This window comes from Platichthys flesus, chromosome 5, assembly GCF_949316205.1.
Source record: "Platichthys flesus chromosome 5, fPlaFle2.1, whole genome shotgun sequence".
NCBI classification, from domain to species: Eukaryota; Metazoa; Chordata; class Actinopteri; order Pleuronectiformes; family Pleuronectidae; genus Platichthys; species Platichthys flesus.
Window position 1 is genome coordinate 11106283 of NC_084949.1, and position 54206 is coordinate 11160488.

At 41.4% G+C, this 54206-nt stretch overlaps 4 protein-coding genes across 8 annotated transcripts; all 4 read right to left on the reverse strand.

Moving 5' to 3' along the window:
• Positions 1 to 8274: 8274 nt before the first annotated feature.
• LOC133954174 (ependymin-like) lies at positions 8275 to 12490 on the reverse strand. The gene is made up of 6 exons (XM_062388492.1): positions 12366 to 12490; positions 11573 to 11607; positions 11347 to 11481; positions 10155 to 10338; positions 9246 to 9333; positions 8275 to 8676 (listed from the first exon to the last, which is right to left on the reverse strand). The coding sequence occupies exons 1-6, from the start codon at positions 12439 to 12441 to the stop codon at positions 8526 to 8528; spliced, it is 669 nt and encodes a 222-aa protein (XP_062244476.1). The 5' UTR covers positions 12442 to 12490; the 3' UTR covers positions 8275 to 8525.
• Positions 12491 to 15568: 3078 nt separating this feature from the next.
• On the reverse strand, positions 15569 to 43616 carry pnpla6 (patatin-like phospholipase domain containing 6). Of its 5 annotated transcripts, none has more exons than XM_062387225.1 (37): positions 43549 to 43616; positions 38751 to 38839; positions 37285 to 37338; positions 36964 to 37051; positions 36788 to 36870; positions 36532 to 36623; positions 36281 to 36421; positions 35554 to 35713; positions 35087 to 35167; positions 34559 to 34687; positions 34374 to 34454; positions 34153 to 34288; positions 33806 to 33880; positions 33613 to 33713; positions 33389 to 33481; positions 32547 to 32726; positions 31589 to 31666; positions 30982 to 31187; positions 30574 to 30705; positions 30290 to 30413; positions 29441 to 29554; positions 29277 to 29352; positions 28055 to 28204; positions 27849 to 27912; positions 27553 to 27721; positions 27268 to 27450; positions 26974 to 27092; positions 26491 to 26647; positions 26244 to 26360; positions 26085 to 26154; positions 21176 to 21292; positions 19093 to 19241; positions 18799 to 18951; positions 18420 to 18536; positions 18243 to 18330; positions 17784 to 17926; positions 15569 to 17327 (listed from the first exon to the last, which is right to left on the reverse strand). In XM_062387225.1, exons 2-37 carry the CDS (start codon positions 38796 to 38798, stop codon positions 17259 to 17261), a joined length of 4137 nt encoding a protein of 1378 aa, XP_062243209.1. In that variant the 5' UTR covers positions 38799 to 38839; positions 43549 to 43616; the 3' UTR covers positions 15569 to 17258. The 5 variants fall into 5 exon arrangements, with proteins under 5 accessions (XP_062243209.1, XP_062243207.1, XP_062243208.1 ...); XM_062387223.1 differs by having other exon boundaries at positions 17784 to 17929; XM_062387224.1 differs by lacking the exon at positions 21176 to 21292 and adding an exon at positions 23498 to 23614 and having other exon boundaries at positions 17784 to 17929.
• A 760-nt stretch (positions 43617 to 44376) lies between these two features.
• Positions 44377 to 47763, reverse strand: atp5pd (ATP synthase peripheral stalk subunit d). Its single transcript, XM_062388837.1, has 6 exons — positions 47632 to 47763; positions 46491 to 46621; positions 45711 to 45807; positions 45255 to 45326; positions 44677 to 44739; positions 44377 to 44561 (listed from the first exon to the last, which is right to left on the reverse strand). The coding sequence occupies exons 2-6, from the start codon at positions 46610 to 46612 to the stop codon at positions 44430 to 44432; spliced, it is 486 nt and encodes a 161-aa protein (XP_062244821.1). The 5' UTR covers positions 46613 to 46621; positions 47632 to 47763; the 3' UTR covers positions 44377 to 44429.
• A 1361-nt stretch (positions 47764 to 49124) lies between these two features.
• Positions 49125 to 51357, reverse strand: LOC133954220 (homeobox protein MSH-C-like). Its single transcript, XM_062388557.1, has 2 exons — positions 50923 to 51357; positions 49125 to 50390 (listed from the first exon to the last, which is right to left on the reverse strand). The coding sequence occupies exons 1-2, from the start codon at positions 51326 to 51328 to the stop codon at positions 49978 to 49980; spliced, it is 819 nt and encodes a 272-aa protein (XP_062244541.1). The 5' UTR covers positions 51329 to 51357; the 3' UTR covers positions 49125 to 49977.
• Positions 51358 to 54206: the final 2849 nt, after the last annotated feature.

Below are 54206 nucleotides of genomic sequence, written 5' to 3' on the forward strand. Positions count from 1 at the left end.
GCAATAAAACAGCAGCAGTTGTATTTGGGTAAATTTACACCCGCAATTAATAAGTGTCTAGTGTCCACATTGGCATTCAAACTGCATCCATCCAGGTCTGGTCACATCCTGCTCTCGTTAGTGTGGGTCCAAAACTCAACCAACACTTAGAAGATGTACGTAGAGAGGAGGAAGAGAAGAAGACTGCAGCCAACCCTTGAGCTAATTTATGTGCTTGCTTCTCGATTGCACTCGTCCTTATTGAACATGGAAGAGCGTTGAATCCACCAGTTGAGGACTGAGGAGAGGACTACTTCACATGTCTACCATCCAAAGGCTGCAAGCTGCCAGGCTGCTGGTTTGCAACCTTCGCCAAGAAAGGTTGCAAATTGTTGAATGTAAGCTGATTTCACACAAAACAACTGAGTGGATTACTGAGTCACTTGGTGGAAGGATGCAGTATAGGTCAGGGAAGAGCCCGTTAAAAGTTATTTTTTCAATCTCTTTAACACGGCGAGAGAGTGCGTTTTCAAGTTGATTTTTTTCTCAGAATAATCCCAGCTGTGGGATAACATCTGATATGTTAAAGGAACTCATATTTATGAGTGCGTGCAATTTGCCACAGTTCCAAATAAAAATTCGGAAATATAGCTAAAATGTTAGACCTGGCTGAAGTACGCTCACTACTTATGATAGTGTATATGACGCTACATTACATCCACCAGAGAGGTCATGTCTTTTTTTGCATTTGTTTGTTTGTTTGTTTGTTTGTTAGCAGGAATATGCTAAAACTACATACACGCAATGTATGAAGACGAATGGATCAGAAAAGAAGAGTCTAGAAGGTTTTTCGTTTTGACATTGCGCTGTTGAGCCATTTGGCCACGGCCATTTCAAATTACTCCAGAATACAATTACTTTTTGAATTTCCTGCAATCTTTGGCGGAAATTGAGCATGTCTAGGCCCTGAAAAAGCCCTAAATGGGAAATAGAAGACCTTCGAAATACAATAGGGCCTCCCACCGTTCGGTGCTCGGGCCCTAATGACTCGACGAACGATGTTGCAGCTGTGTGACCTTTTGGGAGCTAAAGTGGTAAAAAACGCTGATGTTTAAATAGCAACATGGGCTTTTAACAAGTGAGAAAAATCGGTTAAATTCCTAATGTTTAGATTGTCGAAGTTGAAACCCTCTGACGCATTCCACTGTGGGGCTGCGTATTAGTGTCAGCAGTGCAGTTGGTTTTTTAATTTGCATGGCTGTTATGCTCTTACACTTGCACATACACACAGTGACACAAGTACTTAGAGAATTAGAGTAGATTAGAGTAGACCTCTCCTGACACGCAGTGGGCCTCAGTAATTACACATTTGCCTCTCTTTTTGTAGCGATGGCTGCCGAGGACACAGTCTGCTGCAACTCCTCCACACAAACCAATTAGACTCTTCATTTTGAGGCCTGCTGATGGTGCTGCCATGTCTTTAGACGTGTTAACGAGAAGAGACGGGTCAGGGTTCATAAAGTCCCGAAAGAAAAAAATCAGGCTACAAATGAGAACAAGCCAGATTTTACATGACCTGACCCTCGGATACGTTTGAGAGTGTTTCTACATTGATGAGGCAATTCCACAGGCAATAATTCATCCATGTTAAGTGGTCTGATATTTAGGACTGTGTCATTTGGTGGATTTTATTGAATCTAAGGGAACTGTTGGGCCTTGGCGGATATTGTTCTCTACTGAGTCCCATTCTGGTTTAAAATGCATTTGTCCCCAAAATTAAGCAACGGAGCAAAAGAGATCTTGATGTTTGTGTAAAAACATTTAGTATCTTCATGAAACTCTCGTAGGACCATGATAATAAATAGTATATGGTATTTACATTAACCTACGTACATCACATGCACAGGGAATGCATCGGCCCCTTTTGTATTCTTTATTTCATTAGTTCTCATCTTTGAACTCACGACAAATCAAACTAAGCATCATATTTGTTTAAAAACCTGTGACGTCACTGCACATTTTCAGACAACACACACTTTGGATTCTAAGGTTGAAGGGTTGTTTTCCGTCAGCTTGCTAACACTTGCTATCGTGTCCTCCTGTCCATGGAGAGGCTCCAAAACGCATCTTGTATTCACAACACTGATAAAAATGTGAAACATGGCTCCTTCCTCTAGTGTGCCCATCAGCAATCTTTACATCTGGATGCTTCAAGTACGTCCTTATGGCGCTGCTGCCGTTGCTGTAGACTCTTCGCCTTAATTTTGTTCCCGAAGACTTTGATGAGAAATACTCGTCAATGACCTTTGTTACCCCACGATGAAGACATGAAACATCACAAGTAGACTTTGCTTTTACACACGTCACCAAAGCGTTTGAGAACCACCGTATTTGATCACCACTTAAATCAGAAGTTTGTTGTGGCTCATGTACAGGAATAACACTTTTTATGACATAGAGCTGACTTAAATTGAGTTTACAGATAAAAACAATATTTTGGATCATGAAAAAAGAGAGGAAATAAATTCCTACTCTCAGCTTCTGGTTCACACTAGAGGCAGACCTAAAAAACAGGCATGTAATTAGATTAACACCCTCTGACAACATGTTTTGCCTCAGGCTAAATTTAATCATACAGTTCTGGAAGAGCTGTTTTTAATCCCGTTTAACATTTTGCTAAAAGTCACTCTCTGTGGGAAGTGAACAGGCTCAGATGGGGAACCCATGTGTGGGGATTTTGTTGGATAGATTTTGTTGGTAGAGGCGAGCAATATGTTTTCTCTTGGGGGCTCTTTGGACGTTTTGTACCTTTGGTCGGCCATTAGGAGCCCGGCTAATTAACTGCGACATGTGTTGGAAATCAACAACAGCTAACGTCGTCCTCGATTTGTGCGGTCCATTCTTCCCATTATGCGATTCGCTACTCATTTGTCACTTCCGGTCACTCCATCATCATGTCCCTGCTTCACCAGCTCCCTACGTAAGTGTTCATGTGATACAAATCATGAATGATGATAGTCTTAATCTTTTTCTAAGACAGCAGACACTGTATATGTCAGGTTGGTGTGTATATGTCTGAGATTCTGCCCTTCTATGCACATATTCATGGCCATATGCTGCAGCAATATGTGTGAGCCTGTTTAAACAAGCGCGTGTCGCAGAGCGAGCCACTGAGCAAAGTCATAAAGTGCCCATTAACTTCTGCTTTTCTTTTCACCCCCTCACAAAACAATGTGCAAACTCGCAGCGTTAAGTGGGACGGCAAGTGGCAGCCATTGTTTACATTACCATAAGTGTGTTACAGACTGAGTGGCCTTTGCTGCTCATCCCGCCACCTCTTCATAATCACGAAACGCTTCTGTGTCCGCATAATGACGGGAGACACAGAAGGTCTGGCTCCGTCCAAAGGCAAGAGAATCTAATCCAACACCTCCAAAGCTCATCCTTGATTGTAGCAACTATTCATAACTTCATAACTCCAGGGTGGTCTTATTCTTAGAATAACATTTTAAAAAAAAGGACAGAACGTTTTATTCAGTGAGCATTAAGGGTGCTTTTGGTCAGATTTGGTAAACTTGAAGTGCTTGACCTTGTATCATGTCAATGAATTTAAGTAAAAAAATGTTACCAACAAAATAAATTCTTTCAGGTGCATAAAAAGTGAAACCGTATCCACAAACAAAAAGGAATAAAAGGTTCCGCATGCTCTTTTTCATCAGATATATACTGTGATAAACATATGGATGAAGATGAATGACAGAGAGAGAGAGAGAGAGAGAGAGAGAGAGAGAGAGACCATGGATGGGGGGGGGGGCTCTCTCGTCAGTGAAAAGAGGATAATTGCCGGCCGCCCCTCAGAAGGGTGGACACACAGTGACTAATACTGTTCTGGGTTCACAGAGAGCAGCTGCATCACGTGAGCACACAAGCTGCAATATACACAGCAGTTCAGCATCCCAACGCAAACACACACACACACACACACATATTCACGCAAACTGTAGCCTTGTACATATGAGTCTTATTTGTAGTGCCCACCAACTGGAGTCATTACCCACTAATGCGTGTAATTAGGGCTCTTTGATCACGCACAACGAGCACTCAATAAGTACACCGTGTAGTACTAAAGGAGGCCTGTGTGTGTGCTGGGTGAATGAGTGGGTTCGTGCATTCACTGAGGTGCTTTGTCTTCCCTGCTGCATGCCGCTCAGCACAGAAAAGTTAAGAGTATAGTAACGAATCAAGGTTATTATGAAGGGACAGGTTCATGTAATATTGAGGGATTATCCAAATATATTAAAATCTCACAGCAGCGAGGGTTCGTGGCTGAAACGTTTGACTAAGCCGTGTGGTGCCATGAGGAGTTTTGAGGGAACGCGTTCAGGTTGGAAATGAAAGACTGTCTGAAGTGTCTGAGTGCAACACTCACTGCTGGAACTATGTGCAGTTGTTGTCATCAAGCTGCAAAAGCTTCTCCGTGCGCTCAATATTTCACGGCGGCGTTCGAGGATCATCCATCATGGGCCGCAGCCGAATGATGACATGTTTCTGTAATGTAACGGCCAAATGAACTCTGCGATGGAAAAACTTTTAGCATCACCGCACCTACGTAATTCCGAAGCCAGACCCTGCTGCCTCTGCCAACAGACGGTCAGACCTAATGGAGGAAATGCACAGGCTCTTCAATAAGTCACTGAAACAGCCTGATGAGCAGGTTTCACTCATTTGCATATGGACGTTTCTGCTTGGATTTACACTCTCACTCCGGGAGCACAAGACTTCCTGATTTGCACCAAATGAATAGAGAGTCAACCAATTAATTATCTCAGGTTTGAATCAAACCTGCAGCATCTGTTAAGAGCTGAATTAATTTGAATACTGTTTCAGAAAGACTCTGTATTATAATGTAGTTTAGAATGAGGTATTATTGAGTCATTCAAACAGACAGAGGATGAAGTCGTTTATACAGGCAGGTCAGAACAATGAGGTTGCATAGGGCTGTAGGTTCCCTGAGTTAACTGGATAATGGAAGTAGACATTTTGAGCCAAGCTAGCAACATTGTGTCACTCCCCCAAATCCTAATATATTTGATGATCTTCCTCATTTGATGAGCTTCCTCATCCTCTGGCAAAAACTTATTTCATGCTAAAGGGAGCGGTGTGGCCTAGGGGGCCACACCGCTCCCAAGAAGGTTGCGGGTTCAAACCCCACTCTTGCCCATCTGCATGCCGAAGTGTCCTTGGCAAGATACTGAACCCCTGAATGGCTCCTCATAAAACGTTGAGTGTACTAATGTGAGTCGCTTTGGACAAAAGCGTCAGCCAAATGACATGTAATGTAATGTAACCCTCTCAGCTACGATATTGTAAATATGATGAGCTTGTTAGCGTGCATATTTTTCGAATTAAACCAGCAAAAAAACAAATAAACAAACTGCAGTGCTATCTGTTATTGCAATTACAAGGCCGCAAATACATTCTAAGGAGAGCTTTTGTTTCGACTTTTTTCTCAGGTGCATGAGGAATTTGGGTGATTCGTCATGGTGCCTTTTCACTCCATCGTTCAAAAGTTTAAATTGATGAACAGAACAATTTAATTCTTTTGATTGCCTAGATTGTTTGGAAGATGCCAGGTGCTAGAGGAGCATTCATGGCGGTCGTGAGGGGAACATGAGGAAATGGTCCAGAGGGAAGGTGAGGATGATCACCAAACAAAATGGGATTAAACTTCCTGTCCAATTATTTCACAACAAATTTCAGGAATATTTGTCCAAATGACATTACCGTATGGTTGAAATCTTTCCCGTTGTGTTGTCAACAATCGACAGCTCACTAAGTGCTGGAACTGACTCCTGACAATTTTGAAGGCAACAGGGTTTGAAATTGCCTCGACTTTCTGCTGAGTTTGTCATCGAACGGCAGTCAGGCACAAAATTAACAAATCTACATACAGCATCTTCTACCTTCACTTTTAGGCTCAGTTAAATCTGGTGAAATTGGAGGGTACAACTGACTTTAACAATGTAATTTCCTCATCACCACAGGGACTTAGCAGTTGGGCCCCGTCTCTCACCGCGCAGGTACGCCAATGTCCCAGCATGCTCAGAAAATGATTTAGACACATAATTGGAAGGACTAGCCAGGCTATTGCCAATAATGCGCCAATAACGGTCTCTCATCTCTTTACTCACACGGGACAGATGAATAATGTTTGACAGTTGGCTTAGGTAGCCACCTCCAAACACCTTGACATTCTTTTTTTTTTTTGTAAATGACTCATATCCCTGAAGGAGAAACAAGTGTGGATAACCTCTGATTGGTTGCTCATATTATTGATGCTCAGTGTGAAGTCAGCCGTGACACAGAAGAAGGATTTTCGTCACCGTTCTCAAATAAATTGTAGGTGGAACAACAACAAAAATGAAACTTTTAAATGGTTATTTATATATTTATATCAGTAAGGTGTTTAATTTGACAGCGGGGAACTGTCACTGCAGGCAAACTGAGGTTTCATCTGAGGACACAGGCTCAGCAGCATCTCTAATCATCCTGCTGTCATTTTATTTTCTTCAGCAAATCACATATTTGCTTATGGGTAACCTAAATAAAATTAACCCAATTGTTGAATGACTGAGAACACAGGGTAACATAGCTGTAATCATATAATGATATGATGACACACCTGAACAAATCCTGGGTGTGTCAGAAACAAACAACAACTCATGACGGCATGTTGATTCACAAAATATCACTTAAAAAAACTACTTTGGAATTCATCCTGAGCTTTCAGGTGCATCTAATGACTTTCATTGAGATTCCTGGGGACTATAATTGCACAGGACCTGAGGTGGACGGAGAAAATCACCTCCACCATCAAGAAGGCCCAGCAGAGGATGTTCTTCCTGCGGCAACTGAGGACATTCAACATGCCGCGGAAAGTGATGGTTGAGTTCTACACAGCCATCATTGAGTCCATCCTCACCTCATCAATCACCGTCTGGTCCGCTGCCTCCACTGCCAAGGACAAGGGCAGACTGCAGCGGATCATCCGGTCAGCCGAGAAGGTCATCGGCTGTGACCTGCCGACTCTCCTAGACCTGTTCCACTCCAGGACCAGTAAGAGAGCAGGCAAGATCATCGCTGATCCTTCCCATCCCGGTCACCACCTGTTCCAGAGACTCCCATCCGGCAAAAGGTTCCGGGCCATCAGGACTAAAACCTTGCGTCATCTGAACAGTTCTTTCCCTTTGGCTGCGGGGCTCACAAACAAGCCCCCTGCATCACACTGACTCTGCTGACCCCCCCCGCACATCATTTATAAATATATATTATTGGCACTATCACCAATCTCTGCACCTTAGAACCGCACGTGCCCATAACTCTCTTACTGTATGTATTGTTGTTCTATTGTTGTTATTTTTTTATTGTTGTTTTTATATTGTTGTTTGTACAGTGCACCAACCACACCAAGGCAATTTCCTGTATGTGCAAATATACATGGCAATAAAAAGAATTCTGATTCTGATTCTGATTCTGATTCTGATGACTTATTATATGAACTGTCAATACATGTGTATAAATGGTTAAGGGTTGCTTTTACAACGCATTGCTTTGCACGTTACTCAAGTTAAGTACATTGTTTCCAGAATAACTTAAAATGTAGGACAAGTTTTGTCTGAGGCATGAATCAAAGTGGAAACTGATGGAGTAAGAGTTGTGCTGCCGCCATCTGCTGTAGGACGTTTAGTACTGCAGTTTGCCACCGGAGGATTTAAACCGACACAAACAGCCATTTAAGTTACATAACAGCACGTCTGATGAGCAATCCTAACAAGCATGGTACATATTTAAACTAAATTATCAATGAGAGGTTATCTATCTATCTATATATCTGTCTGTCTGTCTGTCTGTCTGTCTGTCTATTTTCTATCTATCTATCTATCTATGGTACGGGTTTGAAAAGAACCAATTCAATCTTGGTTTGGATCAGGGGGTGGATCCAGGACTTTTATGTTTTACTTTCTTTAAAATTGCGATGAACAGGACGTTTATTTTGACACTTTCCTCTGATTCACCACAGAACAATTCACGGAGCTCGATGAAAAAATCAGGGACATATAATAGAACTGATTGTTGCAGCTAGATTGAATTTGAGGACACTGTTGGGCCTCGGTGGAGGTGCATTCAAGTTCTAGTCTGGTTCTATTTGTTCTAAGTTGTAGTTGTTTTTGTTATTATTACTGCTGACATATTCGTTCATTCATTCAAACGCTACAGACGTACCGGACCATTCAATGCTTTTATAGATTTTTATTGAGGTTCTCTCTCTGTCAATGCAAACATTGCTGTTTGACATGTCTAGAGTGTAATGGACATATGAGTTGTGTTCAACCTGTGGCTACAAAGCAGCTCAGCAGGCTAAAGCCACCTTGAAATCATTTCAATCCAATTTGCTTTATATTCTCTGATGATCACTGGATCACTTGGTTAACGTTGAGCTCTAGGAGCAGTATTAGTGATTATTCATGGTGAGATGCTCCACACGTTTACTCCTCTTTCTTTGTTTTCATGGCCAGAGAATCCAAGGCAGTAAAGACGGTATGTGGTGTCTCCGTCTTCTCCAGTTTAGCCCTGGCGCAGATGAAAGGTGGGACGTAATCCTGGGGGTTAGTGTTGCCCACGACCCAGTTGAAGGTGCTGAAAGATGAACAAGGGTTTCATTTTGTGAGACAGAACACTGAGTGATGTTCGATGTGGCCAATACCACAGAGTTCAAGTTTCATGTTCAAAGTCTCAGATCAACGACATGCAGGAAGGGACATTTCTGGTTTGCAGACTGCAAACAGCAGAGTGTGTTTCCTGTTGCAACATTAACGTTTTGAATTAAGGTTCAAGGACTGATTTAATATTTGTGTGTGTGATCACAAATTGCTGAACTGTTTACATTTAGTTCATTCTGTTTGTTTTTTTAAATGTTCACGATTAGATCGCCATTCATCATCATCGATTCTCAATTTCAAATTATTTTAATGTAATTACTATTCTTATTTCTCTACAAATCACTTTAAAGTTGTTTATATCGTGGTGATAATATTGTATAATTAAAGTTTTAACAGCTTGGAATTAAATATTTTGATTTTAAAGGAACGCTGCTAAAGGGTGACAGTCAAAGATCGTGACAGAAAATTGTTTATTTGAACTTTAGCATTGTGTAGAACAGTGATGTTAAGTATTCGCTCCTGTGGTTTATCAGTGGACGTTCTCACCTGATGGTCATCCATCCAGATGCTGGAGTGTAGGCGTTGTAGACCATTGGGATGCAGCCAATCTCAGTGAAGACAGTGGTATACTTGCCTGAGGGCAAGAAGTTATATGTGATGTAATTTACTTTCATAGAAATATGAATTTGCTCTTTTCTTAGCTTCACATGAATATAGAAAAAAAAAATGTTTTGTTCAAAAGAAGCATAGAAAAATAAGTTTCAATTCATAAATGTTTACAAATTATTCAGCAGAACTGGAAATAAGTGGCATTATTTGCTCCGCTACTAAGCCCAGCACCTTCCATGGTGTCATTACTTAACAAGTTGAAAAAGGACATGAGACATGTAATTTAATGAACAGCTAAACCAATTCACTAATTGTCAGCAGGCTTTGTCTCTTGGCCCAGCCTCCAGGGATCATCTGGGCTGGGCTACCAGTGGAAGGTATTTGTCATACTGGTTCAGGTCGGGAAACGCTGATCAAGCAAGGGAGAGCTATACACACATGTGTGACTTCTAGATTATGACCCTGTCCGAATTTATAGCTTTCATTTGTGGCATCATCATGGACAGCATGTTAAAGGCTGGATGTGTTGTCATCAGCTACAATCAAAGTTTGTTTATTTTAAAGATAACAATTTATTTTAATTATGCAGCAGTTTCCTTAACAAAGCTACTAAGAGCTTTGAAATAGTATAAAGCAAAAACAAAACAACAGTAAAATGTCAAATTATTATTTTTTTTAAAGCAGTAACAGAGCATTTCTGATCTCAGCTGGTAAAATTCAAGAGTCAAGAGCTTGGCCGCTGGAAGTCCAGAGGTTCAGCCTAAGGGACCGATGAGTCCAACAGCAGCACATGTAAGTCAAAACAGAGACAGATTTCTTTATCTAGTGTTCAATGGTGCCGCTTACCGTTGTTGGGCAGGCTTCCATACCAGTTGTTGACCAGCACACCCATTCCCCAGGAGGAGGAGGAGCCCAAGAATACCTGCGCGGAGAGTTTAGCATCAGAGGGCACGTGCATGGGAATGAAGGCGTCGTCCAGCATCATCTTCTTGCATGTCATGATGCTCCAGTCAATCTCATAATAGACTTTCTGAAAGGATAAAGACGGGTAATGAATGCTCAGATCTTCCCATCTTTGTTGCCTGCTGGATAAAAAAAATGTCTGAATGAACAGTATCCATTTTACTTTCCATGTGTACAGTATTTGTATTTAGTATTGTGTTGTCTTCATTGTGCTTCATTTGCTGAACACTGAACAAAGCTTTCTGCAGGAATCTGTTAGTGGTTGTAGTAGTTTTCATTTATTGTTTCCATTTAATTTCTAAATTAAAATGATTTTTTAATGAAGTACTAATTGAATGCAGAATTGTTATAATCAGTATTATTGTCTTACTTTGAGATAAACTGGGTATGTAGAATGTTCATGAGACAAAAAGCTTGCTGGGTTTGTTGTGTTTTATAATTCTCTGCTGTTTCTGAAGGAACTGGTTGATTAATCAGGTAAATTAGCTGGAAACAATATTGATAATGAATTGCTGAATTGCTTGTTTTTAATTTGAATCCACAGCTTTTTTCTCATATCAATGCAAAGTTATTAATGTTGGGCTTTAAATAGTCGTTCACACAAATTAGTGATAGGAAAAATAAAACAACATGGGGCACATTTCACTTTTTGTTTATCTTTAGGCTAAACAAATAAATAATCCAGTGGATACAGTGACACTAATACTACTATTAGTTAGTTGCAGGCATGCCTTGGTGCAATATTATTACATCTTATGTGCCGGGAAACAATGTAGAAAATATTTTGCACAAAACAGTTGAGCGTGTAGCAGCACATTGGCATCAGTGTGTGCACCGCTAAGAAACCACGACCAGAGAAGTAACCATCATTTGTAGTTATGGGACTGTATTCCAGAAGCAGAGAATGTAAGAGGTGATGCTGGGAAATGTGGAAGGCGTTTCTCAGCTAATGGGACATATATCTATGTACCAGTTAAGTCTTGGTAAAAGATGAACATTTCAATTTTCTTTCAGTCTCACAGCAAAGGTGGAAAGCACAGTCCACTGAGTGGGTAATTTCTTCAGGGTTAAATACCTGGTTGAAAAGCATGAGTTGGTCCACACCATAGGTCTGATTCCCGTTCATCACATAGTTTCTAACCCGCATCCTCTGACCATAAGCATCGAAGCTGATTGTTCCCGTTGACATCAAGCTTCCGTTGCCACTCATCTGAAAAATAGAGACAAAGAGCAGAAGAGTGAAGAGAAAGACGATTCGTGGACATGGCTCCACCCAGAAGTGAGACAGGTCATTGACTCACCACAGAGACGCCTCCACTCATCAGCGGTGGAGAAACTGTGGATGAGGAAATCATTGAATTTTTAGAAAGTCTGCACATTTGGTGATTTCATATGAGACAGAAGAAGAAAATGTATATCACCTTCTTGCCATACACCTTGAATTAGGTTATCTTAAATTCTAGCTTTAGGCTCATATTACAAAATCAACTTGACCTGCGCTCTCACAATATGCTTCAGGTGCTGGTCCCCAGGGTTAGAACACAGCTTGGCAAAAAAGAGTTTAAATATGCTGCTCCCTCTTCCTGGAATGAAGGATCTCAAATGGTCACGTAGTGTTACTTATAGGGATTTCAAGTCCATTTTAAAAGATGGAGAAAGTAGCTCTTATGTGTATGTAGTGCATGGCAGCTGTCTTCGTATGTTTGTATTGTGTTTGCGGCTGTAGCAAAGTTTTGCTGCCTTCTTGGCTAATTTCTAACTTCAATGACACTTTTACCTGTTGAACGATACATATATATTTATGTTTACATTAAGTAATAGGAAAAGATGTCGATTTTACTTTTAATTCGAAACCAACACTTACCTGTAAAATCTACAATCATTAATTCAGCCACAAAGAAGACAAAATGTACAATAACAAACTGCCCCCCCCCCCACTCCTCTAGACACTTGTTTTCTCTCTTATGGACACATTTATATTTTTCCTCATACCTGCAGCAGCAGTCAAACTTTTCAATTTGCTTTTTTAAATTCAGTTTCACACAAGGCGAGGATATGATATAAAACTACAGACTGAGTTTTCCTTTTACTCACCGCAGGGTTTGGGATCTTGGGCGACGGCAGCTGCCAGCAGCAGGCCGAGGCAGGACAGCACGCTGATGAAGTTCATGATGAGGAGGTGTAGGAGCCTGCAGGAGGAGAAGCTGTGAGCGCTTTGGTTCCAGGGACGGACACAGACCTGCATATATACCTGCCGGCTGAGCCCCCCCCCGTGACGGCAAACCATACCAAATTTTGAACCACCCCCCTGTGTAGAAATTGGTTGACATAGTGATAAGATTATGCAATGCATCAGATGCTAGTTTTTATGTTTAAGCTCGTGAGATTTTATGGAGATCATGTTTGCCCTTTAGCCTGAGCAAGCGCAGTCTTAGATGCTGTGCCTAACGCTGAGTTTATATTAGCCTTGGTTTCTAAATGAAACCCCCCTGCTTGAGCTGCTCCCACCGCGACCCGACCCCGGATAAGCGGACGAAAATGAGATGAGATGAGATGAGATGTTCTGAAAATGTGAATAGGTGGTAGAGGCACTATTTTCACTTTTGTTTAAAATGCCCTTACGACCTTTTACCTCCACCAAGAGTTGTTTCTTAGCAGCATTATGCAAAAACTACTCAAACAATTTCCATGAAATTGAGTGGAGGGATGGAGCATGACCCCAAAGGCTCCATTTAACTAATCGATTTGCTTTGCATGTAGCATTATTCTACGTGAAACTTTCCTTCAGTTAATGTCACACCTACAAATTGAGTGCCTTGCTCAAAAGCCCAGTTCCCCTCTATATTTAGGTCTATATAACTGAAAAGTGTCATATATATTTGTATGCTAGTGTTTATCTAATTATGTGTTCTTTCTAAATAATGTATATGTTTATTTTTGTTTTCATATGTCCTCACATAAGGAAAACTTTCACATGTTTTACAGAAACATCCATCTGCTTTCTTCTCAGCCTTCAGAGCGTCCGTGTGAGCATGGGAGGTGTTTACTTAACATGTTTTAAAATAAACACTCGGTCATGCCTGGTTTTCCTATGTTGTTGACTGTTGTGTAAAGTCCTTCTTATGTTAGATAGCTGCTTAAAGCTGAGAGCTTCAATTATCGGAAAACAAACAAGGTATTGAGAGAGTGAACAAAGTAGATTTGTTCCGTCTGTGTTCACTGATACAAATTGATAGTGTGTGCAGGGTTTGTGCAGATGTCATAAATACCATGGATCATGTGAAAGTTGTTAATGTAATGGAATACAAGTTGAGTCATAGTCAGGTGCACTGGTCTTATCTGCAGGTTCAGAGAGTCGCTGAGATACAGTCCAGTCAATAATAACAGTGATAGTAGACATTATATTTATGATATAATCAAGACCGATTATTGACACAAGCTGTGATTTCAAATGGATTCACGATTCGGTCGAAAGTTAAGGAATTTCTTGAAATGGCCTCCATGATCTCTGTGGTAAGCTTTCATGTTCCCTCATTATTCATGAAATTCAATCAGACTAACTGAGAAAATCTGTCACAGTTTGATTTCTGGATGAATTCCAATTCAGAGAAAACACAAATTGTCTTTGTGATGTTTCATTTGGTTGAACATTTTTCTTTTGAATCACACTAAAACCTAGCTAAAATTAAATGGCACAACTCCAGACAAGATGCTTCAAATTACACACACGCATAGATTTCAGTTCCCTGAGTGTTTCTAATCTTTTCATCAAGACCCATTAATTGTTCCCTGGGAAATCAGTGAAAATGTATCACAATGGAAAATAATATAATACAAATTAAATATTCCTGGATCCACACCGACATTTAATAGGTTCTTCCGACCTGTACCACATCCATCCACCGCCTTTCTGTAAGTATGTCTTGTGTTTTTGTGTAATCTTACAAACAAACCGAAACTTGACTTTAATTGGATTTACTAAAATCATATTAGTAAAAAACTAACACTAGATTTGACTTCTTATTGTTTTTATTGTTCTTCTTATTATTAATATTCTAAGTGACGTTGAAATTTAAGACTGAAATCCAAACCTGAGTTGTAGAATTATTACTAATATGCTTTTAATAAAAGCAAATTAAAGTTTTTGGACTGTTTTAATGTATATACGTATAAACCTGAGGTTACAAAGCAAATAGTAAATCTCTAGGTCTTCAACATTTATATTTCGGACCCTTTTTATCCTGAGTCCTTTCATACCTTCCATTTGTCATTAATAACATTACAGAGGTTAGATATTGTCTAATGGAAACAATCAGTAGAAACAGATATGGATCATAAAAGCTGTGAGCTCAGCGTCAGGTGCTGCTCTTTATCTGAGGATTTATAGCAGTTTATCAACAACACACAGGAAGTCCCACATCAGATGATCAACAGGTTGGAGGTGATGACTTTTGTTTTTTATCGGTGACACTGCTGAACGTCAGGATGTCGGTCTGATCCACTGAAGAAAAACATAAACGTACTTTATGAGACCACTGTGACCTTGACCTCCGGCTCACATAATGGTATCTGTTTACCCTTGAGTCCGAGTGAATGTTTGTCCGACCAAATGTGAAAGGAATAAGAGTGTTTTGTTTGGCTGTTGCCGACATTCCCTTCAGTTTGTCTACTTTGAATTCCAACCTTTTTACCAGATAATTTCTATGTTGCCAGCTAATTGTTAATAAGTGAGGTAGCACAATTAGGTAGCACAATTAGTTTTAAGTTGAGGGGAATCAGTTACCACTGGATATCACAGAGCCACTAGCACATTATGGAAATTTCGTCCTCTCAAAATATCCTAGATAAAGTTTTATAGGATGTTTCGCTGTCCAGTAAGAAGGGGTTTTAGGCAGCAAATAATCATTACCACAGGATTTTATTTTGTTGGATTTGTTTTGATCGGACGGACAAATGGACAACATATTTATTTATTTTTGTTGGTCTCTCCATATTATTATAAATTTTTTTTCACAGATCTCTGCTTTAGAAATGTTTTACATAAACATGGTCGTCTCTGAACAAGAAGCGGGGACAACTGTCAACAACAAACTATGCAGAAAGAGGTCATCAAGGAAATTAGAACATGTGGGTCCACAGTAAAATGGATTTCATATAAGCTTTCATTTTTCAGTTTGCACGTGCTTTGAACATATACATAATGGAAAAGCAAATATCACCTGAGCAAATATTGACTTTGCTGCTGAGAACCAAGCAACTTTGACCTCTACAAAACAATAAGAGATAACGCCAAAAAACATGATGCATATAATATTTATTTTCCAATATGCATGTTACATTAGCATCACTTTTCTTTTAGATTCCCTTGGCATATCAAGTTGGATGGCAATTGCTAAACCAAACATCTTCTGAGCAAGGAGTACTTCAAATGTTTCAGTGCAAAACAGCTAAAGCCTGGTTAATTGAAATAGGAGAGCCCCCACCCCCAAATCTTAAAAAAAAAAAAAAACATCTTTTAAAAGCCAGTAGTTGAGATTTATAAACGAAAAGCACAAAGCTGATCTGGACCATCCATAAAAACAGGATGGATTTTCTGAGAGGAAACCTTTTTTTTTTAATTAGGTTCCCTTGTTTCGCAGCAAAGCCTTGATTTACAAATGTGCACTTCATATACATATATTAATATTAACACTGTGAATAATATTATATAATCTTGTTACAATTTCTACATTAGGTCCCTATTAATGAAGTGTTTTTTATAATTACATGAGGTGAAGTTTAGTCCATTTGGAGTTCAGGATCACTCGAGAATTCTGCGTATCCACGTCAGGATGACAATAATCTCTTGCAGTGGTTTTGGAGATTGTCTTTTCTTCGTCATAGATATCGTGTTGCACACAGGAGCTCCGAGTCCTGTACGTGTGACCTTGTGCGAGCGGAGGCCGGTGGCGTGTCGGTCGAATGCTCGCCCTCTTCTCCGCAGTCACAGTTCATCGAACACTGGTCGAAAAGGCATCGTCTTTATCTGGCATCATCTAAAACAGCAGAAACCTACGATTTCAAGCACCCAGACGCTGTGTCTCACATTCTCTCCACATTTTACAGTAGATATCACTGGTTCGTCTCTTTTCTAGTCGGCACACCTCCATCTCTTTATTTCCATAAACCCACTTTTCAAAACTTTCTACAAATTAAATTAAAACATCTTTCTCTTTAAATATGAATCAACCCCTTCCTCCTGCTTCCAAACACTGGTCCAGCCTCTGTACATTCATATTAAACTCTACCCTGGTGGCTACATGGAGAACTGGTCCTCCTATAACTTCCCCTACTAAACTCCCCGCTTCACATCTATGCTAAACTTACCTAACTTACTAACTACAGTTCAACTGCACGACTTTCTTACTTTTCTTTTCAGTGCCCTGCTCCCATTTCATCAAGTCACAGCTTTGTTTGTGTACCAGTCATTCCAACGCACAAGAAAAACACACGCCCCACAATAGAAATGAATGGATTGTGAATTACAATCAAGTGCAACACAGCTGTAAGTCTAGAGATGCACATGACGATTCAAAGATGCAGATGGAACGTGCAGGCGATCTGAAGAAGGGAACTGGAAGTGGATCGGTCGAGTTGGTCGCTGTGGGAGTTCACCTTTTGGCAGGCAGGGATTCTGACAACAGGTCAGGTTGATGTAGAAGTGATGTGAAAAACACAGAGTGGCCAATTCTTCGACAACCGTTCCTCATTTGGAGGATCTCTCTGACCCGGTGGTCAGAATGCGACAGATGATGCCAATCCCGGACTTGATGAAATTAAGGTTCAACAGATTAGAGAATCCACTGGGATCCTCTACAGAATAGCAAAAACAGTAGTTCAGAGTTTCAGGAGTCGCAGGAGCAGCGTCCTGTAGCCTTGACGATGCATGAGCCTGTGATTTGTCCCTTGTTCTTGGTTAATCTCCTTCTACTTCTCAGCGGCCCTCTGTCAGCAGTCTGACACTTCCGAGGTGTCACTGGTGAGCTTCCTGCGTTGCCTCACAGATTTCTCCTCATCCTGCCGAGCAAAACAGACGGTCAAAGGTGTAAGGCTTTCATTCTTAAGAGCTCAGCCATTTCCAGCTGGTAAGTGGACTTTTGTCAACAACTCAAAGCACTTTACAGCACAAGAAACATGCATCCATTAACACACATTAACACATTCCTACTTTTTCTAACACACTCCAGAGACACACACTGCTGGCACAGCTGATGGAGGCAATTCAGGATTCACTTCTTGCCCCAGGACACTTCAGCATACAGATTTGAGGGACTCAGAGATTGAAACACCAGTTTTCTCTTTAGAGGACCCCCTGCCTCCCTGCTGTGGTAAATATGAACTGCGACAGTGATGGAAGTGTAGGTGGGACTGAGTCAAGATAAACTCCTTGGCTTCAGGCTTTAGCTACACTGACAATAAGAAAACTATGGGATCACCGGACATATCCTTAGTTCTCTTTTTGTGAGCACTTACACTCTGGAAGACTCCATTCTGCCCCCACTCTCCAGGGGAGTGGTCGTCAAGGTCCTCTGCCTCTTCCTCCTCTTCCTCACCCTCCTCCTCTCTCACCGTGTCCATCCCGTCTTCCTCGTACTCCGTCAGACAGTCCGATTCCTCTGCTGAATGGAAAGATTAAGGGGAGCTGTGACACATAGGATTTACTGTGTGTCTGAGCGACAAAACTATATTGGCAACATCACCTACAACATTTCAATAAAACAAACCAGGTGAAAGACATGACCCCTTATTTATAACACATTAAATCCAACATGATTTTGAAGTAGTTCACGTATAGAGAGGGAGACGGCAGAAACAGGGACTTACTTACACAATGTGTACTTACGACCAATAATTTGTTAAGAGTTATCTAGGCGTTGACTGATATAATGAGAAGAAAGCTTTTAACCACAATGAAAGGATCTGATTCCTCACCATCTGCAGCTACATAGGTTTGGACCGGCTCTATCCTGGACACAATTTCTGCAAGGTCAGTGAAGTCAGCTGCTGGACACGTGCAGGACTGCGAGGCAAGAAATGGGAATATTATGTATAAACATTTATGTACTTATTTATTTATGATATATGTGTGAGAGTGTGTGTTCGTCTCACGTCAGTCCTCTTGCTATTGTTGTAGTCCGCTGAGTGGTGGTCCTTCAGCATGTTCTCGATGATGTCCCCTCGGGCCCAGCCAGTGAACACCAGCTTGCCATGCTGGAAGCCCACATCCTGGGGTAAAAGATGATTTCAAGTGTTTTGAGTCAACATATACTTGCTATATATACATTACATGCACTACATTAAGTCTCCACCTTTTTAAATTGAGTGTCCGAACTGATCGGTGTGTAATCGTATGCACTATGTGGAGCCCTCAGCAGATAATGATGTGTCAGAAATCGATCGAGTCAATACTAGCTGACAACTGACTCAAATAAATGAGTGAATTAATGAACTCAATTCATCTTAAGGCCATATTTAGAACGTAACTCACATAGATCTCATCAAACTTTCCAAAGTCCATGGTCTTGAAGCGGTCGATGGGCGGTCTGATGTACTCGCAGTAGGCACTCTTCTTCACCACCTCTAACTGTCGCACACAGGACACATACGCCAGCCGAGACTGGATCTCTGCCATGTCTGGCACCTGCAGCAATGGAAGGAGAAAACTAAATTCACTATTGACACCACAGGAAACGGTCAGAGACTCAAATGGAGCACTCTGTGGTTATCATCTTGCCGAGGCATCAAAAGGGCCAGTGCTTTGTGCACCACACCAGTACAGTACCTTTACTTTCTCTGCCCAGGGATTGATCCGTTTCCAGAGCAACCACCAGCCGGACAGGCTGTCGCCATAGTTACAGAGGTCAGTCTCATCTTGGCTCCCCACGTCAATGGCAATGACGGTTCTGGCTCCCATGTTCCTCGCAATGTCCGCTGTTTGGCGCGTAGCGTATACACCAAAAGTCACACACACACACACACACACACACGTGCACAGACACACAAACACAGCACGAAAAAAAAATCCAGCAGCAGAGATGGTCAGAGAACGAGTTCTTGTTTCAGTGTCATGTCACTTTCTTTAACACTTTACATAAAGAGCCACAGTGTTCAAACAGACTAGCAACACAAAAACATCACTTTTTTAACTTGTCAGACACTTCAGGGTATTTATAGTAAATTTGGGTCAGAGAGTTCTGAAATTAAAAAAAAATATATATATATATATAAATTAAGTTAAAAAAATAAGTTTTTCTGGCCAACAAGCACAAGGCCTGACGTCATAACATCTCTCACTGACTTGTTAGCGTTAAAAAGAGCCTCGGGGCAGTGAGCGTTTTTGTGGTGCTGAGACTATTCAAAGTCAGAAATGGGAAGAGATCCCAAAGGCCCAAAGCACTGATCCGGCGTGCCAAGAACAACTATAGATGAATCTGATGGAGCACAAACAGCACAGCAACAAACTTCAGAAATGAAGAACGCTGATTATACTAGGCTCCCTTTCCGTGGATCAATCTTTGGGCCCAGAAAGAACCATATTTCACAAACCTCTGAGACGTGTACAGCTCAGGAGATAATTACACAATCCTCAGGCCGAACACAAAAAAAAATTACAATATCCCAGCACAGAGTTTGGTGAAATATGGCTTTGTTTCATTAGGACAGAGAACAATGTTTACCAGCAACACACACACAGACATTCGGGGGAGTATTGTCTGCACGTCATAATGAAACCAAAATATAAGTCATCTCACGCAACTGTTAATTTGCATAAACATTACAAAGATGTTCAAATTCAGTTTGCAGCAAATCCTTCGAAAATACCTGCAGGTAATGTAGATGTATATAATGGTTCACAGACAAAAACACTTCCCCTCTCCTCTTTCAAAACAGCCTGCAATCATCTGTCCTCTCTGGTTATAGAGGCAAATACTGATTTCAGAACTGAGCGTCAGCATAACAAAGATGTAGAGCTGGGCGATAAGGATGAAATCATTCGTGACAATGTTAATGAAGATATTATGGGATATTGACAAATACATGTGTCAGAATGTGGGACATGTTTGCAGGTTACACCAGACCACACTCCTTGTATGTCAACTTCTTAGGACTCTTTTTTTGGGATATTTAAATGAAAGCTTGCTTTTGAACAATTCGTTTGAAAAATTATATGATGATAAAACTCAAAACATAATTCTGATAAAAGTCGATAAATGGTAACATCGAATTATCGCTCAACCCGACAAGAAAGTGCTCATTTCAGTATGAGGGGAACTTTAACCTCAAAGCAGACTGGTGTCATGTGTGTCAAGAATTCTAAATGTTTTCTAAAAGTTTTCTAAAAATGTATAGTACGTCAAGGATCAAATGTGATTCGAGAGGAAACCCCCTAACCCCAATTTAAATTTCACACGTATCTGACACCAGGCTGTTTGAAAGACAAATAAAACATCCCCCATATGCAGTGTTTTATTTGATTCTTTCAGTGTTTAATTATTTTTTAAACCACAACCATGAATTATTGTCAGGATGCTGACTTTTCCCCTTCTAGTAAAACACTGAACTCACTCGTTTTATAATGTTATTTCATCTTGATTAATATGTCTCAGCAAATGAGTTTATTAACTCATGAAAGGAACCAGCTTTATCTTCAGTCGGGGAAAACTCAGACCTACCTCCACCAGTATTAGGAATATATACTTACCCGACCTATCATAACTTCCATCTTATCTAAACCCCCTCCTAAAAATTGTCCTTATCCCCCGCTCCACCGCCCCTCTCCTCTGGGGGACAGGAGTCGGGTGGACACTTAAGGATCGTATAGTATACTGATGGAGGGGGGTGAGGGGGGTGCCACCTCTACTTGCCTGGCAGATTGTTGATGTAGCCACCGTCCATTAGCAAGTTGCCATCTTTGGGGTCGCAGAGAGGCGGCAGGTACCCTGAGAGGGTCATGCTCGCCCGCACATAGCGCCACAGAGAGCCTGGTACACCAGGGAGGGGAGGGAGGAAGGGAGGGAGGAGGAAGGGGAGGGGGGATAACAGCTCAATATTGTTTGCTACATGTTATTAAGTTAGTGTTGACAGACCACAATCCCAGTGCCAGCTGGGCCAGGCTGGCTAAAAGAAGGTAGCAGGTCCCTGCAATGGCTTGTAGGACTGTGGCTCTGCTCACCTTTAGACTCTGTTGTGCACCACTGCAAACCTCATTACCTCGCACAGAGAGCCTGTGACCTGTGCAGAAGGTAAGTAAGTAAACGGCAACCAACACAGGGCAGAGCAAGGCTATTTGAATCTCCAAACTATGTCCCAACAACAGCGCTTTGAGGTAGGTAACCAAATGAAATATCTTGTGTTTCTGCAGAATCCACAGATACAGAGACCAATCAGATTCAGTGGCTTAAAGATGATGCCACTCTGTCAAGACAAGTAGCAGCAGCCGGTGTTGTGACAATGTTTGGAGCAGTTGTCACCATGAACATGGCAGGGAAGCGCCAAGCCTGCTCAGTCCTGCAGTGCATTCGGTGCCAGCAGGGGGCATGAGCAGCCTGGGCGCTGCATGGGTTGGAAGGATAAGGAGCACCCCAGAGAAAAGGAAGGAGTGCAACTGTGTGTGGAGTAAATACTGAGGTAGAATGATCCTACTGGAATAAGGTTGTAAAGGAAATACTACTGCCTATTTCCATTACTTTGCCCTACATTTAATTTAAAGGCTTCATTCGTTTTAGGGGGCTACGATTGACAACAGCAGGATCCAGAACACATATACCCAAATAAAAAATAATAAATATGAATAAAGGGTAATATATGCCATCAATATATGTTATATTGATAAGAAATATATATAGGCTCACTGTATGCACATAAAAGCAAGCATAGCCAGGGGAAGGACAGGGGCTGTGTAGGAGAGACTGAACATGATCCTGTTGGTAGGGATGACTGAAATGAAACCACTTCTGGAAGACATTGTCAAACGAGCTGTTCTTCAGTCCAAAGCAAAAAAAAAGATTTACGCTCACTTCAACGCACCATGGTCCCTACAGCAGCATCAACAACAGGCAGATGTGATGGTGATATGGGGCAGCCCTTCACTATCTCCAGGAAGTATCATCCAAAGCACACTGTACTGCCTCTACAGCGTAATGAAAACAGCTTGGAGCTTGGAACCAGGCCGACCAGCTACAAGAGGAATCGTGACCATTAAAGATTGGACCCACAGTCCCCAAGTTTTTAAGAGAGAAGGCAGTACACATCCATTGTAAATGATCCCTCGACATCCAGTGCTTGAATCTAAGAAGTAGAATGTAGTAATGAAATATATTAGTGTCTTGTATGTATGTAAATAGGATTTCATATAGTGTATAGTCTCCTAACCTACTGTATTAGTGTAACAATAATGTCGTCATCGACAAGCTACAGTTCTTTGTTCCTTATTGCAGCAAACGGAAATCATGGGTGCTCTGTGGTAAACATAACATAATGCTAAACGATCCGTTAGCAACATATTATGCAGGTGAAGTATTGACTTCTACCAATCAGACAGTTATTACTGACGATTGTGGGTAGTAAAGTGCTTCCTGAAATCGCCAATGAAAACAATTTTTTCCTAAAAATGCAGTTGATGTCATACCAACTTGGCAACTACAGGAGCCCTGAAAGTCTTGATTCAGATAATGAAGGAGATTTTTACTTCCTGAACTGACGAACTTCCTGAGCTGTTGAGCTCTGTGCACCTGATCTCACATTGAAATTCCAACCAAATCTAAGTCAAGCCTGATTTGCATCAGCTAACCAGAGCTTACAGCAAGCAAATGCCTGTCTGTTTGTGAAAAAAGGGACATTTTGGTTGGAAACACAGGTCCTTAAAAAACCAGAGCAGCATGGATCTCTCTATGACCCGTAGAGTTAGGGCTAAGAAGTTTGAAGAAAGTGTGTTGTGCATGTGGATAACAAAGCCAATGGGAGAGAGAATATGTCCTATTGTTCAATATGTAGTAAAATATGATGCACAGATCAGATCTGATCCTCATATATTGGAATTTGTCTTTCCTTCCAAACCATGGGCTCCCGATGTCCATCTGGTCAGGATAGTTAGTGAGAGGAGAAGACAGAGGAGGAGGGGAGCCAAAAGGTTGACTGTCGACTTAGGGATGGGGAGGTTCCGGTGAGTGGGTGTTTAAAAATCTGACCTGGGACATTGTTAACATAGCAACCATCCACAAGCAAGTGGCCATCCTTGGGGTCACACAGGGGAGGTAAATAGGGGGTGTAGGAGGCGCTGGCTCTAACATAGCGCCAGACGCAACCTGTCAGGAAATGGAGATGGAGAAGGAGGAACACATCAAATACCGGCCGGACTCCATGTCACAGATGGAAATAGAGGGCGACAATAACAGAGAGAGAAGCGTTGAGGAAGAATGCAGAAAACGAGAGGGGAGAGGAGAGAAAGAGGAAGAAATAATCGCAACAAGGAGAGGAAGAGTGCAAGAAGCTGCCGAGAGCAAGACAGAGAGGAAGAGGAAAACAATGTTGACAGAATAACTTATGTCTATGGTTTCTAGCCGAAATTTTAGAATAAGGCCGATATAATCCTGTGACTGTGATAACATAAAAAAATGTAAATATACAATCAATGCTACAAATAATAAGTGAATTATAACAGATGTGTCTAAATTAACTTCATATCTTGACAACAGTGATGCAAAGTTCATTTGATATGTTGATTTAGGGTATTAAAAGTATATTAGCGCTGTTAGATGACTGGATTAACAAGCAAGTGGAAAGTGGAAGAAAGACAAGTAGAGAGAAAGAAGGAGAGAGAGATAGAGTAATACTGTGTTGGACTCAAACTGAATTCGCCAAACAAAAAAAATTTAAATGGTTTTACATGTGTCAATGTCGCTGTTTTGGTATAGTCTCTCTCTGTGGATGAAGTCAAAATATGTAATGCAAACCAATGACACTGTGTACCTGTTCTCTCATCAAAATGGCACACATTTACGTTGAAGCCAGAGCGACAGAGTCGTACCACACTAGTGATGTTTGACAAACACAGACCAGAGAAACTACGGGACGCACAGAATGGAGGTGAAGGAAGCAACGGGGGATGTAATTAAAGAGCAAGGAGGGAGGAGGCAGGGTGCTGTGTTCTGGATCCTACATGTTGACACGGACAGGGGAGGGGAGTCAGCTGTTTGGGCTCAGCGACTACTTTACAGTTATTTTGTCTACGTAGTAAACTATAGATCAGATCTATGATATAACCTAATAAGTTTAAAACACAAATACTACAGACAAAACCGCTACAGCTTTATCAATTTAGTTTGTTAAGAAGTATAAGTCAGAAGGAAGGAGGAATTTTATAGAATTAATACATAGATGGAGTCAGAAAGATATTTTACTAAAGAAAGAAAGAAAAAGAAAAAGGAAACTGAGAAAGATGATTGGAATCATGAGAGAGAAAGGTTTTGCTCCAGCAGTTAGTTCGTACACATGCCAAGATGCAAACTAAACCTGTCAGACCCCTAAACCCTCAAATCCAGTCAGAAGTCTCAATGATAGTAAAATCTCATTTAACAATAACACCAGTTAATTTAATGCAAAACACTGTAAATGAAATGATAGCGTTACACTGAGTATCGTGTGAAATTAAACTGCATCTAAAATGGCTCATTGGATTCGTTGGGTTCGCGGGGGGTAATTTCTAACCACTCGTTTCAGCTAATGTTATTGATGGTGCACTTTTTTGCAAGTCAAACAAAACACAATTACCCCTGTATCAGTAAATAAAGACACAAGCACTTGCAGTGCAGCAGACTCCAGACCATATTGAAATGCAATTTTGAAACTGCAATGTTTGTGAACGCAAATAGGTGGTTTGCAAGTAAAGTGGAGCAATTCAATTGGCTTTGATTACTTTGATGTAAGGTCATTCAAACTTATTTTGGTCTTATTAACTGTTCACTTACATACTCTTGTTAGCCAGCCATCTAAAATGTGATGTGATGGGCTTCAGTTTCCTGCCTGATGTTTAAGACTTATATCCATTAAATTATTCTTGTATATTTTGTGAAGCTTCAGCTTCTTTACATGCAGCACAGCGTTCTCGACACTATCAAACAAACACAACCAGAGTCATAGTGACTGAAGAACCATTCGCTCTAAGTGTTATATTCAACGGCAGTTTCAGAACACATCACGTTCAATTCCGCCTTGAAGCATTAATCTGAATCCATTCAGTCTACTGACTCTGACGCAAAAGCCACTCCAGTGTTTGTGTTGCTTCTAATACAATATTCATAGACTTGTCATATAAAGAATACAAGATATAACAGCGCCTCAAGTTACTTATGACAGTTGACTGAGTGCAAAATATATCATTAAATATATATACACATAGTTGATAGTTTTACTAAATGTGCTATTTTACTTCTGACTGCTGCTGCAAGCATTACTCAATGTTTAATTACTTTTGAAACCTGTTTTGATGATTATGCCACATTAGTTCTCCCTCATTCAGAGCAGTATTATTGGATTGAGTTGTGTTAAATGCAAAGAAAGACGTAAGCAATAACTCGTGCTCTTAATTGTGCATGTGTATGTATGTGTGCTACAGATAGAAAATAATCCTGGTCGTTCTGTAGTATAAAGTACTATAACAGTAAAGCAACATGCAAAACTGCTGTCTTGACCTTGTCTAAAAAATGTATATGCATCAAAATGGTGTTGTAATAGAGCAGGATGGCAGCATCTGCAGTTCGCTCAGCTGTCACTCACCATCCTGATGAACACGCATGGCGGAGGCAGTGATGTCAGTGGTGACATTGAAGTATGGCAGCCACAGGTCCTGGGGAGACAGAAATATTGTCTTTCTAATATAAGACCTCCTGCATTGGTCAATCAATTCCACTTAAAACGTGAAGATTTGACCCCCACCTCAGCTTGTTTGTCCTGGAACACTTTATAGATGCTGGTGTTGAATGCAGAGCCAGAGAACATGGAGGTGATGGGGTAGGTCAGGTCCAGGACTGTTTTAAAAACAGAGTTCATTGCCTAATAAAAGGAAGGAAAATGGGTCTTGTTTATTTTTGGTAATTCTTTTCATGTCATGAGGTTTTACTCTCTGTTTTCATCTTGGAGCAAAGTTCACCAGCCATCTTAAAATGAGAGCAGCGTTTTGTACCTTGGACCACTCTCTGGCTCTCTGTTTGGTTCTGACGGCACTCCTCTCTTCAGCGTACAGTGCACCAATGAATGAGCCGATAGAGGTCCCACCCACTATGTCAATAGGAATCCCCGCCTCCTCCATAGCTTTGATAACTCCAACGTGAGAGCAGCCTCTGCACGGGGAAAAACATGTTAGATACCAGGATAGTGACACAAACTGTGCATGATACATACGCAGAGGTTAAAAAAAATACTTGGTGTTCCTGCTCATCTTTTAATTTTGTACATGTGAGTGATAAGACGGGTGTTTTAACTGTATTCAAATCTGTATTAATGTACATAATGGAAAACTGAAGGGATTCTTAGGGCTGCTGAACACATTAATATTCACATTAGGTGTTTAATCATCATTGCTATCAGAATATCTTTAACTACTGAACTCAAAACACAAAGTGCACTCTACATGTCTCTATGGCCACTTGTGGTAAACTGTTCTCACCTGGCTCCACCTCCTCCCAGCACCAGGGCGATGCTGTTTCCAGTCAGGACTCGGGCCAGCCGAGAGAAATCACTGTGCCTGTCTGCCGTCTTCTCAAACACCTTCTCGTAAACATCCCGCTGCAGAAATATTATGCACATGGAACTCGTTAACTTTCCATCAACAATTATAGACGCAGGTTTAGCATAGCAAGTGTAGCATAGCATAGTACACTATATATTAAGTATTTTCCTCCACTTGATAGATATTTGTTAAAAACACAGCTAAACGTGAAAGTGCAGTTTGGTTTAATACCAGTTTGCTGGGGCTGCGTCTGGAGAAGACCCGACGGGGACACTTGAGGTGAAGATGCCCAGAGCACCAGCTGCGCATGTTGAGCCACTCCACCGTCCTCGAGGGGCCCGGCCCGTCCTCTTTGTGCAGCAGGATCAGCTGCTTCAGTGCACGGACTGCTGTGTTCTCCAGCATCTGCTCCAACTGACGGACAAGAGAAGAGTAGGAAGAGAGATGAACACAGTGAAAGTATTGTACTGGTATTGTATTTCCCCATCGCTATGACAGACACACACACACACACACCTGTCCCAGGGCGGGTTCTTGGTCCCCCAGGCCAACAATGAGGATACAGTCAGCCTGGCGGATGCAGCGCTGCGTCCACGGGGTCATGGTGTTGTCAGTCTGGTACAGGACGATCCGATTGATGTCCTCCTGCTGGGCCAGCCAGCCGGACAGACGGTACTCGTGGATACTAATGGACAGAGAGGTCATTAGAATGATTAGAAAGATAATTAGATACAGACAGAATGAGTGGAAATGATAATCATCAATACAAATTAACGGAGAATTGAGAGGATAAGAGTGATTGTCTCACTGACCTGTCCAAAGCAGAGGCCCCCAAACGTTCTCTGATAATTTCACTGGTTAACAGCAGAGTGGGCCCTGAAAATGTCCGACAGAGGCAATGCAAAATGTGTGAACACAAGAAACTGATAATAATGTAAAAGACACACTAATGCATCTTCTACTAGCAGTTGTTCATGTACTTCTGTTATGACCAGGCTGTGACGAGATAAATACCCACCAATGGCACTGAGGGCATGGCTGAGCTCCAGGTTGAACGCGTTGATGGGCACCTCATCACACACAGGCAGCACAGCCACAGTGGAGAGGTTGCTGGCAGGGTTGGTTACGTCTGCACTAGTGGTCATACTGGGCAGACTCAGAGCGGAGCCTGGGGAGCACAAGCACAGTGTGTGAGAAATGCATTAGGTCGGACAGACAAAGACAAGGAGTTGTTACTGTGCAAAAAATGTACCTTCCATGAATATATGGAGCAACCAGGCAGTAGCAAAAAAGTAGCCAGCAAAATAAACTTTAACTTTGTTCACACAATATTTAAAGCATTGATAAAATATACAATGTGGAAAAACATATACACCAAATCATATACAGTTCATTATAGCAGGAATTTCCATTACATCATATTTCACTTTTCAAACATGATTTGGTTATGTTTGCATAATCCGACAGTGGCAGAACATACAGACAGTCTTATCTGTTGTGCCTGTGCACTTTATATGTTTCACCGTGGCAGAGTGGGGAAACGTCCTATCGATTCCTTGTATGTCTTGAACATGTGAAGAAATTGACAATAAAGCTACTATTACTACTAGAAGAGTTCTGGGAGATCTTAAATTGTAAAATTAAAGTATGCGACAGGCATTTTCTGTATTGTCCATATGTGACAGAGATCTGTTACGTTACCGAAAAGAACAATGTAAATAAAGATCATCAAACCCATAAATGTATTTAAAGATCGCAGTGCTTTTAATTGACCATACAATCCTAGAGTTGCTGCCACTGGTGTTGTAGAGCCTATTTAATGCACTGTCAACAAAATTATTATGGTGTTGTGTCATTAGTTAATGTTCTAATAATTGTCAAACTAATGTACTAAAGGTAAAATACTTTATTGGGTAGTCAGCTGTTGGCCAGGAACATGCGCTTACAAACTCAGGAGTCCCCCCACTCATACATTTTCACATAAAAGCGCTACTGAGGCTGCTGAGAAAAAGAGCACAGTGTGTAGCTACACATCTTTAACCTAAAGGAATATTTTAATTTGGCTCATTAACTTATTTCCGTCTACCTTTCAAATAGCCTACAGTCTTCATCTAACAGTTAATAGACAAATAGCCACTGTGCTTACGGTGTCACACCTCATTCCCCTCGCTTTAGGTTCCTTTCAGACCTACACTGGTGTCATACTGCACCTCTCTGAGATATAAGCGATATGTGCTCACCTGAGAACGGCCCTCGGCCCTGCTGCAGGTTCCCCAGGATCTTCTGGCCTAGTAAGTGGATCAACCTTGTCACGACCTACAATACAGACAACAGGCATCAGTCAATTTCATTAGTGCACAAAACCTCAACCAGACGACAAGTTTCCGCTTGTGAAGTTGCAAACCTGTGGATATCGCCTTTTGATGTTGTTCAGTGTTCCCTCCGGCAGCTTGACCAGCTCCGTGTCTCTCACAGCATGGACAGTGGTGGCTCTAGGCTGCCTGGCCAATGCCTCCACCTGAAGTTTAAAGAAGAACAAAACTGTTTGTACAAAAACAATTATAACAGAAAGACAAATGGTGATCAATTCCACAATATCAGAGTTAAGGAAATATAAAATAAATGATCAATTCAACCAATTTAGTATTAAACTGACACCTTAACAAATCTGTCCAGCACCTCATATTGCATTATGATCATTGAGAAACAAAAACTGCAGTAAAAGCCCATGATGCTCAGAGGCAGATGCCCTCGGTATGTTTCACACACTGTTAAAATAAGACGTATGCTGCTTGCAGACAAGCACTGAACTGTGGACATATTTTGGGATTGAAAAAAGTGATAATCAGGAAAATTACCAGAGAGTTCCCTGCCAGATGATCATATTTCTAGACGGATGCAAACTGAAAAAACTAAAAAGATTACCAACATCTAAGGATGAAAGAGTGGTGCCTCATAAAAGTCCAAACGATGATGTCAACTCATACAGACAACATGATTCAAGAGGGATTTGATGATAAGAACCGACTCTGGTGTCTATGTGCTTCACACATAAATATAATATTTCCACAGCAGTATTGATTGGTCCTGCCTCCTACGTGCTCTTACCACACGCCACGCCACGCCTGATTGCTTTGGACATTCTCCTCTTGTTGTTAACACGTCTGACTCAGACCCACTTGTCAAGACATTTTCTGGAGTTCATGTCTGAATACAGCTTATCACTTGAGAGATACACAGGTTTGTTTCTCACCACTCCAATGAGGTCTCCTCTGCCGTATTCCCCAACGAGCTCTTTCTTGCCATTTGCTTTTCGGATGACTGAACGCAGACGTCCGTTGAGTACGATGTAGGTGCAGTCTGATCGGTCGTCCTGTCTGTGAACACAGGCATCTCAGTAAATATTACATATTCATGATAAATGATAAAAGGAAATTAAATACTGTAATGTTGAGGTAAATGTAGTTTGAGCAAACAAGCTAAATTAGTCCTCTTTTTTGTGTTTTTATAAATACAAAATTATTTTAAGTAGAGTACCTGTAGAGGGCTCTGCCAGCCTCCACAGCCATCCAGTCAATAGCAAAGTCCATCTGCCTGACAAAAGGAGACATGCGAATGGCGACTGTGTGGGCTGCACTCAGCACAACGCTGGGCTGTTCCCTCATGATCCTGCAGGGGGCAACACAAAGCACAGACACTAGTAACACTGGGGATGTAATACTTGCTTTGTTAACCACAAGATGTTTTAATGCAGAACTACAATTCATGAGTCCGTATAGTAAGATGAAAGACTTTTGATGAATGTGTATTTGCATTGTAGGAAATGAAACGGGACACCATTGCCTTAACGACAGCTTATATATGATATTAAACTTGCTTATATGACTAATTATAAATAAATATTTGTCATTCTTGTTTCTTCCACATTAAAGATGGTCGTCTTACTCGTAGAAATCCGATTTTGAAATCTTGAGGTAAGTGCAGTCTCTGACAGCCTTGATGGTGAAGATGAGGGGTTCTCCGGTGAGCACGGCCAGTTGGCCCACCATCTCCCCCGGGTGAGTCACAAACAAGCACACAGCCTCCTGCTTGTTGATCATCCGCTGGTAGACGTGCAGACAGCCTGACAGAACAAAGTGCAGACTCACGTCCTTGAGCAGCAAAAAGGAGAAGAAGCAGAGAAAGCAAACACACAGGGGGATAAGAATATATTAAACATACAAAATACAGTAGGAATTGAGAAAATATTGACAGAGACCAAGTAAATAGATATAGTTTATGAATACTAGCTTTTCTTTTGTGGATGGTTTATTTTCCTGTTGGAGTATTTAATGATCAAAAGCCAGAGAGCAGTATCTGATTGTACTATTGTGAATTAATGAGCCTATAATTAAATCCAAAGTTCATTACAATCTTTGATCTGTTTCACAGTTGTATAGTCTGACAAATGTTTAACTTCACTGAGTCTGGGGTTACTGCATCTGCCTTTGTAAAGCAGTATACAGCCAATAGGGGGCAGTAATCAAGGTGTCGTATGGGTCCTGTGTGTTACCTGGTCTCCCTGTCTGGCTAAGACAGCTCCAGCTTTTGCATGGTGCAGAGTCACTCTTCCATTCAACAAAGAAGGGTCCTGAGAAGACAGAGTTAAGAGTTAAGCGATCACAGGCAAAGTAGAGAAACAACGTGAGTGAAAGGTTTCCATGCTCCTTTGTTTGCACTTTCCATGAAGACCGTTCTGTAACATAAATTTCAAAAACCATGGTTCTATCTCGTTACGACATCAAGATGTTTTGAAACATTAGGCAATGTCTTCTACGAGCACAAACCAAAGGTTTATGACATGTTGCATCAAATGCATGTATTACGTTGGATCCCACTATGACTTCTTGTGTACCACAGAAGCATTTAATGAGTTTCATTTGTCACCACAGTGGTGTCAAGTTGAAATGAACTCAGGTTTGCCGTCACGTGTCTGGATTTTGAAGTATTATTGTGAGATTGATTAGCATGCATGTTCTATTATGTTAACTCTTGTCTCAGCCTGTGAGACACTGTGAGGCGACACTGGGACGTGACACTGCAGCCCTCTCCCCCTCATCATTTACACACTGAGTCCAGCTCCTTTAGAGAAGACCCGCTGTCTGACCTCTTTTCCACATCATAATCGCTTAACAGATGCTCCAGGGAGATTTGTGACAATGTGTTCATTCATGCAAAGAAAGAATAACGTGATGAGCCTGTTATTATTTCTTAATCCACAAGAATTCGGTCAGTACAGTTTATACTGCAGTGTAACTGCACGAACACTGCATGATAATATGAAAAATGGTATGATAAAAACATTTGTCACACTAGAATTCAATACAGTCAACACGAGTGACGATTTAAAGCCACTCTATCTAAACAGATATGGTATATAACTATTGGGCTCCATGTTCAATTGATTAAGTTGACACCACTACAAAAGAATAGAAAACACAGTTTGAGAGAAAAAAAATAATTCAACAAACCTCAATCTTCATGAGCTTGAGGACCTCCTTCTGAGCGTCCTCAAACAGAGCACCACTGGATCGACTGGTTAACGGTGTGAAAATACTGTCCACTCCCGGATCTTCTTCTGGATACAGGTAGATCCCCGAGGGAGCTTCATCTACTGTCACCCTCCTCTCCCGCTGTTCCTGGGACACAGACTGCAACAACATACATTTATATATATAAGAAAACAGTGTGCTTGTAAAGCAGATAATCAGCCTCTGAAAGAGACGAGTTGGCATGATGAGACAAAAGAATTGTTGCCGTCAGTCTCACAAAGGGTGTTTTGGAAAAATGCAAATATTTTTTACATCACACAGAGGAGGGCAAAAATTATTTAACAGATAATCGCTGATAGTCAACAGGACAAGAAAAGAGGACAGATATTTTTAAATATTTAAGGTACTTTATATACTGGATTACTTTGTTGTTGCTAATGCTCTGTGGAAAACATTTAATCTATGTTGCATTACTGTGCTGCTGCAATTATCACATTCATGTAAAGCTGATTTCAGATATGCAGTGAACTCTGCAGTCCCTCCGTATTTTCTTCACAGGAGGTGCATGGAGAATTAAAGGAGAGAACACAGCATGGACTCTCCCTGTGGATACACTTCGAGCGAGAGTGTGTGTGTGTTTTTTAGGGGGGAACGGGGTGGTTAAACACAAAAACGGAAAATCAGAAACAAAACAAATATCTCCGGGTAAAAACGCGGTGACACACACATAGAAGACGAAGACGAAGATATCAAGAGAGTTTGTCTGTGCTGTCAAGAAGATCATGTGGTCTTGGCAGCGGCGTTAATACGTCACTTCCTACCTCTGTCGGCTCCACCCGGCTGCTCCATGTCTCGCCTAAATTATGCAGTGGATTTGTTGCTGTTGCGGACGCGTCTTTGCAGAGAACCTCCTGCTGTGTTGTGCATGTGGGAAAGGTTAACTCTGTGTAAACTCTGTAATCAATTCTCCGCATTTTACCGAAGGTGATGTCTGAAAATGGCTTAAGGGAGTCAATAAAGTCGACCTCATCTCCAGATTACTGACCCGAGTAAAGCTGGGAGGAGTGTTGCCATCCTCTGCAGAGACTGAGATCCGTCCCCGTTCGTACGCCATGTCAAAGTCTGACCTCAGGCTTTTCTGCATACCTGCACAGACAACATTGCGCTAGCATTATTTAATCATAATTGGTAAAGCTAAATAGCATCAAAGGAACTTAACAGAAAGAGAAAACCCTCACCAGCGATGTCCACAGGCATGGAGATGGTCCTGCTAAGAGTTGGCACAGTTGCTCCATCCTTCCCCGGTTCTCCTCCTGTACATGAAAGAAATATGAGGAGTTTAGCAAGCAACAAACTTAGCACTAACTTTTAGGAACTTATCTAAACAAGGTTACAAAGAGCTTCACAAAAATCCAAGGCAATAAATGAATGAACTAAAATAAAAAGTAATTTTTATTTTTTAAAATAAAAAGTAATTTTTATTTTAGGTGCTAAATCATAACATAATAGGTCAAGACCATAACATTTATTGACACACACAACAGTGAAGTCACAATTAATTACGTGTCATTTCATTTTTCCTGACCTGCAGCTTCTCCCCTAATGGCAGCTTCTCTTTGCTCCTCAGTCACTGTCAGGCTGCCAAAGCGCTTGCCATGGCGGATGGGACTGGTGCGAGTCGGGTGGGGTGACGGAGGTGGCAGACGTGAGGGATGCATTTCCTATAAAATGAGTGCAAGCGGTGAATAGTGTGATTGGTGTGGGGAACATAGTTTGTTTCTGAAAAACACATTACACATAGCTTACATGGCTGAAGAGCTCATTGGTGAGTCCCAGATAGTTGTGCAGTGCTAGGACTGTTACTCTTTGGAGACGAACCATGATAATCTGAACAGACGCAACAGAAGAAAAGTTATATTTCATTTTAAATTCTAGCTTAATGTCTTCTATCAGTTACTTAACTTAATGTCTTCTACAAACACACAACTCACCTGTACTACGCGCACGAGGCTCTCAGGGTACTTCTCAAATATAGCGAGGAAGGCCTCTACAGGTAAACGGAGGACAGTGGAAACCTCTACGACCCGTGCTGACACCGTTTTGTAAGGCTTCTGGTGGCCCTGCACACAAACACACCCCACATTTTATATTTCTTCAAGATTTAAAATATATTTTCTAGGTCCATTTAGACTTTAAGACTTGTGTTTTATGGACAAAATTTGAATTTTTGATTATTCATTCATCATTACACCTTCCTTATTTTACACTGAATCACTTAAATCTAACTAGATCTAATTGATTTATGACTCATGCGTATGCCAGTAGAGGAGATTTGGAGAGTCAGCTGGTGAATTCATTGACATGAGTAACAATGAATTTGTGACTGGAAGTAATGGGGCCCAGCATCCACACCTCGATTCCCAAGTTGTTTGAATATTATACAGTGTATATGGGCTTTCTGTGCACACAGGGTTGAAGCAGCATCCTCGTCTGTGTAGAGAAAAGTGTGTGTAACGTACTGTGATGACATCCAGGATGCTGAGGAGGCTGTGGACGCTGTCTCCTGGGAAAACCTCCTTCACCACACTCTCTTTGCCATCCTAGAGGACAGAGATAAGCAGCAGCGCACATATCAAGCAAAAGAAACTGTCATGTGTTCAGATGTTTTTCTTAGAACTTTAGCAGCTACAATCACATTTACAGATAAAGTTTGAACTGAAATTTCTGTGAGACTTCTTTGAGTCTCAGTAAAACGTCAAAGTCTCAATGAAACTGGCTGTTTCCATGTCCCCTGCTTCCCTAATGAGATTATCTGAGTCAGACGTTAATATATGCTAATGAGTAGGTAAAGCCTGAATTCCCACAGTTAAACCTGTTTGTAGATTTGTGAGCATTAAGCTTAGTGTGTATGTGTGTAATAACACATACTTGACGACATAATCCTAAAATACAAGAAAAAGTGTTAGATGCTAAATGCATGACCTACCGTTCCAGTAAGGCACAATTCTAGTTTTCCGTCCTGCACCACGTAGATGCTGCTGTCAGGCTGGCCTGGCCTGAAGACGTACTCCCCTTGTTGGAACTGCAGAAACACCATGTGTTTACACAGCTCCAGGAAGAGGGGCTTCTCAAAGTGACCCAGCACACTGCAGGAAAGGTCAACAGAGGAGAGGTTATGGTGGTTAGGTGAACACACAACAGCTCTGTACACACTTGGTTTGTCAGCACTGCAAAGCTAACCTCTATGGGTTTCAATCATCAAACGATGATTGTATTAGTACAGCTTCACAGAGGAAGTTCACCTCTAAGAGGTGTAGGAGCAATCCAACGTTGTATTACTCATGCACATCAATAATCAAAGCAGGGACATATTTGGGCCTTCTGAGCACTGCTCTATACACTGTAAATACAATGTGAAAGAATTGTATTTATATTTCTCTTCTCCAGTCTTATCAACCACTCAAGTGTTTTAAAGTACAGGTCACATTCACACGCACATTCATACAGCATTTTATTATCATACTGCTCATATGTCATCACAGCTGAAATTTAGGGGATCAGTATATTGCACTTCAGAATACAGATTGGAAGAGTCAGCGAACCACCAACCATCTGGACCCTCACTACCTCCTGAGTTTCACTTGCCCCAAAGGATGTAGGCTACTGTACATGGAACCTCAATTACACAAACATCAGACAGAGAATGAACCTACCGGACATTTTTGAGCATGTAGAGCACCTCGGAAGGGAGGTGGGAGTTGGCCACATCAAATTCTGTGAGGTCCGCCTCCAGCACTGAGGGAGGGGGCTCCTTAGCCTGAAGGATGGGCACCTCCTTCTTAAAGCGCAGGATCCTGCACAAGTGAGAGTCACAGAGACAGACATGAGGACAAGGGACAGAGTGCTCACGAGTCATCGTGGTTAGGAAGGAATGGAGGCTGGTGAGAAGGAGATTTTGATTTACTTTTTGGCAATATTGAGCATCTTCTGCTTCTTCTTGAGGCGCGGCCGAGAGGAGGAGGATGTACCCACCAGGGAAGAGGTAGACTGGGAGACCTGTCGTGAAACATACTGGTTTGAATATTACTCCAATGGTGTAATTGTAGCATTACGTACTATCTTGGAAAAGTAAATATGACACATGGCTCACTGTGAGTCAGAGCCAGGCCATAATTACTCTCAGCATACTGGCTATTGGGTTCCTGTCAATAAACACTCACTTTACGCAGCATCTTTCGTCCATAGAACATGACTTTGTCCCTCTTGCGGAACCGGTATTTTGGAGCCTCCTGAGCTTCTCGATCTGTGAATGAATATAAATATGACATATAAGCACGTAACCATTTTTTATGCCTATCATTTTATTTTCAAAGCACATATATTAGCAGCAACTGACTCCGAATCTGGATCCTCCGCAGGATGAAGAAGATGAGGATGGCGATGAGAACGATGGCGATGCCTGCACCAATCACCATCCCCATCATCTGATGAGAAAAGAAGAAAGAAGGAGGGGAGCCTATGAGTGTACAGGGTCAAAGGCTAAATGAAAAAACTAAATGTAATGGTCTGTACGGGCTGCAGAGCTAAACCTATTGAAAACTTTAATTCAGTTTTATGAAACGTTTGGTGGTGACAACATTTCCTGCTAGAATGACTTAACAGCAGCAGAATGAAACTGAAAAGACGTTTTCTCAATGAAGGCTCATTGCACACTCACCATGCTCGTCTGTAGTTCCTCCTCCACCAATGGCTTGATGTCATTAAACCCGACCTAATGTAACAGAGAAATAAAGAGACAAGTTTTTAATCTGAGCAACTCTTTCACAACTCTTGCAGCTAGCATAGTAAGTGCTTCAAAGCAGTATATCCAAACTGAAATGCTGCGCAAGGCTGGGCCTGAAGGCTTCAATTTCACTGGAGTGTAATGGAATGTGGGAATAAGGGCTTTGCCCTGGAGGCATGACTGTGACGCTATCAGTGCCCGCAAGGCAAGAAGAGAAAGAAATAAAGATGTAGTACATTTTTTGACCTTCCCCACATTCATGCCCTTACATTTGTCATCCAACTATGTGTCTCAGACTTTGATTTGCAATTTCTTCTAGATTAGAAAGAGTATAACACAGAGTCAGCATTCCAGATGTAAAGCTGAAAAGGCAAGAAAAAAAAGCACGTAAGAGAAATGTTGCCTGATTTTTATCGAAAGAAATGTGTCACTCGAATGAGTGTTAGCTGCGGGGACAAGTTAATTTTGCTGTAACACATCCTAAGAATGAAGATGATACTGAAAATGATTAATTCTTAATGTTTGTACATGCAAACTCTGCCTGATATAAAAATGTCATGCTCTCCTGGTCTGGAGTTCAGCAGAAAGGCCACACAAGCCAAACAGCTCCCTTGACTTCTAACTTAAGTTGTTCAGACAGTTGGACTTTGTGCAGAGTATGCAGCTATGCACCGAAGAAAGAAAGAAAGAAAGAAAGAAAGAAAGAAAGTATACATGTTCGAGATCAGGGAGTACAGTTACACATCAGATTAGGGGAAACCAACACTGTCCTTGCAGGGATTGTAAAGATCCTGTGGTCTCATAAGCTTATATGGTTTACTGTGTGTGTGTGTGTGTGTGTGTGTGTGTGTGTTCTTCACAACCTATAGAGCCATCAGACGCAGTATTGTCAGAGCAGGAGTAATAGGTTTTTAGTGTTCTGGCTGAGCAGCCAATGGGATTGCATGTCTGTTATCAGAGGTTATTGACTTGCGTGTGAGTAGCTGAGGGTTATTTGGCAGTAAAAGGCCTAAGATGGACACTGTCACTGGGGATATTAACAATGGGGCTGACAGATGGTGAGTGCAGGCAGCATGTATGCGCACAGAAATTAGTGTGCAAAAGTCTGCAAAATTAAAAAGACAAAGAAATCAGAACTATACTCTGAATGTCAAAAAAACATTTCACATGTTGCTAATCATATGAGGACATTGTCATGTAGGCAATTATAGGTTATATCACATCAGAAACTAAATAATAGAGTGGATCTCTATTTTGAGACTATCATATCTATTTTAAGTGTCTCCTTCACAGTTATGAGTCATGAACACACATGCACATAAACATTTACTCTACTTGTATACTTAGGTGTCCCTTGTGTGTTTTACCATAATGCAAATGGAAACAGAGAACAAACCAACCTCGGGGGTGTGGCCTTGGACCTCTTGTTCTGAGGTACTCTGTCCCATTGTGACCCTGTTTCTTCATAGGGATGGTCCATCAACGGCCACTGGAAACACACACACAGATATGCACACTCATCAGGAAGAGCACAGGTTTAAATAAATAATATAATAAAGGTTGGCTCTCAGGACCCACATGTTTATTTAAATACATTTCAGGCAGTTTAAATGTATGACAACATCTGTGCTTCACCTACTATAACAACTAAAGACGTTAGCTGTTTAGTGTCTTATAAGTGAAAACCCTCTGAAGTTCACTCATGCATAAACACAAAAGGTATAGAAATCTTCTTTCCTGACTTTTCATCTGAATCTGCTGAAAGAGGTCCCCTTCCTTGGGAACTCAACATTATTAAACACTATCTTACACCTCAGTCAGGAGAGATTGTTTGTGGCTGCTGCCCAACATCTGCAGGGCCTCACCTTATGGAAGAAGGTTTGAAAGTCCCTGACTAACGTGTTTGCATTCTTTACTGTTGGCTTGTAAAAGCCCTTAATCTCTCCTTAAACGCTAACTGATGAGTGACGACAAGAATCAGACGAATCAGATCAGTTTTATGCATGCTGCTGCAGCACACTGCCGGAAAGGAATGAAACTGTTTTCACAGTAAATAATGGGAAATGGTAGCCTGACGATGTCATACTCATAATTCTAGTCCTATATTTTATATCCAATTATATCAGTTGTAGTAGTCTCAGTGTCTTCTTACTCATTTCTATTTATTTCATTTATGCATGGAGACACTGCATATACCCAAATGCAACATAGGAGAGAATAATAGTAATAATACACTAAATATAACAATGATTATAAAGATATGAAATTATTTCAGTTTATTTATGAGCACATTTCACCAATTCCATGATAATATTTTTTTATCTCTTCTGCCAAGTCAACTGGTCCAGGCTTTTGCATCCATCACAAACACAACAGATAAAACCCCGTCCAGATGGTCACCCCTTCCCCTCTTTTATCCATGCCTCTCTGTTAACCTCCCTGTGGGATGATCTTGTCCCCACAGATTGGTGACGCTTCGACTGGGGATTAAGACGGACAATTTAAGGAAACCCAATGTGATGAAAAGCTTTCAGACAGATAATTTTAAGTCGCTGACCGTGTCAGTTAATATTTGTTTGTTATTTTGTGTAGTTTCTGTTTTTGCCAACACACAATGTGATGAATATGCATGGAACGCAGTAGAAGAACAATACATATAGTTTTTTAAGGGAACCTGCAGTGCCAGACCCGTTGAGGAAGTATTTTTATTTTTGTGTAATTTACCAGACAAAAGATTTCGAAATCCTTCTCTACAACCACTTCTCTAAACACCGTCCCTGCAACAAAACAAATAATACTAAATGGTGTAACTTTTAACCTATTTTAAAATCATATGATCATGTACATTTAACTAGGAGAGGCCAGTATAACCATAATCCTCCGATGCTGCATGGCCACCAAACTACTGCACTAAAGCAGTTACTCCTAAAGTTCATCCAGGCTGGCTGCATACCACCTCGCTGCCCACATCTGCCTGTGCACACTGATTCAGCTGACACAGGCGTGTGAGCTGCAGCCAGGATACCAAGCACCATTCACTGACTATAGTCAGATAAACAGCTAGGCTAGGTTAGCCCGCTTTGACAACTCTAGCAGAGGGAAGCTGGAGGGAAAACAAGCTGCTTGACAACATGGACTGTGTTTGCTGGGGGGAATACAAAGTAGTTCCTCTGCACAAGCAAAAGAGCTGTATGAACGACCAAATATCTCATGGCTGATATAACTTCACAACCATTAGTGAAAAGCCTTTGGTTGGACTAGAAACAGGACTACTGTTTTGTTTCCTGGAAACATATTTGAATGTACAAATATCAACATTGACACATGAAGAGAAAAAATACAAAGATTGATGGCCTCATTTAAGAATTAATCCACTCTTATTAATATTCTTGAATATAAATTTTCTTATTACACAAATATGTTTATTATTATTATAATTATTATATTATTATTGTCATAATGTCTTGTTTTACCTGAATTTAACCTGAACAGATCCAGTTAACAGATATATGAAACAGAGATGCAGCAAATTAGCTTGTAAAAGAAGGTGGAACCTGAGAATGTTTGATGATAACAATATTTATGCTTGATGAATAACCAAAATGAATGATCAATAATCTAAATACTTCTAAATTATTTATCTGTTGTTTAATCAATCTACTGATGGTTTTGGCAGAAATAACAAACATCCACTAGATTTGTGTCGACCGTGTTGACCTCTACAATGATTCAGTAATATTGTCCTGACCGTATTTAAAGTAAGAACACAGAGCGACATCAGCTGCATCTTTGGTCTAATGCATTTCCTGCTTAATGTCAATGACGGGGAGGGAGTGGCTGAGCTGCTGCATGGATGAAATTCAATCAATGAGAGGCTGAGGATGGAGTGTCAAGTTACATGAAGTAACACTAAGGGACCCATTGCTTTAGGACCATAATGTAGCAAAAGAAAATCTTTGGCATGGATTTAGCCTATGCTATCTTTATTTACAAGATTTGAACTCACTAAATGATGTGCCTTGTAAAACTATATAATGTGAATCAGTTATCCTATAATTATTAATGATACACCATAAGAGGTTATACATTATTTCCAGAAAATGTGAAATAAATGTTTAAACATTGTTATTATTCAGTTGTAAATTGATGTCAATGTGTTATTATATGCCCATCTTTGTGGAGATGCAAACCAACACAAGCTACATATTTGACAAATGAGCAAGCCATCATTTGCGAGTCATTTTTCTTCCCTATTCAGATATTGATCCTCTCTGATGGATTTGCGGATGTAACAGTTATTATTGCCCCTGGCGCTGTCAATCAATCAATCAAATGTTATTTCTATAGCCCATATTCCCAAATCATAATTTGTCTCATAGGGCTGAACAAGGTGTGAGATCCTTTGTCCTTAACCATCAACGACAGTCAGGAAAAACTACCAAAAAAGACAACCTATCAACCGGGGGAAAACGTAGAAACCTCAGAGAGAGCCATATGGGAGGGATCCCTCTCCTGCAGGACGGGCCGAGGTGCAAAAGATGCTGCATGTAACTGAACACATCAACAAAATAAGGGGATTTAACAAATTGATTAGAAGAAACCGTTTGTAACATAATGGAAAAGTGTGTCAGTGATTAAAGCATTTATACATAACCAAATGTCTGATAGAGATGAAGGGAGCAGCAACGAGTATGTGAGTAGGTGTACTGTGTGTAGAGCAGTCTTGTTGTAATCGTAGTCCACCATCAGCTGCCACCACCATCAGATGCCACCACCACAATACATCATCAGGATCCACCATCATGTGTCAAGATGTGTTGCCACAAGTTGCCTCAGATCATCTCTCTCAGCCTTGTGTGGGGTAATAGCACTTTTAAGAACAGCTCTGGCCTCTCCGTCCCTCTGGAGATGAGACAGTAGCCACCATCGAGCCTTGGAGCTGTGCCTCCCTCGGTGCAGGCCTGCTCCCATTGTTCTCTACTTACAATCAAGCCAGTGTTGACTCCACTGTCCAGGGACAGACCTGGCCTGACTCCTAACACAGACATGTCTGTTTTCACCTGACACAATGCACACTCCAGTCCGTGGGGTAACTAGGCAAAACAAATGTGCGTGAAACATATCGGCTATAAATAACGATGCAGTTTTATATAAAGGGTTTGAATATATATCAAGAGTGGTTGTAGGATGTTTGACAGTCATATTTATACTGATTTCAAAGACGACTACAGAGAAACAGCCACAAGCCAATCAGTGACCTTTGACCCCTGGATTCAAGCCATACAAATGGGTTTCACTTCTCACTGGCTTTTACAGAATCAGCTCTTGAGGTTTGAGTAAATCGACTTTCAAAAAAAGAAATCAAGATGTAACATTAGAAGCCCCGAAGGAATCAGCAGCAGGGCACTGACCAGGGGGACATCAGCTCAGGTTTCGCTCCAGCCAAAATAGTTTTCCGTGTTTTGCAACCAGAGGTGTTGCCTTACTGACTTCTCCTAAATCCCCCGACAGGTTAGTTTGTATGTGTTGTCTACAGAGCGACCAATAACATACACAACTTGGAACCAAACCGCGTGAATGAATTCCACGGGAGGGAGTTTGGAAGCAGAGGTTAACTGTTAGCTAGCAGCAACATAAAACATTAACAATATGGGTGGTTGACCAACATAAACACACAGTTGTTAAGACTCAGGGCGATGTGAAACCTCCACTTACAGGAATATGACAGGTTTCTGGTGATATGAATATGAGTTTTAGGGTTAAATTCTCGTGGTTTACCGTGGAACATCTTTCCACCCTCCAGGAAAGAGGCTCACTATCTCATCCATAACGCAACCTCAGCTGCCGGCTAATGCTGCCGCTGATGTTAGCTAGCTGCCGAGGCGTTGAATGGCGGTTTCCTGTGTTGACCATCGTGCATATGGGAGCGAAAACAACAACAACACGTCAGAAATGTCTAAACAAACGACGGCTTCTGATGATTGTCTTGTTTTCTGTGTTTGACCTCCGCAAGAGCACTGAGCTCCTCTACGGTTATTGACACACACACGGAGCGGACCGCTCCTGCTTCCAACGCCGCTTTAACCACAATCCCCGCGGGGGAAACCTCCGTACAGCTCCGGGCACGTGCGCCGCAACACACAACACTGGGAATATGAGGGTGGACGATAAACACGTGATTTATAAAAAGACCTTTACCTGAGCTGATGGACTCGTCGATCGTCAGCGACTGTCAAATAACATACAACGGAATTCATCTGTCAGGGAGATCCTCCTGCTTTTATTTCCACCGGAATCTAAACCAATCAACGCCCGAGACGCTGCTAGGCTGGGCCAATCAGAATAGCAGGTCCGTGGCTAGATATCCCGCCCACTTCATGTAAATAGTCGATGGGGAAGAGGGGGGGCAGTAGAGACGTGATTGGGTAAGAGAAATGATTGCCATGATTTGGTAGCCTGTAAACGCCGGCGGATAAACATTTCGTATGTGAACGTGTGATCAAGATGCATTTATTAGTCCCAAACACATGCACAGACATCCACAGGCACACCCATGCAGGTAGGGAAATTTCACCTCTGCTTTTGACCCATCTGGTGCGGGACACACAGAGCAGTGAGCGACCATGTACGGCGCCCGGGGAGCAGATGTTGGGGGAGTAAGGTGCCTTGCTCAGGGGCACTAGACAGGGTAGGGAGAATCCTCTTGGATTTTTGGACAGATCAATCCAGGTATCTTTAAACTTCTGCTAATTTAATCAGGAGGGACCTAGTGAATATCCACAGTAACACATCTGTATCAGGTTCCAATGTTTATAGATCATAAGCAGGAAGAGTAGATAACAATAAAAGTGAGTAAATCTGTATATCTGTTATTTTAAAAGTTCAGGATTACCCTCCAAAGTTTACCCTTCAAATAAAACTACTGCAACACTGCCCCCTCGTGGGCACTACCTACAAATCACACATTATTACCTACATGCACACATTCTGTTCTCTTTATTTATAAAATAATGAAGTCATCAAACATTCCGCTTTAAAATACATAAACTTTATTGGAGGTGAGGGCCCAGGTAATAGGATTACAGGTCGGAAATGGGCTTGTGGGGCCAGTAGGGATATTTGACCTTGTCCAACTTGGTCTCAGGGAAGGTGTCATTGAGGTCTTCAATGGTCATCTGATCGAAGGGGATCATGTTCTTAAACTTGTTCAACTGAAAACACGGGAAAAAGAACAGGATGAGATTCAAAGACCAGCGTCTTCTTTAATGAACATTTCCTTAAAGTCTCGATGAAAATTTTTGGCAACTAATGCTTTTAGAATCTCACCTCTGTCTCATACTGAGCGATGCGGGCCTTCGATCCCTCCACATAGGCAGAGGCACTTTTGCTCTGTTAGAGAAAGTGATATAATTAGGTAGGAAAAACAAGGACAGCAGCAGTTCATATCACTACAGTATCTTTCTTTTTTAGTAGAATAATTTCCTTTTAGTCTCTATTTAGTGTATTCTGAATGTCTTTTAGCGTAGGGTACTTTTGGAGTAGAGCCCAATCGATATGGATTTTGGAAAACATAAATACAACCATATCTATGTTTAAATATACATACAAGTAAATATAGTTTCTATATCTGCAAACAAACTGAAATCAACCCGGGCTCTTTTTTAGAATTTATGAATATTTACAGTTCAGCAGTTTTGATTTATTGTTATTGTCTTGGTCTGCATACATTTAATCAATTGTATAGCTAAACCCAATAGTATAAGTAAAGTATTTCGCATTCTGATACAAAACATAAATATCATACGACTGCCATGTTGTTTGACATGTTTGGCAATTCATTGTATTCTCATTGGTTAAAGTTAAAATTCAGGAAATGAATAGATCTGTTTGAGTTCATCACTTACAGACTCAGCCTCCTGTGCGTTGATGGTACTCGTCTGTGTGTCAACAGGCTCTGGGATCAGAAGGGCACTGAACTGCGAGTAAGAAAAAAAAAAACATTAATTACCACTGACAGGGAAACGCGTGAAATATTTACAGAATAAGATACATCACTGTGTCGTGTAGATTGATACCCGAGGACGTTACTAGCAATGACAACCTCATAGTGCTTAAAAATGTATATCCTGAGTTCTAATATGACAAATTTTCAATGAGATCTGTTAGATTCAGATGTCTACAATGAACTCCAGGAGGTTCCATTATATTTACTGTGGACTTGGATTGAGGAATGTTACGTGCCAGCTCAAGAATATGCCAACACTCATCTAAGTAAAAGTTGCTATGTCATGTCAGTAGTTGGCTTCTGAACCAATGCCTGTCTGGCTACTTTCACAATGTTCTGATAATGTTGAGCTCACCTTCTTCTCAAACTCATCAACCATCCCAGCTTGGGCCACAGCGCCCCTGTAGAAACTCCAGTCAATGACTGTAGCAGTCTCAGGTAGGGAAGTTAGTCTGATATAGGAAGAGAAAATAGAGTTCATAAATTTAGAGTAAATGTGTTCATAAGTTGATATGGTTTATTTGATATGATGGTTTATTTAAAAAATAGAAGAAAAAAAAAGGGGGGACAGACTGAAGGGAGAAACTTAATAGCAAGAGATGAGTGTGTGTAGGAAAAAATATTATACATTTTCAAGGACAGGCCCTAATAACCCTATTCAGTTAGCTGATAGTATGGGTCTTATACAAGGCATAAAAGAGGGGGGGGAATACTGACAGCCTGCCTACATTATCCGTGTCTGCATATTTTAGTGTCTGCAGGTTGGGCACCTCAATTTGGTCAAACTACTTCCTAAAAATGTTCAAGCAAACTAACTAAATTAAAAGCAGATAAAAGCTATGATGTGGAAATACAATAGAATAACATCTGAACTCAAATTCTGCAGATGGTGTTGTGATTTCCTAACATTATCTTGCAAAGCCTCTCAGGCAGGTGAGCAACAGTAACTAGCTCGGAAGCCCTGTTCTCCACCATCATCAGGCTTTATATATAACTTTTTAGAAGAATGTCATCTTACTTACCAGAAAGACAATATTAATAAATTACCGGTATAAGATTGCTAATCTGAAAGTAAATCAACATTATGCTAAGAGATTAATTTCTTCATTAAATAAAGATGTAGTGTATAACTAACTTGGCAGCGATGGCATCACTGCGAGACTTCAGTGCATTGAACATGCCCCTCTGGTTGGGTGGAACACGCTCGGCAAAAGCCACCCAGTCAAGGGCCTTGAGGGCTACACGACGACCTGCCATCCTTACTGTCTGCGAGGAAAGGCAGAAGAAAATTGAGTTTAGTCCATAAATTAAACCCCCAAATAAATAAAATCATTGAGGTTACATTCAGCTGAAAAGTAGAAGATAAATATATATACATGCATGCACAAGGTTAAGAATTTAGGAAAGACCTCTAAACTCAAGGTCCACTTGACAAAATTATTTGAACCCTATTCTCCAGAAAGGCAATTTATTGACTGCTTCATTAAACTGCATTCACATTAACTGGGAACCTAAATCACAATGCATGTTACAAATGTAGCGACTTCTGCATTTCACTGACCATGTTTGCATGGGAAACAGGTTTAATAATTGTGATGTTTAGTATGTGCATGTTGTGTTAATACTGTGGTGTAATGTGCAGGGACACAATATTTAAATGCACACAACCAAGATAATGTTCTTAATTTATAGCAAGTACATGATGTTATTTGTAAAACACTGAGGCCTAAAGTTCACCTTGTTAGTTGGTATAGTTCGAGAAAGACAAACACGTCCATGTCCAATTGAATCCACTCTGAGTTGTCATTTTTTTAATGTAGTAACTCACTCAACTTATAATGAATGACTTTAGGACCTGGGTCGTGAAATGACAGAATAAATACTGCGTTAAAGCGAACATTGAAACAGCGCAGGCGCTTCTTCACACTAAGAGCTAAGACCACGGTCCAACAGCATTGGCTAAATCCTTGTTAACAACTATGTGAGGATACAACATCGTAATGAAGCTTATTTGTCTCAAAGTAACCAATGACGCAGGGTCCTTGACATTTTGTTCAACTCAGGACCTCGGCAAAGCCTGCTAACGGCGGCTAGCTCCGTTAGCTTGCTAGCCAAGGTCAGAGAAATCTCTTTGCAAGTCGTGACGCCAAGTCAACAGATAGTTCACATTTCTACCTCGTTCACATGTCTAAATGAGCAGGGCTAATAAATCCTCATCTCAGCTGCTGCCAGCGAAGATCCTTTCATTCAATAAACCGCTGCGTTAGCGCACTCACCTCGCTGCACCAAGTGATGTCTGACAGAACGGAACACCGGAAGTGCCTTTTCTTCGTCCGCACCGGGATAACTAGTGATCCCGTCACTGCCCTCTGCAGGACAGAAAGAGAACCTACAACGAGCTGCGCTGACATTACACACTAGACAACGTGGTTCTTCTAATCTTCCACCTTATATCTGCTCCGCGGGTCTCACTATAGGTCGGTATCTGTATCTGACTGCTTTGTTAGGAAATAATGATGTAAATGGCTACAGAAAATTAACTATTAATCCTGTTTGGGTGATTATGTTTTAAAAGGATCTCCCTTACGGTTTGCTTTAATTGGGGAAAGAGAATGAAAGTGATGATGATGCAGTCGCATTAAAATTGACCAAATTTAATCCAATAATGGTTCATAAATGTATTAAAACTAATATTCAACCTAACACACAAATAAAAAAGGGATCAACACAACCACGTTTAGTTATATATAAACAATCAAAATACATCGCTTTAAAGACCGCCCGGGCCATCAACAATTATTTCGCCCAGATTTATTGAGCTGTTGACTTGTGCTCGTCTAAAGTTATTTGTGAAACGCTAGTCAACCCCATGCGTTTTGGCATTATCTACTTTAAATATAGCCTTGGTAGGCATCCAGTTTTATTATGTGGCATAGATTCATCTTGAATTGTATTAACTTTACAGTAAGTAGACGTGCACGTGTGTGTGCTCAAGTTTTTCTTTTACAACCTTTTCCTTATGTTCACTAGGAAAACACATGTTTGCGACACTGTGTTGGATTAAAATGCATTTTCAGTTACGGTGTTGAAATGTGGGAAAATGTGTGCTGTGTGCAGGAGGACATATAGAATCTGCCGAAACCTGCAGTTTCCTGAAATTTCCTTATAGTGTCTGACTGAAATCTACTTTTCAACAATAATTAATCATCAAGTATTTAAGAAAACATGATTATTAATCCCGTGCAGAAACGACCACTTATTATTGGAAAAATTACACAATCGCCGGGCAGTTTTTGATTCAGGTAATTACCAGAGTCAAGTAAAAGCAGGTCCGACGCAGAGGTTTTTGGCAACAGAGTCTGAGTTTTGTGGAATGCTTATCGAGGAAATATAGTTTTCTTTGGCATACCAAATACATAAAAAGGAACAAGAGAACAATTGTCGGCAGATTACAATTATCTAGCTTTAGTTATATATGCCAGTTTTTGATTATGTATATTCTCCACTTTTTTTAATGTAATCTATGTTTCTTGGAGAAGTACTTTGTCTAAACATCCATACAATTGTCTGCAGGTTACAATTATCTAGCCTAAAGTAGTTTATTTATGTCAGTTGTTATTGTTTATATTCTCAACTTTTTGAAAGTAATCTAGGTCATATTTCTTCGAGAAGTACGTTCTACAAACTTCCAGACTCCTTTCCATAGGCTTAAAAAAGATTAGTTTATTATTCATATATGAAAAACAGAGAAACTTTCAGACCTTGTATAATGTTTATTTTCTAAGATCAGTCTTTACAAGTAACTGAACATTTATATAGAATGATGTATGTACACAGTACAGATACAAAGATATTCAATAAATACCACTTTTCCTGCCGCTCTTGAAGCGAGGCTTATGAACACTACACATTTTTATTTACATTTACAGCAACATTCCTCAAAGAAATTATATGATCTCTCCCGTAAAGGCCTCGTTGAGGGTAACAAAAATATCTAATACACGTCTTTTTTTTCTAAAATATAATTTTGTTCCAAGTTTATAAAATAGCCCTGTGTAGAAACTGTGACAGGAACCACTGGGAATACAGACATTCAAACAGCAACTGTGCGTGGACAGAAAACAGTCAGTGCTGAATGAGCAGGGACAACTTCAAGTGATACACTGGGCTTAAGGCACTGACACCATTTAAGTACTTATGAGCAGAATACTGCCTCCTTGTTTGATCACACTTTCAATATCCACCTTCACAAACTGCTGAAGTGAAGGGAGTGAGACGTTTTAAGGCATGGCGTTTAAAAACCTGACATTTACAATTGGATTATTGCATGAAAGGCCTGTGGATCCTCAAGCCACAGCACTTGACACAACATGCGCAGAGCAACTGAACGCACTCAGTTCGATTACGCACGCACTTGTTGTATATGTCAAAACGTGCGAACGATTGTAATCGTTTTCAATGCTGCATGTTAGGAATGTTTTCTTTAAACTCCAAATATAAAATATAAATTTCCAACGTGTTAAGGACGCACCATCCTCGTGCGCGTATTGCAACCAGAAAACTTGTTTTCCTCTTAAAACCACAAACACACACACACACACGCACGCACACACAAAGGATAACTAAGACAAATAGTACATCCCATAAGTGACGGGTCCACTGAAGAGTCCTGGGACCGGCATACTGGGCCTATGGAAGGCGTTCGACGGGCCCCACGTTGGAGAGCCCATGTGCGCACCGATAGGGAACGGCAGAGCGAAGGCGGGCAGCACGGGCTTGGAGGCCAGTTTGTACTTTTCCAGCTCGGCCTCCTGCAGTCTCTTGGCCTTGGCCCTCCTGTTTTGGAACCAGATTTTCACCTGAGTCTCCGTCAGGTTGAGCGAGTTGGAGAACTCGGCTCGCTCGGCGATGGAGAGGTACTGCTTCTGGCGAAACTTGCGCTCCAGCGCCAGCAGCTGAGAGGTAGTGAAAGGTGTCCGAGGTTTCCTGTTGTTTTTGTGTTTCCTTAAAGTACACGGAGGTGGACTTGTGCTGCCTGTCACAGGGGAAAATACAGAAAGATAAAAGGTCAGACTCAATTTAAACTTGGTAATGAGCCTTAAAGATTAGACGTGAACACAAACGCGACTCAGTAACAATAAATACGCGTAACTGCATTTTTGTTAACACAATCTCCTATTATATACATGCTGTGCCACTGCGTGAAACGCTATCATCCTCACATTATTTTATTATTTTCTTTCATCTATTATTAGTAGAAGAAAAATATAAACTAAAATACAAGGAATAAGCCTAGCAAAAAAACAAAAAAAAACAGTGCTGCATCCAAATATTCTCTTTAGGCACAGATCGGCACAACTCTCTATAAAATATACATGTAGTCTTTGAGATATTAACACTAACGTTACCGTGACAACGAGGAATTCATAATTTTGTGATCATACAGTATCAAAACACGTTGATACTCTCGCAGCCTCTGTTACTGACAGTAAAAATGACGGATGAACGCTGTGCGCCCTTGTTTGGGAGCTCAGTTAACTCAGGCATCAGCGGAGGGACGGACTTACGAGGAGGTGTAGAAAAGGAGGACGGCTGGTACCAAGTGCTCTGATCTTTCTCACAGAACTGCGGGCTGTCTTCGCTGGAGCTACTCGAAACACCCTGCGAGCTCTCCGCGGCCACTTTACTCTCCGCGTAAAAAGTCCTTGGAGAGAACTGCCCCGCCGCGGGCTTCGGGAGCACCAGCGCTAAGTCTGAGGAGGGATAAGAAGTCCGACAGGTGGACTTCTTGGAAATCAGCGACTCGACGCTGAACGGGAGGCTGCTCCGTTTGTATCCTTTCTCGGTGGTCATGTCTTTGGGCTGCGGCTCCTCTCCCTCAGTGTCCGTCTCCTCCTTCGGATGGAGCGGTTTGGCGTCCTGGGACGGCGACCCCTGCGCAGGATTCATCGCTAAGCAAGGGGATGGGGCCATGCACGTCCGTGTGGCCCGTTCAGGAGGAATATGGGATACGCTGAGGTGTTACAGTGTCCAATAGGTGTGCGTCTCTGCGCGCTGTCAGCGGGGCCCGGTAGCTTTAACGCGCCGGACTGGGTCGTCTATAAACCGACAGGGGCCGTCCTCCGTCCGCGCTCCCCCCAATCAGCGCGTCGGGTTGGCCTCGTGACGTCGGCGAGCGCGGTTTTGATTGGCCTGCTGCCTTCCAAGGGAACATCAAGAGGCCTTTGAAAGGAAGGAGAAGTTAATCATACAGACCCCATGCGGCGCGGGGCCATTGATGCCCCTCACAAAGTAGCTTAGACCAATTTTAGCGCAATTAACCAGTGGGGAGGATTCTCTTGACCATTTACATCCATTAGCTGGCCACTCCGTCCTTAAGCTACTATTGGCTGAATTATTCACCTACTGTAAAACCTGCAGGAACTAAAGAGTCACGACGAAACCAAAGTGTTACATTTTATCAAAGGAGACATGGAAGCACGCTCAAATATGATAAAGTAAAAAAATTAAGTGGGAATCGCATTGCAAAAATAAAAAAAAACAGGTCGCATGAGTCGAATAATTGATCTGAAGAAGAAACGAAAGAAGAAAACGTGTGCAGGCAGGATAGAAATTGATTAGGTATGACTGTTGGTCACACAGCATTACTGCAATTTAAGGCCTGTCAGAGGCTCCTCTCGCCTCACAATGGCCTCGGTTGAGAAGCAACAGGCGTTTTCTCTTTCTCCAGGTCATACTATTTAATAAGCCAGACAAGTTGTGTTTTGCGAGGCGCCAGGCTCGGCGGGATCAAAAAGGAAGATACCTCGGGGAGAAAAAGGCAACGGTTAACTCCACTTAACCAATTGTCCTCCGAATATTTCATAGTCCACTGCATGGAGCTGCATGTGAGGGAGCTGCTGACAGTTAACTGTTTCATGTCTGCAGGCTGAAACACAGCAGTCACTCTGACTCCTCCTGACATGTTTTTATTAAAAGGACAACATCCACAGAGATGATTCAAAAAGCTAAAACAGCATCATGGAGTCAGAGGAGGAAAACAGGTTTATGTCTGGAAATAATTCAGGTGAGGAGAATTTATCTGAGAGAAACAGAATCACGTATTTTTTTTGTCATTATTGTTCTCAAGAATTTTAACTTAATGACTACAACTTACTTTTCAAGACAATTGCCATTGACTGATTGTCATAATTAACACTTTGTAAAATTAGTCTTTTACATTTCAAAAGTGTCAGATTATAAATTTAATTTGAGTAACACAACTGCAAAAGTTAATTTCTAATCAAATTATAGTCACAGTTTTAAAATAAAACCACTTCATCGATATGGCTCCATTCAGTGTGACATTATCATATTTGTTAGACTACATTCTGGATAATCTGAACATAAATATTTAACCTAACCATAAACCATTGCAGACGCTGAAGCGGAATTTACATACCATTGGATATATGTTGATAATAAATAATCATATATGATCAGCTGATCATATATGTTCATCAGTCCGAGAACCAAACATCCCCACTTTTACGCCACCAAATTACTTTATTAGCCCCCCTCTTGCTTAATTGCATCATTGGGTGAAACAATGAATAATTAACCTGTTAGAATAGGAACCACAAGTAATTGCTCAGGTTTAACTGCCCTATCCAGCAGCATCTTACCACCAAGCACCCAAATTACTTAATTTAGCAGCTGTTTCATAATAAAACATCACATTCTTCGTCTGACTTGAAACTTTTGTTTATTGTGATCAGTGATGGTTGGCTTCTTGACAGCTCTCAGGTGCAAAGAACAGTTTACATCTCATCGGGTACGAGGCAAAACGTTTGGCTGATGATTCAGCTTGACTGAATCCTGATGTGGAGCCCGCTCCTTCATTTCCTATCCGACAAAGCCGGCCCTCACGCAGCGGGGGCCTCTCGTCACCCAGCTGGTTTGGGTTTAAATCCCAGTGATCGTGGACCCCTTCCCTCTATCTCATCTCCATAGTGTTGTGCAACAGAAGGGGGGGGGGGGGGGGTGAGAGTCAGCCCTGTGGAGTGCACTGACTCACGGACATTCATCCGATACAGGTACACGCACAGATACATCTACATAAGTACAGTTGCCTCTCCTCCCCTGGTGTTTGGGCCAGTGTATTTAGCTTCGGGCTCCCTCACCCCTACCCCAAAAGACATTTCTGTAACAGCATGCAGGCGAGTGAACTGTGTCAGAAGGTGTTAGTGAGTTTGAAAGCAGATCTGTCCTTCAAGGTCAGTGCGAGCGAGCTGGGACGTACATTCCCCTCCGCTGGCACAAGGAAAAGAAAACTTTCTCACATGCATGTGCAGGGGGCCAATACCCTCATGCATCGATGAAACCACTTAGACAGTTCATAAAGTGCAAGAGCCAAGTGGAAGCACGACAAGCTATGAGAGACGACAATTTCATGCTTTCTCATTAGGATGGTTCCTCTGTCCCGTTTGTTTCCCAGGTCCGAGGAGGATCCGGTCCATCTCTGAGCGAGTCCAGGCTCTGTGCTCTTCAGGTGCCACGGCTGATGAATTCGGACTTTGTGGGAGTCCAGGGGTGAGCCGGTGTCCGCCTTCCATCAACAGCGTGTGAATTGCCCGCTGTAGCGAGGCCCACTGACAAACAAACACATCATTTGGGGGGAAGCGAGCGCGCTGTGGAACCCAATCCCTGTGAGATGTGTCGACAGCGGCACAAAGACCTGTGGCAATAGGCCTCAGTGAGATGGACACTTTGCTGACATGACATGAGCCCCGAGAAGGTAGGGACAAGTGTAGTATTCTCAGTAACATCCCCACATGTCGCTCTCACTTTGCTCTCCCTGAAATCAGCAGAG

Coding starts and splice junctions, on each gene's coding strand:
- LOC133954174 (XM_062388492.1), bottom strand. CDS start 12,441: ATGAACTTCATCAGCGTGCTGTCCTGCCTCGGCCTGCTGCTGGCAGCT. Junction 11,482..11,572: donor TGAGTGGAGGCGTCTCTGTG/GTGAGTCAATGA, acceptor TCTATTTTTCAG/ATGAGTGGCAACGGAAGCTT. Junction 9,334..10,154: donor TGGAAGCCTGCCCAACAACG/GTAAGCGGCACC, acceptor TCTTGCCCTCAG/GCAAGTATACCACTGTCTTC.
- pnpla6 (XM_062387223.1), bottom strand. CDS start 38,798: ATGGGACAGAGTACCTCAGAACAAGAGGTCCAAGGCCACACCCCCGAG. Junction 34,289..34,373: donor CCAATGAGCTCTTCAGCCAT/GTAAGCTATGTG, acceptor CTCATTTTATAG/GAAATGCATCCCTCACGTCT. Junction 28,205..29,276: donor GGGCCGAGGGCCGTTCTCAG/GTGAGCACATAT, acceptor TGTGCTCCCCAG/GCTCCGCTCTGAGTCTGCCC.
- atp5pd (XM_062388837.1), bottom strand. CDS start 46,612: ATGGCAGGTCGTCGTGTAGCCCTCAAGGCCCTTGACTGGGTGGCTTTT. Junction 45,808..46,490: donor AGTGATGCCATCGCTGCCAA/GTTAGTTATACA, acceptor TTCCTATATCAG/ACTAACTTCCCTACCTGAGA. Junction 44,740..45,254: donor ACGCACAGGAGGCTGAGTCT/GTAAGTGATGAA, acceptor TTTCTCTAACAG/AGCAAAAGTGCCTCTGCCTA.
- LOC133954220 (XM_062388557.1), bottom strand. CDS start 51,328: ATGGCCCCATCCCCTTGCTTAGCGATGAATCCTGCGCAGGGGTCGCCG. Junction 50,391..50,922: donor CTCCTTTTCTACACCTCCTC/GTAAGTCCGTCC, acceptor CCCCTGTGACAG/GCAGCACAAGTCCACCTCCG.